This window comes from Salmo trutta, chromosome 34, assembly GCF_901001165.1.
Source record: "Salmo trutta chromosome 34, fSalTru1.1, whole genome shotgun sequence".
Classification (NCBI taxonomy): domain Eukaryota; kingdom Metazoa; phylum Chordata; class Actinopteri; order Salmoniformes; family Salmonidae; genus Salmo; species Salmo trutta.
In genome coordinates, this window is record NC_042990.1 from 26,415,357 (window position 1) to 26,487,445 (window position 72,089).

The following is a 72,089-nucleotide window of genomic DNA, read 5'->3' on the forward strand; positions in this document are numbered from 1 at the left end:
TGGTAGCCTTTATCAGCTATGCTGAACCTTAACACACTTGTTGTTGTCTTTGGGAGCCTAGTTCAAATGGCATGCAGCTACCTCCACCTAGTGGCCATGAGACTACATTTCATTTGCATAACCTTATGCACAATTAAAATAGGCATAACTGGGAAATCAAAACCCTTTAGTATTGCTCAATAGTTAATAGCTGTATATAAGTAAATGTATGTAAAACATTGCCAACAAACCATTTTGATGATGTTTAAAGGGGCAATCTGTGGTTCAAACAACAAAGCGGTCACCCGCCATTGATTTGGTAAATAGCTCAGGGATGAGGCTGGAGAAATGTAAATTCATAAACAGGGCTATGGATGCAAAGAATGGCCATCCATTAAATCCAAATGACAGTTTTAACCATGTTTTGAGGCTAACAGTGTTTGTTTAGCTACAATTACATTGTTTATCAACAAAGGAGTAAAACAAGCTTATATTTTGGGTTCTGATGGGGTATGACAGTTGAACTAAGCTCATGAGGCATTTATAAATTATATTTCTCAAGAATCAATGGGTATGTGACTTCATAAAGTATTCATACCCCTTGACTTATTCCCCATTTTGTTGTGTTACAGTCTGAATTCAAAATGGATGGAATTTATTTTTCTCTCTCCCATCTACACAGAATACCCCATAATGCCAAAGTAAAAACATGTTATTTAAAATGTTTGCAATTTTATTGAAAATGAAATACAGAAATATCTCATATCTCAGAAAAAAACTATTTCATCCATTTTGAATTCCCGCTGTAATAAAACAAAATGTGGAATAAGTCAAGGGGTATGAATACTTCTGAAGGCATTGTATATCAAGAATCAAAAACTCCAACAATGGATGTAGGAATCACAGATTACCCTTTAATAAATGTACGTCAAAACTCAAATTTCTCATCAACATTGATGAATGGGATTATTGTTGTTGTCAAATCCATGTGCCCAGTTATAAACTACTGGTAGCCTACTTAATGTGTTTGCTAAACCCTCCCACCAAACCAAGTGTTGATCTAAGGTACTGTGGCTCAAAGTTTGTCAGAAAAATAACAACTGTCCAGCTGTTGAATAACCATCCACCCTCGATATTAGTTGGCTGTGAACTCTGCTTTTTAATGATCAAAAATGATGTACAGTACCAGTCAAATGTTTGGACACACCTACTCATTCATTTTTCTTTATTTTTACTATTTTCTACATTGTAGAATAATAGTGAAGACATCAATTACTATGAAATAACACATATGGAATCATGTAGTAACCAAAGAAGTGTTAAACAAATGAAAATATATTTGAGATTCATCAAAGTAGCCACCCTTTGCCTTGATGACAGCTTTGCACACTCTTGGCATTCTCTCAACCAGCTTCATGAGCTTGAAATGCGCCTGGATTGCATTTCAATTAACAGGTGTGCCTTGTTAAAAATACATTTGTGAAATTTCTTTCCCTCTTAATGCATTTGAGCCAATCAGTTGTGTTGTGACAAGGTAGGGGTGGTATACAGAAGATAGCCCTATTTGGTATAAAAAGCAAGTCCATATTGTGGCAAGAACAGCTCAAATAAGCAAAGAGAAATGACAGTCCATCATGACTTTAAGACATGAAGGTCAGTCCCAAAAACCATCAAGCGATATGATGAAACTGGCTCTCATGAGGACCGCCACAGGAAAGGAATACCCAGAGTTTCCTCTGCTGCAGAGGATAAGTTCATTAGAGTTAACTGCACCTCAGATTGTAGCTAAAATAAATGCTTCACAGAGTTCAGGTAACAGACACATCTCAAAATCGACTGTTCAGAGGAGACTGTGTGAATCAGGCCTTTATGGTTGAATTGCTGCAAAGAAACCACTATTAAAAGGACACCAATGAGAAGAAAAGACTTGATTGGGCCAAGAAACACGAGCAATGGACATTAGACTGGTGGAAATCTGTCCTTTGGTCTGATGAGTCCAAATTTGAGATTTTTGGTTCCAACCGCTGTGTCTTTGTGAGACGTGGTGTGGGTGAACGGATGATCTCCGCATGTGTGGTTCCCACCATGAAGCATGGAGGAGAAGGTGTGATGGTGTGGGAGTGCTTTGCTGGTGACACTGTCTGTGATTTATTTAGAATTCAAGGCACACTTAAACAGCATGGCTACCACAGCATTCTGCAGCGATATGCCATCCCATCTGGTTTGTGCTTAGAAGGACTATAATTTTTCAACAGGACAATGACCAAAAACTCACCTCCAGGCTGTGTAAGGGCTATTTGACCAATGAGAGTGATGGAGTGCTGCATCAGATGACCTGGCCTCCACAATCACCTGACTTCAACCCAATTGAGATGGTTTGGGATAAGTTGCACCTCAGAGTGAAGGAAAAGCAGCCAACAAGTGCCCAGCATAGTTGGAACTCCTTCAAGACTGTTGGAAAAGCATTCCACATGAAGCTGGTTGAGAGAATGCCAAGACTGTGCAAAGCTGTCATCAAGGCAAATGTTGGGTACTTTAAAGAATCTGAAATATAAAATATATTTTGATTTGTTTAACACTTCTTTGGTTACTACATGATATGTGTTATTTAATAGTTTTGATGTCTTCACTATTATTGTACATTGTAGAAAATAGTAAATATAAAGAAAACCCCTTGAATGAGTAGGTGTGTCCAAACTTTTGACTGGTACTGTATATCCAGGACATTCAATTTGAAAATATATCAATCCATTACATCATATGAGCTATTCTACTTTCTGGATTGTTATTGATGGCCCTGATGACCCTATGCCTAGGCCTTGCTCGGCCCCAGCGACCTGCTTTGTCCAGGGCTCAGAACATAGTATGCCTGTAGGTCACACACTACTCTGACCCACTCTACACTGAGGCTACACACTACTCTGACCCACTCTACACTGAGACTACACACTACTCTGACCCACTCTACACTGAGACTACACACTACTCTGACCCACTCCACACACTGAGGCTACACACTACTCTGACCCACTCTACACACTAATAACCCAGTCATAGTTAACACAGTCACAGTTGACCCAGTTGTAGTTAACTCAGTCATAGCAGTCATAGCTAACCAAGTCATGGTTGACCTAGTCATAGTTAACCCAGTCATAGTTATTGTTAACCCAGCAATAGCAGTCATAGTTAACCCAGTCATAGTTGACCGAGTCATGATTAACCCAGTCATATTTAACCCAGCCATAGTTAACCCAGCCATAGTTAACCAGGTCATATTTAACCCGGTCAGAGTCGACCCGGTCATAGTCGACCCGGTCATAGTCGACCCGGTCATGGTCGACCCAGTCATAGTCGACCCAGTCATAGTTGACCCAGTCATAGTTGACCCAGTCATAGTTAACCCAGTCATAGTTGACCCAGTCATAACAGGCTACATCAGACAACTAAATACAAACTCTTCCCTGTCACAAGTTGACCTCTGGCCGATGTCCTAAATGGACGCGCACACTGTATATGAAGCAGATCACCATAGTCCCTGTGCCCAAGAACATAAAAGCAACCTACCTAATTGACTACAGACCCGTAGCACCCACGTCCGTAGCCATGAAGTGCTTTGAAAGGCCACCATTATCCCAGAAACCCTAGACCCACTCCAATTTGCATACTGCCCAAACAGATCCACAGATGATGCAATCTCTATTGCACTCCACACTGCCCTTTCCCACCTGGACAAAAGGAACACTTATGTGAGAATGCTATTCATTGACTACAGCTAAGCGATCAACACCATAGTACCCTCAAAGCTCATCACTAAGCTAAGGATCCTGGGACTAAACACCTCCCTCTGCAACTGGATCCTGGACTTCCTGACGGGCCGGCCCCAGGTGGTGAGGGTAGGTAGCAACACATCTGCCACACTGATTCTCAACACTGGAGCTCCCCAGGGGTGCGTGCTCAGTCCCCTCAGTCCCCTCCCTGTTCACCCACGCCTGCATGGCCAGGCACGACTCCAACACCATCATTAAGTTTGCAGACGACACAACAGTGGTAGGCCTGATCACCGACAACGACGAGACAGCCTATAGGGAGGAGGTCAGAGACCTGGCCGGGTGGTGCCAGAATAACAACCTATCCCTCAACGTAACCAAGACCTAGGAGATGATTGTGGACTACAGGAAAAGGAGGACCGAGCATGCCCCCATTCTCATCGATGGGACTGTAGTGGAGCAGGTTGAGAGCTTCAAGTTCCTTGGTGTCCACATCAAGAACAAACTAGAATGGTCCAAACACACCAAGACAGTTGTGAAGAGGGCACGACAAAGCCTATTCTCTCTCAGGAAACGAAAAAGATTTGGCATGGGTCCTGAGATCCTCAAAAGGTTCTACAGCTGCAACATCGAGAGCATCCTGACTGGTTGCATCACTGCCTGGTACGGCAATTGCTCGGCATCTGACCGCAAGGAACTACAGAGGGTAGTGCTTACGGCCCAACACTGGGGCTAAGCTGCCTGCCATCCAGGACCTCTACACCAGGCGGTGTCAGAGGAAGGCCCTAAAAATTGTCAAAGACCCCAGCTACCCCAGTCATAGACTGTTCTCTCTACTACTACATGGTAAGCGGTACCGGAGTGCCAAGTAGGACAAAAAGGCTTCTCAACAGTTTTTACCCCCAAGCCATAAGACTCCTGAACAGGTAATCAAATGGCTACCCGGACTATTTGCATTGTGTGCCCCCCCAACCCCTCTTTTACACTGCTGCTACTCTCTGTTTATCATATATGCATAGTCACTTTAACTATACATTCATGTACATACTACCTCAATTGGACCGACCAACCAGTGCTCCCGCACATTGGCTAACCGGGCTATCTGCATTGTGTCCCGCCACCCGCCAACCCCTCTTTTACGCTACTGCTACTCTCTGTTCATCATATATGCATAGTCACTTTAACCATATCTACATGTACATACTACCTCAATCAACCTGACTAACCGGTGTCTGTATGTAGCCTCGCTACTTTTATAACCTCGCTACTGTATATAGCCTGTCTTTTTACTGTTGTTTTATTTCTTTACTTACCTATTGTTCACCTAATACCTTTTTTGCACTATTGGTTAGAGCCTGTAAGTAAGCATTTCACTGTAAGGTACACCTGTTGTATTCGGCGCACGTGACAAATAAACTTTGATTTGATTTGGTTTGATCATGTGAAAACTAGCTAGTCCAATATTCACCACCCTTTTTATTTGGTTTTATTTTTTTACCTTTATTTAACTAGGCAAGTCAGTTAAGAACAAATTATTATTTTCAATGACGTGCTAGGAAAAGTGGGTTAACTGCCTTGTTCAGGGACAGAATGACAGATTTTTACTTTGTCAGCTCTGGGATTAAATCTTGCAACCTTTTGGTTACTAGTCCAACGCTCTAACTACTAGGCTACCTGCCGCCGCACTAAACAAAGACCTAACCTGGGTCCTGGACTGTCTCTGAATTCACTATATCATTTCCGTTCCTAAGCAAGCCTAACTAGACAATGACAAGAATTTGGCAAAGCGGATACACACTGCCACTCATGTACAGTAGAACCATACTTCTTTTGATCCCCCTGTTGCAGGATAGCTTTCCTGTAATGCAGGACATGTAAAACTTGTAGTGTATTTGAGTTTTAAAAAGACTTCTGAAGTTTGTAATTTCCACTTCGAAATTTCAACTTCTACAACAATATCCATTAATTATAATCCACACAATAATTCACATTTGTTGTTGCTGCAGGATCATAACAATGTAAATCCGGGGCAGGTAATTTGAAAGTCTATTCTACTTTCTGGACTGTTATTGATGACCCTGGTGACCCTGGTCACTATTTTACATTTACATTTTACATTTTAGTCATTTAGTCATTTAGCATTTTAGTCTTATCCAGAGCGACTTACAGTAGTGAATGCATACATTTCATAAAAACATTTTTTTTCCCGTACTGGATTTTCACTATTTTCAGAGCCAAGTCACTGACTAGAGAACTGTGAAATCTCGTTATGGTACCTTATTCACTGTAAATGGGATCTGGTAAAAAAAATTGTGCACTATATAGGGAATAGGGTATAATTTGTGAAAATCTTTTTTTGTGAATGATTTGAATGAATGATTTGAAAGGGGATGAGCAGGTAATCACAATGTTTTCCATTTTCTCGTACAGACATGCCACCCATGATGGACGTAAAGGGCGAGCCAGGGCCACAAGGAAAACCTGGACCCAGAGGCCCATCTGGGCCATCAGGACTTCCGGGAAAACCAGGACTAGGAAAACCAGGTCTCAATGGCCAGCCTGGCCCTCAGGGGCCTCCAGGTTTCCCTGGCATTGGGAAGCCTGGACTTCCAGGTCTCCCAGGAAAGGGGGGCATGAAGGGGATGCCTGGGAATAACGGCGAGGTTGGGCTCCGGGGTGAACCAGGTCCCAGAGGACTTCCAGGTCAACCAGGTCTCCCCGGGCCAGCTGGCCTATCTCTGAATGGCAAACCGGGGCTTCCCGGTGGGAGGGGCCAACCTGGGTCTCGTGGAGAACCAGGACAGAAAGGTGGACCTGGAAATCCCGGGGAGCGTGGAATCAATGGGGAGAATGGCAATGGGAAGCCAGGGATACCAGGACCCAGGGGCCCCATCGGGCTTAGGGGCCTACCAGGGCCAGCTGGTAACCCGGGTGTGGGCAAACCAGGACTGAACGGGCTTCTTGGTCCATCTGGACCTAAAGGGGATCAGGGGCTCCCAGGAGGAATAGGAGAGCCAGGTGAGGCCGGCAATCCAGGGCTGCAAGGCCAGCCAGGACCCATTGGATTGGGCAAGCCTGGTAATGATGGATTTCCTGGAGGACCAGGTCCACTTGGGCCTAAAGGTGAGCCAGGGCTGAGGGGTTCTCCAGGGTTTCCTGGAACTCCTGGCTATGGCAAGCCTGGTCTATCTGGGCTGAAAGGAGACAAAGGCCTTTCCGGGGGACCAGGGGTACCTGGGAATAAGGGGGAGCCTGGGATTGAGGGGCAGCCAGGAGACATGGGTCCAGACGGACACCCAGGACCACCAGGATTACAGGGCCCCATGGGGCTCCCAGGAAAACACGGCATGCCCGGCCTGAAGGGAGAGTTGGGTCCCCAGGGTCATCCAGGTCTGCCAGGGTTCAGAGGGGATCAGGGTCCCGGTGGTCTGTCTGGAAAACCTGGCATTCCTGGAGACAAAGGCCCGCCGGGTCCAAACGGGGCTATCGGAAAACCAGGGCCCAAAGGTGAGGCAGGGCACATAGGCCTGCCTGGAAACCCAGGTCTTTTAGGTAATCCTGGACCAAAAGGGGAGTTTGGGTTTGTTGGGTCTCCAGGACCAAGAGGCCAGTCTGGTATCCCTGGTCTTCAGGGGCCTTCAGGGCCAATGGGGCCACAGGGTATCCCAGGTCTGAAGGGTGAATCTGGGCTGCCTGGTCTTCCTGGGCTGGGCATGCTTGGAGAAAAGGGAGTTCCTGGTCCTCAAGGTCCCCAAGGAAAACCAGGCAACTCTGGGCTCAACGGCAACCCAGGCCCACCTGGGCCACCCGGGCCCCCTGGCCCTGCAGGAAATGGCCAAACCATCGTGGCTGGGCTAACGGATTCGGAGTTGGGCGGAGGCGAGGTACCAAACGGGAGGAACCCAAAACCACAGTTTGGCCGTGCAGAGCTCTCTGCCTCCCTGGCACCAGCATTTACTGCCATCCTCACCACACCCTTCCCTCCCTCCGGGATGCCCATCAAGTTCGACAGGACCCTGTACAACGGGCAGAATGCTTACAACCCTGGCACCGGTATCTTCACCAGCCCCATGTCTGGCGTCTATTACTTTGCCTACCACATGCACGTAAAGGGACTCAATCTGTGGGTGGCGCTGTACAAAAACAATGTTCCCGCCACATACACCTACGACGAGTACAAGAAGGGCTACATGGACCAGGCGTCCGGTAGCGCCGTCCTTGAGCTGAAGGAGAACGACCAGGTGTGGATGCAGATGCCCTCGGATCAGGCTAACGGGCTCTACTCCACCGAATACATCCACTCGTCCTTCTCAGGGTTCCTGCTCTGTCCCACATAACGCCTTGCTAGTCAACTATCTCCTAGGGTAACCCCTAGTGTCCCTATATAATAACACCTGCAGCCATAACAGAATAACACCACCTGTAGAATGTTATCATCAACAACATCAACAACGACAGAAAAGACTCTGTGAACGAAAGACAGAAAGAGTTAAATAACAGGAGAAGGATACTTCATGCTGTGCTCTGTGTTTTTATCTCTTTCTTTCAAATGTCAGTTTTTTGGTTATTTTTTTGGTTGTTGCTTATATTATTATAATTATTGTTATTGTCATAATTGTATTATTTTTATTTTGCCGTTGGAGTCAGTATTGCTGTTGTTTATTGGATTCAGACTTTTAAGTGCCTTACTTTGTAATGCGTAAGTAACAGTTATTAGACCTACCCATGTGACTGCATATCCTACTAAAATGCTCTGATCAGTAGGATGACATCGTCGGACCCTGGGGCTCCGATTGGTTCCCCTGGCTGCAGTCACTTCCTGCACAAAAACCTCCCATTTCCTCCCGTGTGCGTGTCCGCCATTTTATGTCAAGAGCTTCCTTATTTAAATAAATATTTCACATAAAGACGTACCATTACACATACAGTATGAACAGTGTATTCAATAAACAAAATGTTCACTTTTTTTTTTTTAAGACCTGCTATAGGGATCGATGGATCGTTGTTTATCAGTACGCTCTGATGTTTTGACAGTCAACTTCCAGTTGTCTGTTGGGTGATAATTTCCTGGTTCTATAAGAGGCTTGTGCTGAACGGATTGGTGCTGATAATAGAAGCTGATGGTTTTGGATTGTGCCTAAGTAATTGGTGTATTCAACTTGTGTAAGATTCACGCAAATCCCTCTTTGACAAAGCATCAATATACAAACCAGTAACCTAAAGAATTATAAATATATAGAACACATTAAATAGACAACTGAATAAATCTATAAATAAATGTGTAAGTTAATCACTATATTAATAAATAAATATGTGTCAGCTAATGGACAGAAAGAATAGGCCAAATGCATTAGGATCAATGCCATGTTTCCCTGCATCGATCCATTCTGTGGCTATTCCCATTAATCACGTGCACTGCAGATCCCCTCATTACATTCTCTATGCCACACATACAGTATACCATTGACATCACTTGCTTTTTGTGTCCACTAACGCCAAGGCTGTGACCGAGCAATCAATGCCCTGGGGCCTTTCACATTAACATTTAGAGTGAACATTCTGAGCGAAAGCTCATGTGAAAAGCCTCATTCCGTCTACAAACTACAAATCTTTCAGGATTTCACAGATCGACAACTGGCTAGAGGCCATCCAACCTGTTTCTACAGAATAACCCTTTGAAGGTTCAGATCCAACCAAATGGGTGCATAGGGTGCAGTTCAAATGATCTCCTACATCTTACACAGCCCTCCCAGTATATGGTGCTATGGTGTTGAACTCATTGTGTTTATACGCGTGCAGTAACAATTTCCAATCCACCGTAAACCTCACCATAACAAAGGTTAACCATTCATTTTCCATCTTTAGTTACTGTACATCGACAACCAAAATGGTTTACCCATTGCTCCGTTTGATGGAACATCTGATGTTGCCACAGGATATTCTTAGCCGATGTCTTCTGACAGAATATGAAAGAGGGTGCACTTTCGGAAATCAGAATGCATGGATCTCCAAATGAATAAGTAAAGGGAGAGAGCGAGAGAGAGAGAGAGAGAGAGAGAGAGAGAGAGAGAGAGAGAGAGAGAGAGGCCCGGTGGTTGTGAAATCCTGATTGCATAACAGTTAACATGGCTCTGTTATTCTGGGAGAAATGGTGGGACAAAGGTGAGAATTGTGTTTGCCATGTGAGTTTTACTGGTGCTGTGTGGGATGAGGCCGTGGGGTGCGATTGATACACCCACCGTGTGAGTGTTTCCGGCTGTATCTCTTTCTCACTGTGTGTATGTGTCTGTCTGTCTGTTTTACACACACACTCAACTTCCATCCGTTAAAACTTCACCTGGGTGAATTATGAACTTCAGAGACCACGGACCATGGATAATGTTTTCTGAGTCATTTAGGAGCATGCACTTCTAGTCAATATTCCACCAGTTTGAATTGAAGATTTGATCCGGTTCAAATAGGACGTGTGTGTCTTCATGGCGATTAAGTAAATGGCCCTCATAGCTTGGGAAATGACGCAACAGAAGACAGGAATTCTGTTTGGTAGAATTAGTGGGCTAAATACCCACTGGCCACAGATGTCAGTTCAACATCTAGTTTTGATTTACATTTGGTTGAGTTGTCAACTAATGTTAATTCAACGTGAAATTAACAAAACATTTAATCATGGATTTAGATTAAAAGTTGGGTAAAAAAACTATGAAATGCATACAATAGAGATGGGGGAAATGTCTGCAAAGTAAGACGAATATATTGTTGGAAAAAACATGCTAGACTTTTAAAACAAGGGGTTATTGACCAACGCTGGGCAGGTTACAAATCATGAAGGTATTTTTGTGCATTAATTCTGTGAATTTGGTCGGCAAACTGAGGGTAGACATGGGAGAATCTGGGACGGAATGAACGGGACAATATCTATCTTAAAGTCCTTAATCTTCCAGTAACCTTGGGCTCAAGGTTATATCATACAGTATATCATTCTTCCTTATTGTAAATTAAATGTAGGGACATCATATAGTATGTTTCAAGATTTAGAGATATTAAACACTTTCATAAATGGTGGGAATACAAAGTTTAGACTACCCTGATGATATTCATGGTGAAATTAGCAGAATGTTCGGTAGCACCCAGCTCTTTTCCTTTGTCTAGATTTTGAGTTCTGCAACAGTACAACTTTTTATCTAGTATTCATTTGAACTTATCAACACGAATTGGAGTATTTAGAGTACTATATAGGTAGAAAACATTGAACAGAAAAAGGTTAGGTCAATAACTAAATTTGGACAAAAATGCAGATAGAAATGTATAGTCCCAAGCTCTCAAATACCCAATAGTATACCCTGTATTCAGATTAGAACCTGAGGCGAATATTAAATCAAAATGGGTATGCAGCCCCCCCCCCAAAAAAAACAAAATAACATCGTGCATGTTGGATTATCGCTACAATTGTCTGCAAAACATACTGTATTGCTGTGCCTGAATAAATTGTTTTAGACATCCTGGAGAAATGGTCATCGGTTTTGACTGAGTAGAACCTTGAGTCTCACAATCAGTATTTTAAATGTATGTAGGCCTAATGCAGGCACTCTCACTGGTCTGTTTGTGGCCCCTTTTCTCTCATCATTATCTGAACATACCTAAAGCAAAGTCTATGTATCATTATTGTTGTGTGAGTCTACCAGACAATTTAAGGCTTGTTTTAGTTATGTACTGTATGTTGCCTTTTTATTGCCTCGTTCTTTCAGACATTTGGAATGCTGTTTTGGAGTGGAGTGGCTAGACTATAACTCTCCTTTTTTATATTCTTTGTCATAGACAATGTCACTTGGTTGCAGAGTTTGCAGTGTGTGTGCAAAAACATTTTTCTCCCAATGTACTGCCTTGATTACAAACTAACTTGTTTTCTATTCAATGATAAAAAAAAAAAGATTAACTTTTTGTTTCTACTTTAAGCCTTGCTTCGGTTTAAAGGGATATTTGTTTGTTATAGTTTGGAGATAGATACAAACGGTCATTCCCATTTGCACATGACATTAATGAAGATGTATTTATACATTTGTTATAATTTAACAGGAATGCCAAAACCGACCACTGAAGCATGGTAGAAATGGTATTTAACAGCATTGAATGAGTTAAGAGCATTTAGAACATGAAGTCAGCATTCTAGCATTGTTCGTGAAGGATTTTTTTTGTGATTTTTTGTTCATTTTTTGTGTAATGTACAATGTATCAACCTATAGGATTATTTGTCTTGTACATGGCTATTGTGTGCACTCTATGCAATAGAACTTGGGTATAAAATGCACTCTTTTAGCTAGATTTCTTTTGGTCTGCTTATACAAAATTTACAGTACTTGATTGTATTGATACCACATCAATAAATACTTTCTTGTACATTCGTGTTGCTTTTTTTTCTAGATTCCATATCCATTTGAAACACATCACATTTGGTGACAGAGAGTATTAGTAGTGTAGGCTTACTGTCTGGGCCTTAGTATAAAACCAAGGTATGAATCAACACATAGACTGCTCACAGAACAGTATGCACTATACAAATAACTATAGAAGTCACTCTGGATAATAAAGACTGTCTGCTAAATGAATATGCTGGGGCTCCACCTACCCATGGCCCTTTATTAGCATAGGCCTTTGTTTTCTACAAAAACACACACACATCCATCATACATGGGAAGCAAAAGGTACTACTGTTCACAGACACATCTGGTTGGCCAAAGTTGTGTGGGCTATCAGCTGATTATAGCGAATGTAGATTATGTAAATCAGCTAGATAGCTGGTTAGCTAGTTAATTATGCTGTCCAAACAATCTATCTAGTCTTTACTTTTTGAGTTTGTTCTGCTGCTGACATAGAGAGCTTGAGACTATAAGATTCTATCTGCATTTTTGTCAAAATGTAGTTATTGACATAGCCTTGTCCTGTTCAATGTTCTCTACCTACACTAACGTTCAAAAGTTTAGGGTCATTTAGAAATGTCCTTGTTTTTAAAAGAAAAGCACATTTTTTGTCAATTAAAATAACATCAAATTGATCAGAAATACAGTGTAGACATTGTTAATGTTGTAAATGACTATTGCAGCTGGAAACAGCAGATTTTAGTTGAGTATCTGGAGCATCAGCATTTGTGGGTTCGATTACAAGCTCCCAATGGCTAGAAACAAAGAACTTTCTTCTGAAACTCGTCAGGCTATTCTTGTTCTGAGAAATGAAGGCTATTCCAATCGAGAAATTGCCAAGAAACTGAAGATCTTGTATAACGCTGTGTACTACTCTCTTCACAGAACAGCGCAAACTGGCTCTAACCCGAATAGAAAGAGGAGTGGGAGGCCCGGTGCACAACTGAGAAAGAGGACAAGTACATTAGAGTGTCTAGTTTGAGAAACAGACGCCTCACAAGTCCTCAACTGGCAGCTTCATTAAATAGTACCCGCAAAACACCAGTCTCAACATCAACAGTGAAGAGGCGACTCCGGGATGCTGGCCTTCTAGGCAGAGTTGCAAAGAAAAAGCCTATCTCAGACTGGCCAATAAAAATAAAAGATTAAGGTGGGAAAAAGAACACAGACACTGGACATAGGAACTCTGCCTAGAAGGCCAGCATTCCGCAGTCGCCTCTTCACTGTTGACGTTGAGACTGGTGCGAATGTGCATGTGCTAATTGAATCTCCGATTTCTTAGGCATTCGTCTCCAAATACTTATTAAAATGTATGGATTTCACAAAAAAAAGGCATGCAACAACAGTCGACAAACTTAGGTAGGCCTACACGGTAGGGGTTTAAGAATATACATTTTTTAAGTATAGACCGCAAAAACACTCGAAAGAGTTGGAGGTTCATTTCAAAAACTCTAGATGGCGCTCAACTCCGTGGAGTTACAAGCAGGCCTACATAGTTTAATGACAAGAACAATGTCCTGTTCAATGTGATGTTAGTTTCTCGTAAGAATCCCCATAATAAAGGGACAGTTCAATCAACCACTAGGGGGTGTGTATGTCCCACTATGAGAAAGTAAAATGGACCAAAAGAGAGGATATTTAAATTATTACACATAGAGTTACTATGATATGTTCTCTATTCATAACATGACGGTATATTTTTAATAGATGAGGTCAGTAAGCTATATGGGCACACATGTCTGTGTCAGATCCTTTTATATAGCCCAATCACACAAAACAAGCGATTTACCTCATCCCTTTAATGTTTGTTATATTATAACATTGATGGACGTAGAATACAGACTTGTATCACGGGTGACTTGGCTGGGGCTCGGTCATCCAACTAGGTGGATCAAAATGACTCACCACCTCGTGAGTCGTATTGCTCATCACTTCGTGGTTGGTGATGATGAGAGGATAACCAAACCATCCACTTACACATTTAAGCCGACTGTCTACTGCACAACCTGAAATAAACATTATACCTATCGAGGACTCCAATTTAATACATGAAAAAAATAGCACATTTTATACGTTATTGATGTTCTAAGTTATTTCAAAATCACCACTCGGTAGAGCTCAGCTGTCATCACTGGTCTTCTTGCGTGGCAGTGACGCAACGAGACTACCACCTTGAAACTCCTCCCAACAGTTCTGAGAGAACGCCACTTTTGAAGAGGAACAAGAAAGAGATCTGACAGCAGTTACTGCCCTCCATCCACATTCTCCGGTATAGTCACGGGATTTCAATGTTCAACCTGCTCTTTGTAAGTAAAAACATATTTTACAACGACGTGTTCGTATCGTTATACATTATGTCAAAAACATATTTCTGGACAGTTCGCGGGTCAATCTTCTTGGGGAGAAAGTAGCTAGCATTAGCCTGCTAACACGGGGTTATGGCAGCCATTGGCTAAACTCCTAAATAACATTCGGCGAAACTGCCGATGTGGAGAACGACATCTACGAATAATGTTGGCAAAATACCAAGGTCTGTCAAGTTAAACAAATAATGTATAGTGAACTACTAACTAGTAATTTCATCGAGAACATGTTACTAACCTCATTAGCCAGCCAGCTGTCCGTTTCCTGCGTACAGCTAGGTAAAGTAAGGGAGCAAGCAAGCTAACGAACAATACAGTATATTTTATGTTACTATAACGCAGTATTGTGATGTTATTTCATCTAGCTAAGCCAAGTTAGTCATCGACAAAAGGCCATCGATAAAAAGGTGTTGTTTATACTCTGATAGCTTTATGTTCGCGTTTTATTACGTTAAACGTTAGTTACACTAACAATAACTAACACATTTTTCTCTAATCTAGCCAGCTAATATTTACTCGTTTGACCCACAATACAGCCCAGTGTGAACCATTTTATTTTCTGAACTGCCTTGCTTGCAGCCGGCTAGTTAAAGTTAGCATAACGTTAGCAGGGTAGATGCATATAACGTTAGCTTGATGGAGAACGGGGCTAGTTAACGTTGGCTAACGTTAAACACAGCGGCCTATTTTACAAGACATGCGGATCCGTTTCTTGTGTCAATGTTCTCTTTTGTCTTCGATATGAATTAGCCGACCAAGAAAGCTTGTTAGCCAACACAATTTGCCTGCTTGCTAATTGCTAGCTCGCTGTATTGTAATTTGAACCTGGCTTCTACCTGCACTTGTTCCCGTTCTCGTGTATCTAACTAAGGTTAGCCTGGCTACGCAGTGTTGTACTGTAAACGTTGGTGTCTGGATTGGATGTCCAGCGTTTGGTTCGGTCCAGCCGTTAGCTACAGACATTGATGTAACAAGATAACGTTACCCAAATAAACATGTCTCCTGTTGCCAAGGCCTCACACACCCAGCCGAGTGAACGGCATCAATGTCATGTGGAATCGAGATTGGATGCGAACGTAAACTGTAATAGCTGTCGAATTTGATAACCAGGGTGGCTAAATCGAATAACTGATGCCTTTTCAGGCATGGTTGTTTTATTGGTCCAGGGTGCACGCATCACATTGGTCTTGTGTGCACGGTTCTTCTCGGAAGAAGGGGTCATGTCTTGCTAGCTAGTTTCCACTCACGCCAAAGCAATTTGTTCTACTCTTTGGTTTCTGAAACACTCAATCAACAAGTCAGACTAGTGAATTTGAGGAAATGCATTTAGGGCGGAAGTTGACTTTAACATATGACTATCTATCTAGCATCACATCAGCCATTCATGCCCCAGTCTCTTTGTCAGGGTGTTTTGGTCAGTCTATTTGCCGAGTGACTGACTACTACTAGCTACCATTTCTTGTGGGGCGGGAATGGGTTTTGTCTAGAAGGGATACATACTTTGTCAAAGTTTACTTTTGGTAGCAGGTTTATGAGAATTTAAGCAGCAGATTAGGACAATTAGGTTTATCTTAGGAAAAGGATTAGGGTTAGCAAAAAAACATGCCATCAATTTGACCAAAGCTGTATCCAAGCTATACATGACCTTGGAAAGGTGAATGGCCCATGGCAGCTAACTCAGCTCACTCAATGTGGGCGGATCAGTCAACGAGTAACTAGTGAAACAGGTAAGCTTACTCATTCCTGCTTATGAGTCATAACAAGGTGACCTATTTTCCCATGAACTTGTCAAGTGTAAAGTTGTGTATGTATATATGTATAGATCTCTCTGAGATATCACTGGGTACAAGACCTGCTTCGTTTTTTTACTGAACATAGCTTTGACTAATTATCAAAATAGGCCTTAGAATCAAATATATCAGAAACAATCTATCAATTCACTGACTGTTTCCTGTAGGTCATTGTTAGCTTCTTTATTCCTTCAAGCATGTTTCGTGTTGAAAGTAGATCACTGTTAACACTGATCTGCTTTATAATAAAGTTAATTGAGGTTTGAGGCTGGAGCCAGGTGCCTGCTCTGGAAATAACCATGCTCAGCCAGCCCACATGTTTACAGCCTGAAGCCAAGGGTGGCTCCTAGCCTGTGATAGCCAGGCAGGGAGGCCCTCATTCTCCAGATTCCATGTTGGTATCACAGCCAGCCCCCTGCGTCTGTAATATGTCCTCTGCTGTATATGCTTTGGATAGAGGTTGGCCTTGGTGCATCCATGCAAAAGAGACTGTGGTCTCAGCATGACTTCCCGCTCAAATAAAGGTTAACCTCTTACATCTACACGTTCCGCTAGCGGAACGTCTGCTCCAATATCCAATGATGGGCGGGGCGCGAAATTCAAACTCCTCTAAATCCGAAAACTTACACTTTTCAAACATATGACTATGTTACAGCTATTTAAAGACAAGACTCTCCTTTATCTAACCAAACTGTCCGATTTCAAAAAGGCTTTACAGCGAAAGCAAAACATTAGATTATGTCAGCAGAGTACCCAGCCAGGAATAATCACACAGCCATTTTTCAAGCTAGCATATCATGTCACATAAACCCAAACCATATCTAAATGCAGCACTAACCTTTGATGATCTTCATCAGATGACACACCTAGGACATTGTGTTATACAATACATGCATGTCTGTTCAATCAAGTTCATATTTATATCAAAAACCAGCTTTTTACATTAGCATGTGACGTTCAGAACTAGCATTCCCACCGAACACTTCCGGTGATTTTACTAAATTACTCACGATAAACGTTCACAAAAAGCATAACAATTATTTTAAGAATTATAGATACAGAACTCCTCTATGCACTCGATATGTCCGATTTTAAAATAGCTTTTCGGATGAAGCACATTTTGCAATAATGTAAGTACATAGCCCGGCGTTACAGGGCTAGCTATTTAGACACCCACCCAGTGTAGCCTTCACCAAAATCACATTTCCTATAAGAAAAATGTTCTTACCTTGCTTGTTCTTCATCAGAATACACTGCCAGGACTTCTACTTCAATAACAAATGTAGGTTTGGTCCCAAATAATCCATCGTTATATCCAAACAGCGACGTTTTGTTCGTGCGTTCTAGACACTATCCCAACGCTAAATCTCGGCCACGAGCATGACGCAAAATATGACAAAAAATTTCGAAATATTCCATTACCGTACTTCGAAGCATGTCAACCGCTGTTTAAAACCAATATTTATGCAATTTATCTCGTAGAGAAGCGATAATATTCCGACCGGGAATCTGCCTGTCTGTAAACTGAGGAAAAAAACAAAAGCCGGGGGCGGGGCGTGTCACGCGCCTAAGGCTTAGTCCATTGACTGACCACTCAGCATTTGCTCTCGTGTGCTTCAGCCAGGGCTTTGAATGACATCATTCCTGTTTTTCCCGGGCTGTGAGACTCCATTGTTGACGTGAGAAGTGTCACGTAAGAGCAGAGATCCTTTGTAAACGACAGAGATAATAAAGAAGGGCAAGAAATGTTCAGACAGGGTACTTCCTGAACAGAAGCATCTCAGGTTTTTGCCTGCCATAGGAGTTCTGTTATACTCACAGACACCATTCAAACAGTTTCAGAAACTTTGGAGTGTTTTCTCTCCAAAGCTAATAATTATATGCATATTCCAGTTTCTGGGCAGGACTAATAATCAGATTAAATCGGGTACGTTTTTTATCCAGCCGTGAAATTACTGCCCCCTAGATGTAACAGGTTAAATAAAAAATCCCAAATCAAAGGCATCCTGGCCTATTCCCTACATTGTACAAACATTTTGAGAGCCATCGCTCTAGGATCATCTCACCTGCCCAAAATCTTTGTTTACACAAGCTGCGACTGAATTGTCTGCTTTGAACACAGATAGTCAAGTCTTCTCAATGCTGGATGGTACTAGACATTGCTGTCGTTCATTGTCATTTTGTGTACATTACTACTTGACCGTACAGTTGTAGCCAGAATTGCATATTTTATTGTCAAAGTGAGTGTGTCTTTTGTATGGGAAAAGTGATTGGGTGGCGTATGTGGCACATTCGGCACTTCACTAGATGGTGTGACATTTCACACTCAGAAGATGGGTCCTCTATATTATCTGCATAAAGAAAGACGAGCGTGACAACAGGGGAAGTCGTCAGCCTTGGTTACCGTAACTGAGAAACCTGAGACTAGTACAGTAACATGAGGCTAGGCAAGGGTCACTGGGGGGGCCAGGAGCTGTCTGTGTAGCTGGCGTCAGGCCCGGTTTGACCACTGGGTGCCTGTGTCTGTTGAAAGGTGTGGTTGATGAGCTTGTAATGTGTTCTAGTCTAACTGGTGTAAAATATTATTTAAATGTCTTCATACCCCTGGGGCTCTGACTGGAGGGATGGAGAGAGATCACTAACCTCTGGTTTGGTGTGTGTTGGGGGGAGGAGAGGATGCTGTGCACTCACTGCCCCTTGAAAGCCATTGCTCTCTCCCCTATGACATCCTAATCATAACTATTAATTAGATACATTAGCAATATCTACATATCTGACCCTGTATCAGTAGTTACTGTTTACCTACACCCCTTTGACACTGGGTATTATTCCTCTGTTATAGGCACTGTTGGTTGTTTATAACCCCTGTTATAAAGAGGGCATGGAGGGCTAGCCAGCACTGACACCCCTTCTGGATGCTGCTCCTACCTGCTTGTATAGGAATACAGGATCTTCTATTGTCATAGTGTTTACAGCAACCATCTCCTCAGTTAGACAGAATCTGGTTAAAAACATCATGCTACTCAATAGGTAGTCTATTGTGTGCTGTCTGGCAATGGTGTTGACAAAAAAAAAAGTCTAGAACCTGTGGTGATAAAATGCAGTGACTGTGTTTTAGAAAAGCGGGGTTGCTTAGACGTGGCTTTCGCTTCCATTCTCTTGTATTCAACCAGCTTATTAAAACGCATGAGTTGTGTGGCTCCTCACAGCCTCTGGCCACAGACCATGTGCACTGACTCACTGAGGAGCAGACCTGGAGCCCGTCGGAGTAGTAGGATGATGAAAGTAATCTCCAGGAAACTGATCTAAGGTCAGTTTCTTCCTTTTTACCACCCTAATAAAACACATTGGGGTCTGTGGAAGCTAAGATGATCCTAGATCTTTTAAGTAAGCCTTGTCCAAGCCAGAATTGCCCATAGGGCAGGAGCCTATCTCCTGTTTCTCAAGCGAGAGGCAGCTTGATGTGCAAGTACTCCCACTGGACTGTATGCTAAGTTTTAGATCTGTGCCTAAAAGCACCTTCTACCTACAATGAGCTTCTCTCTCTTCTCTATCCCTGCACCTTATGACGCTACGCCTCCTGCTTGTCAGTGTAAATATTTAAAAGGATCACTGCTGCTCCTCTGATCTCTTCTTGAGGGACAGGATCTGGCCCTGTTGGAACTCCTGTCTCTCACCTCCCTGGAGATACCCACCCGTCGTTATGGCAACAGGTATTCCTTGTTCTGTCTGTCTGGAGTCTTGGGTCCTCAGGTTGTGATTGCATGGGCTAGGCCAACCGCTAATGCTTTGCCTGGCCATGGATGAATGACTTGATTAGAGAGTTAGCTTAAGGCTGCTTTCTCAAGGTGATTGGTCTTATAGGATTTTGATGCATAATATACAGTACCAGTCAAAAGTTTGGGAACACCTACTCATTCAAGGGTTTTTCTTTATTTGTAGAATAATAGTAAAGACATAAACTATGAAATAACACATGGAATCATGTATTATACAAAAGTGTTAAACAAATCAAATCAAATATATTTTAAAGTAGCCACCCTTTGCCTTGACAGCTTTGCACACGCTTGGCATTCTCTCAACCAGCTTCACCTGGAATGCTTTTCCAACAGTCTTGAATTAGTTCCCACATATGCTGAGCACATGTTGGCTGCTTTCCCTTCACTCTGCAGTCCAACCCAAACCATCACAATTGGGTTGTGGGGTGATTGTGGATGCCAGGTCATCTGATGCAACTGTCCATCACTCTCCTTGGTCAAATAGTCCTTACACAGCCTGGAAGTGTGTTGTGTCATTGTCCTGTTGAAAAACAAATGATAGTCCCACTAAGCACAACCCAGATGGGATGGCATATCGCTGCAGAATGCTGTGGTAGCCATGCTGGTTAAGTGTGCCTTGAATTCTGAATAAATCGCAGTGTCACCAGCAAAGCACCCCCACACCACCACCTCTGTGCTTCACCTTGGGAACCAGACATGCGAAGATCATCCGTGCACCTACTCTGTGTCTTATAAAGACACGGCGGTTGGAACCAAAAATCTCAAATTTGGACTCATCAGTCTAAAGGACAGATTTCTACCGGTCTAATCATGTCCATTGCTCGTGTTTCTTGGCCCAAGCAAGTCTCTTATTGCCGTTCTTTAGTGGTGGTTTCTTTGCAGCAATTCAACCATGAAGGCCTGATTTCACGCAGTCTCCTCTGAACAGTTAGTTGATGTTGAGATGTCTGTTACTTGAACTCTGTGAAGCATTTATTTGGGCTGCAATTTCTGAGGCTGGTCATGCTAATGAACTTTACCTATGCAGCAGCGATAACTCTGGCTCTTCCATTCCTGTGGCGGTCCTCATGCGAGCTAGTTTCATCATATAACTTGATGGGTTTTTGCACTTGAAGCAACTGTCAAAGTTCTTGAAATTTTCTGGATTGACTGACCTTCATGTCTTAAAATAATGGACTGTCATTTCTTTATTTGAGCTGTTCTTGCCATAAATCAAATGATTTTGTCTTTTACCTAATAGAGCTATTTTCTATATACCAACCACTACCTTGTCACAACACAACTGATTGGCTGAAACGCATTAAATTCCACAAATTAACTTTTAACAAGGGACACCTGTTAATTCCAGGTGACTACCTCATGAAGCTGGTTGAGAGAATACCAAGAGTGTGCAAAGCTTTCATCAAGGCAAATTGTTGCTACTTTGAAGAATCTCAAATATAAAGTATTTCATTGAACACTTTGGGTTACTACATGATTCTGTGTTATTTCATACTTTTGATGTCTTCACTATTAAACTACAATGTAGAAAATAGTACAAATAAGAAACCCTAATATGAGTAGGTGTGCCAACCTTTGACTGGTACTGTAGTTATGGTGAATCTTGGTGGTGGGAACCTAATTTAGGTTTGTCACAATACCAGTATTGTGATACTCTGGTGTCGTGGCAAGGAAACAAAACATGAAGCAGATCAATTTCTTGAGAAAAACAGTCCTAATGTTAGAAACAAACAGAATTATGTTGTCACATGGAGTCACATTTTGTTTATTTTTCAAGCTAGGCTCCTGAGTGGCGCAGCAATCAGGGCACTGCATCCGAGTGCTAGAGGCGTCACTACAGACCCTAGTTCGATTCCAGGCTGTATCATAACCGGCCATGATCGGGAGTCCCATTGTGCGCCGCCCTATTGGCCTAGCGTCATCCGAGTTTGGCCGGGGTAGGCCGTCATTGTAAATAAGAATTTGTTCTTACTGACTTGCCTAGTTAAATAAAGGTACAAAAAAAAAAACTCCACAGGTTTGTCTTGGCAATGATTTTGCACATGTGCCCATGAATGTGTTCCGAGAGGAATAGCTTTGTTTATTTTATGTCTCCCTCCATGTTAATATTAAATCCTTTGGTCTAATGTGGTTATGACAACTTGTTCCAATGTTGCTTTTCCACTGAGACTTACCCCCACCAGTAGGCTTCTAATGTTATTGTGCTTCCAGCAGGAGTGTGACACTGAAGACTTGTGGTGAGCAGAATCAACATCTGCATCATTCAGGACTGTTGCTTTGTCACACGGTGTTAAAGTCCACAGTTGGCCGTTATGTAACTGACATCTGAATAGTACCCAAGGCCTTGCCTTGGCTCCAGGTTAGAGCAGGCCCACCGGAGCTATTGCTTGGTGAGACACGGGTGCTGGCCTATGTATATGGAAACAGTGGGTCGCGTTAACACAGAATTCTGCGTTTTTCACACACAAGAAAAGATAACGCACATATCTTGCTTAGAGGTCAACCGATTAATTAGGGCTGATTTCAAGTTTTCATAACAATCGGTAATCGGCATTTTTGGACATCGACTATGGCCGATTACATTGCACTCCACGAGTTGACTGCGTGGCAGGCTGACTACCTGTTATGCGAGTGCAGCAAGGAGCCATTGTAAGGTGCTAGCTAGCATTAAACGTATCTTATAAAAAACAATCAATCTTAACATAATCACTAGTTAACTACACATGGTTGATGATATTACTAGTTTATCTAGCTTGTCCTGCGTTGCATTTAATCGATGCAGTGCCTGTTAATTTATCATTGAATCATAGCCTACTTCGCCAAATGGGTGATTTAACAAGCGCATTCGCGAAAAAAAAGCACTGTCGTTGCACCAATGTGTACCTAACCATAAACATCAACGCCTTTCTTAAAAATATATACTTCTGTATTGATTTTAAACCTGCATATTTAGTTAATATTGCCTGCTAACATGAATTTCTTTTAGCTAGGGAAATTGTCACTTCTCTTGCGTTCTGTGCAACAGAGTCAGTGTATATGCAGCAGTTTGGGCTGCCTGGCTCGTTGCGAACTGTGTGAAGACTCTTTCTTCCTAACAAAGACAGCCAACTTCGCCAAACGGGGGATGATTTAACAAAAGCGCATTTGCGAAAAAATCACAATCGTTGCACAAATGTACCTAGCCATAAACATCAATGCCTTTCTTAAAATCAGTACACAAAGTATATATTTTTTAAACCTGCATATTCAGTTAAAAGAAATCCAGGTTAGCAGGCAATATTAAACTAGGGAAATTGTGTCACTTCTCTTGCGTTCATTGCACGCAGTCAGGGTATATGCAACAGTTTGGCCCGCCTGGATCGTTGCGAACTAATTTGACGTAATTATGACATAACATTGAAGGTTGTGCAATATAACAGGAATATTTTGACTTATGGATGCCACCCGTTAGATAAAACACAGAACGGTCCCGAATTTCACTGAAAGAATAAATGTTTTGTTTTCGAAATGATAGTTTCCGGATTTGACCATATTAATGACCTAAGGCTCGTATTTCTGTGTTATATTATAATTAAGTCTGATTTGATAGAGCAGTCTGACTGAGCCGTGGTAGGCAGCAGCAGGCTCGTAAGCATTCATTCAAACAGCACTTTACTGCGTTTGCCAGCAGCTCTTCGCAATGCTTCAAGCTTTGCGCTGTTTATGACTTCAAGCCTATCAACTCCCGAGATGAGACTGGCAATACCAAAGTATCTATTAGATCATCCAATAGTCAAAGGTATATGAAATACAAATGGTATTTCAAATGGTAAACTTCAATTTAAAACTTCTTACCTGGGAATATTGAAGACTCATGTTAAAAGGAACCACCAGCTTTCATATGTTCTGAGCAAGGAACTTAAACGTTAGCTTTTTTACATGGCGCATATTGCACTTTTACTTTTCAAGATTTTGTTTTTGCATTATTTAAACCAAATTGAACATGTTTCATTTATTTAAGACTAAATTGATTTTATTGATGTATTATATTAAGTCAAAATAAGTGTTCATTCATTATTGTTGTAATTGTCATTATTACAAAATATATAAAAATCGGCCGATTTAACTTCTTATGGATACGTGGGACGGTAGCGTCCCACCTGACCAACATCCGGTGAAATTGCAGAGCGCGAAATTCAAAAATACTAAATTCAAATATTTAACATTCTTGAAAATATGTGTTATACATCAAAATAAAGCTAAACTTCTTGTTAATCCAGCCAAGGTGTCAGATTTCAAAAAGGCTTTACGGCGAAAGCAAACCATGCGATTATCTGAGGACAGCACCCCGCATACAAATGCATGACAAATCATATTTCAACCAGGCAGGTGCAACACAAAAGTCAGAAATAGCGATATAAAAAATGCCTTACCTTTGAAGATCTTCTGTTGGCACTCCAAAAGGTCTCAGTTCCATTACAAATGGCCCTTTTGTTCGATAAAGTCCTACTTTATATCCATAAAAACTCAGTTTAGCTGGCGCGCTTCAGTCAATAATCCACCGATTTCCCTCCTTCAAAATGCATACAAAATGAATCCCAAACGTTACCAATAAATTTATCCAAACAAGTCAATCAACGTTTATAATCAAACCTTAGGTATCCTAATACGCAAATAAACGCTCAAATTTAAGACAGAATCGTTATTGTCTTTACCAGAGAAAAATACCAAAGAACACGCTTTGTCACGCGCTTGGAAACACTACAGCCAAAATGGGAGCCACCTAGAAAAACTACAATTTCTTGCTCATTTTTCCAAAAACCAGCCTGAAACTCTTTCTAAAGACTGTTGATATCTAGTGGAAGCCCTAGGAACTGCAATCGGGCACGATTTTGCCCTATTATAAAAGTGCCAGCCATTGAAATCAGTGGTAGGATGATTTTTTTGGGGGGGGGGGGGGGTTTGTCCTCGGGGTTTCACCTGCCATTTCAGTTCTGTTATACTCAGACAGCTTTAGAAACTTCTGTGTTTTTGATCCAAATCTAACAATTATATGCATATCCTAGCTTCTATTTACTTTGGGCACGCTTTTCATCCAGACGTCAAAATACCGCCCCCTATCCCAAAGAAGTTAATCGGTATCGGCTTTTTTTGGCCGTCCAATAATCGGTATCGGCGTTGAAAAATCATAGTCGGTCGACCTCTAATCTTGCTGCGTTTTGTAAACGCAGATCCAAAATGCTTCTGCTCGGCATCAGACAATTTGTTCTTCAGTTGCGCTTTTCCACTCGGATGTGAAGTCACACCAATCCTATTAAAGGCCCAACACACTCTTTCAGCATGTGTAGGACAAGACAGCGGACCTGGTCTATAATTTCTGAGGCTGGTCACTCTAATGAACTTTTCCTCTGCAGCAGAGGTAACTCTGGGTCTTCTTTTCCTGTGGCGGTCCAAATGTTATTTGAAATTGTTTCAAATACTTTTTTAGCTGGGCTTGATTGAGTTTGATTTACACAATGGAACCAATGGAGAAGTCCCAAAAGAGCAAACACCATCCACCTGACACCCCCAGACAGTAAAGCAAACACTCAAAGCATTGGAAAGATTTGAAACAGTATTTGAACCCAGGTCTGCAGGACAGGTGTTGGGTGATCTGCCTTCCCTTCCACCTTTGTCTGGCCAAGGCTGGTTACGGGGCTTGGCCCAGGGTGCTGGCCTTCTGGATGGGACTTGATTAGATTGGTGACAGGAGATTATAACTCATTAAAGAACCCTAGGGCAGCTGCCTGGTGACTGTCCCCCCCCCCCCCAGCCCATTTTCCTCCACAATGACATTATTTGGCATGCTCTGAGGGGGAGAGACTGGGAAGAGAGTGTTCTCTCGCTTCACATGTTGCAGACTACTTTGACAACTGTGTTACTTGTGCCTCTCACCTTTTCACTCCCCCTTTCAGTCACTGGGGGGGTGGGAGGGTTTTCACTCCCCCTTTCAGTGAGGGTGGGGTAGTTTTCACTCCCCCCTTTCAGTGAGGGTGGGGTAGTTTTCACTCCCCCCTTTCAGTGAGGGTGGGGTAGTTTTCACTCCCCCCTTTCAGTGAGGGTGGGGTAGTTTTCACTCCCCCTTTCAGTGAGGGTGGGGTAGTTTTCACTCCCCCTTTCAGTGAGGGTGGGGTAGTTTTCACTCCCCCTTTCAGTGAGGGTGGGGTAGTTTTCACTCCCCCTTTCAGTGAGGGTGGGGTAGTTTTCACTCCCCCTTTTCAGTGAGGGTGGGGTAGTTTTCACTCCCCCTTTTCAGTGAGGGTGGGGTGGTTTTCACTCCCCCTTTTCAGTGAGGGTGGGGTGGTTTTCACTCCCCCTTTTCAGTGAGGGTGGGGTGGTTTTCACTCCCCCTTTCAGTGAGGGTGGGGTAGTTTTCACTCCCCCTTTTCAGTGAGGGTGGGGTAGTTTTCACTCCCCCTTTTCAGTGAGGGTGGGGTGGTTTTCACTCCCCCTTTTCAGTGAGGGTGGGGTGGTTTTCACTCCCCCTTTTCAGTGAGGGTGGGGTGGTTTTCACTCCCCCTTTTCAGTGAGGGTGGGGTGGTTTTCACTCCCCCTTTTCAGTGAGGGTGGGGTGGTTTTCACTCCCCCTTTTCAGTCACTGGGGGGTGGGGTGGTTTTCACTCCCCCTTTTCAGTCACTGGGGGGTGGGGTGGTTTTCACTCCCCCTTTTCAGTCACTGGGGGTGGGGTGGTTTTCACTCCCCCTTTTCAGTCACTGGGGGGTGGGGTGGTTTTCACTCCCCCTTTTCAGTCACTGGGGGGTGGGGTGGTTTTCACTCCCCCTTTTCAGTCACTGGGGGGGGGGGGGGTTTCACTCGTGGTTTACTGAAGAACCTGGGATGAAACTCTGGTGTTTCTGCTCAGGATGGAACACGTCAACAGTAACTTGGTGTTCCATTTAAAAATGTTAGAATGTTCAAATTACTCCGACCTGGGCTAGGTGAATGTTCAAATCGTGACTGCTTCCCAAATGACACTATTCCCAATAAAGCACACGAGTGTTGTACCATAGAGCCCTGGTCAAAAGTAGTGCGCAATAGGGGAAGTGTGCATTTTGGGACACTTGCTGTGTTTCACCAGAATGGTTTACCACACCTCTTATTAAAATGGTACAGGACATTCTGACTTATTTAGTCTAATCCTCCTCCACCCTTCTCTGTGGCTAGTATCTTTGTTTTGTTCTTTATCATTTTGAATTGCCTTTGACTTGCAAATGGGAGGCTTGATTTGAATCTAGGTAAATTAAATTCCCCCAGATTAATTGGATGTGGTGTAAGGCCCTAGATCAGATAAATGTTACATGAGAAAGGCAAGCCACTGTCTGCTGAAGGGGAATGTTTGTGTCCTTGTTCTAGCCGCTACCAGAGGCTACCTTGGCAGCTGTGAAATTGTGGCCTTGTACAGTACCTGGTGTTCAATTAATTACTCCGATATACAATTAAATCATTGTAATTGTACTACATGTGATGTCAGACAAGCATTGTTGTAGTTTGATTTGTTTATGTACAATATTGCTACAGTTGAGAGGTTTCATGTTAGGCCTAATTTTTTAGAAAGATGAGAGAGCATCAGAAAATTAGTTTTGATCAGTCCGGGAAATTCAAGTGCTGGAAACATGTTTGCTCACTATTTAAAGATGGAGAACAAGCTATAGAATGAAAAATACTGGAGTTTTGGCGCAGGAACAGTGGACTAGCACTAGCTAATGCTAGTAGCACATTTTTTAAATTAAATTTGGTAGCCATGCTTTCTGCCTTGAACCCCGTTTAATTTCTCCTTCTGTCGGGCCAAAGCCTGATTTCTTTCAGCCTTTGCCAGAGAAAGAGCAGCCTCTCTCCCCCAAGTGCTATCGTAGGCCTTTCATCGTCATTAGGTTATCTAGCATCTCTCCCATCGTAGTGGGATAGATTGGCTAACTGAATGTTTTTAAGGTCATGTGTTCAGAGAACACTGACTTCACATTTTCTCTCTACTGCCCGGTTTCAAATCAACCCTAACTGTTGTCTAACTCATTAGCTATGTTGAGGCTTAGGGTTGTTTTCTAGACATCTCTGTTCAAAGATTCCTTGAATCAGGAGGGAATAAGCTCTAAATCTGGGTATCCTTGAATTGTTATTTCTGGAAAACCTGGACATTTTGGGACAGTTACTACAATTTTGCAACTGTTGAGGCTTTTGAGTTCCTGTCCATGCTCTGTCCATGCTGTATGTTTAGGTCTCTCTCTAGGGCCTATGCTCTGGGCCAGGTGTTTACTTGTTCTAAGAGGTGTTAATAGGCCTGGCGATGGGAGGCAGGACTTGTGGTGAACCAACCACAAACCTGGGAGCTCTTCAAAGAATGCTATAGCTGGAAGCACTCATGGAATGCATATGTGTTTGTGTGGAATATTTAGCGGAATAGGCTGTCCCCCCCCCCCCCCCACATGTTCAAATACAGTACTACACCCACGTGCAGGCTAAAGTGGTATGGGTGTTTTTAAATGCCATTGTCAAGCGTATCATGTTTTTGTGTGATCAGTGGTCCTGCTAATAACTTGTTTTCTTTGTATCATTAATTGTTGCCATGCCGCAATGTAACAATGCAATCCTCTTAAATTCTTGTTGCCCATAGCAGTGTATTTCTGATTAACATTTGGAGGCCAAGGCTCTTTTAAGGACTTGGGCAAATATTAGCTCGTTCTGACAGTTGTATCTGGCATGCTAATTAAGCTAACAGGAAGTGGTGCTAACTGGACCTTGCCCAGGGGGATGTTAAATATTTATTAGACTACTACCTGTCTTGGTTGAGAGTCAGGGAGGGCAAAGTAACCCACCCTTTCATCCTGCCTGAAAAGGCCTCTGGCTCATGGCTATCTTTGGTTTTAATTTTGGGTATTTATACCTCTAGACTGACTGGGATAGTGCCTGTCCCTTGTGGTAGTCTGAACTAAAATAGTCCCTAGTCTACACAAACACAGAGCTACTGATTCAGACCGACTGAATCCAATCACCACCACAACCTACAACACTGGCCCTGTGTTCCTGTGGGAGGGAGATCTCAGTAGCCTGTTTATTGTAGCACCTTGCATGCAGGTACACACTGGATTAAAGACTCTCGCTCTACCTTAGACATGCTGTTTTTTGCGGTTTCTTACTCGCTCTCACTCACGAAACTCAGAGTTAATCACTGAACCTGATAGTGGGTTTTGACTAAGCTATAGATTTACCTTACACACACGTTAATGCACACTGACGTACCCACCTCAAGTACCATCTCCCACCCTTACACCTATTCTATAGACCCTACCAGCCTGACTGTGACTACTTTTGGCGCAATTCCACTAGAGCAACCAAGCTGTGCCGGAACCAGAACGAACTAGCCTTGTTGGTTCTTGCTTGTTTTCCCATTTGCCATGGAACTGGAAACAGGACCAGGTTTAATTTGCTTAGTGATGATTTTAAGACGGCGGCCAATTGCGCAGTTCATCAGCGACATTGTGATCCCTCTGTGACTATAATTTTTTTTTTAAGTATGGAGGAGGGTGCGCTAGAGGCGTTAACCAGGAGTTTTGTGCCACCCTTTTAATCTTTGCTCGTGGGCAGCAATGGAACCTGAATGAAAGGAGACAGCTGAAAAGAGACAGAACTACACAGCGTAACTTATCATGCGAGGAGAGGTTCACTTCAGCCGGTTGAAAGACCATTTTACGCGTCGCAAGAAACGCTCGAGAGGTATATTTATCTGTTTAGCTAGCTGTTATGTATCTGTCTTTTGAATTGTTCAAAACTTATTTGGAATGACAGCTATTACAGTTGCCTGCAATACAGTATTACTCTTGCAATACGGTATTACTCTTGCAATACGGTATTACTCTTGCAATATGCTGTGTGAGCTAGGCCTTTAGGAGGTAAGTGCAGTGTATCTATTTAGCTAGCTAGCTACATAATGTGTCTGTCTTTGTGATGGATATATATTGTTCATACCTGTTCCTAAGCCTACATCATGCACGGCATACTGCAAGAGTAATATTGCAGGACTGTACCTTATTGCGAGTGTAATAGCTAGCTGTTCTCATTTCAATACTGTAAGATTAATTTAGCAGAACAGTCTTATGAGAAACACTTCCTGACCTAATCAGATGATAATTAAGCAACTATATTACCTCCAACTATGCTATGGTGAGTTGTGTCCCATTGACAAATAAACACAATACTTTTTTTTTTAGATTTTCTCCATCCTCTCAGAGACACCCAACTCCACCAACACCCTTTGGACAACAAAGCACCTGGACCAACAACAGAACTACTAGCATTACAAACCAACCCTAGTCCATTAGCTCAGTGGTTTTTCCCTTTGGTTACGAAATCCCCTATCACATGATTTTACCTGTAGGGATTATTAAAGCCCCAATATATTCCCTGGTGTTTATTTTTTTTTACTCCTTGTGAATAACCTACTATATAATTGTATCTTTTTTGTCTGACCAATGTTTGATTGTTGTTTAATAAGTGTCAATCATGGTATGCCTAATCTTTATTTCCTACATTTTAAAATGTATTTCCTACATTTTAGAAGTTTATTGCTCCAAAATCTGTACATTATTTTCTTTGTTTAACAATAGGCTAAATTCAGTGAATAGTAATTGAAAGCAACATTCACAATGCTCTTGGTGTAGTAAAATAAAAATGTACATTAGAACTTCAGCCAGTTTAGTGACATGTCTGCCGCTGGTGTCTGACATCCTTTTATGGCTTGGACAAACTGTTCAAATACAGCTATGAAGCTGTTTAAATGAGGCGATCTGGGCCGTCTCAGCCTCCCTGGCTGTCCTGTCTGCTGCACTGGCTGGCTGCTGCCTCATCTTAACGCAGCTGATTTGAAGTGCTGATCCTGCTGCTGCTGCTGGTCCTCAAGTGTCTCCAGGTATGAGGCTTCTGCCTCCTCATGAAATTCAGGTATTCGCTGGTTGTGCTCTTCCCAGAGAAAATATGTAGGCAGACGTAATGACATGTACAGTTCAGGAATGATAAGATAGTCCATAGCAGTCCTGCTGATCATGTCCTGACATGTCTCATATTTTATTCCCTCAGTCTTTATGAGCGGCCCTAGGAGGGAGTGCGGTGAAGAAACCAGAGGCTGTGTACAGTTCTTGGTTGTGAGCTACTGTGTTAGCCTAAATGACTCCAGTAAGGCAGGGGGAGGGGCAGTCAGTAGTACAACTTCCTGTAACTTTGCGTATCCACGTCACGACATGATTCTCTCTGGACTCTCGCCCAAGCCCAGCCAGAACAGAAACTTCAGCCAGTGAGCACTGCTACCTTCGAGTATGCTTTGGTTTTGTTATGGTGTTAAGAACAAATGGCAAATGTGCGTAAACATCTACCTCTGGTGCCGAAGGTTGCATGTTGGAATCCAGCGATAAAAGTAGTTATTTCGATTTGTTTTGTATCCCAAACCTTACATTAACCATTTGAGTTAATGCCTTAACTTAATAACCCTAACCTTAAATTGACTTAATACATAAACTTAACCTTAAACACATACCTCGAAATTTGACGTTTGAGAAAAATGTGCAAATATAGGCCACTACCAAATGATGTTGGTAGTAGCCTATATTTGGTAGTGGCCTTTTGCTTTTTCTCCTTTGCTATGTTCTTTTGCTCCCTCGTGTGGTTTTGCTCTCTTCCCCCTCTCTCACTTGCACGCTCTACTCTCATGTTCCCCCTCTTCTTTATTCCCGCTCTTGCTCATGTGCACTCTGCACCACCTCTCCCTTTCTTGGTCTTGTGCATGTGCTCTTTTGCACAATCTTGCTCCTTCATGTTGTCTCGCCTGCTCTCTCCCACCCTCTTTGGCAGTTTTATTTTTTATCTCACTCACACCCTCCTATCTCTCACATCCCTTTTTGTTTTCTCATCTTATTTTTCACTGCTCTCTGTCTCCTGCCCTCCATCTTGTGTAAAATGGAAATCTAAAGATCCTGTTGAGTGCATACTACACAAAGAGAGATGAGTGGAATGTCAGTGGCGTTTGTTCTTAAATGCCACTGGAATGAAGTGGACCCTTGTCAGTGTCCTCCAGCCTTGTGTTGTATTCGATATGCAAAACATTTAGCAAATTAAAAATTACCATTTCTCATTGGACTAGTCGATGTAAACCCTCCCTGTTTTCTTGCGTTTTGCGCCTAATGAATACGACCCTGTGTTGCTCTGGAGGAATAACCAGGTGAGTGAAAAGAAAGAAAAAAAACATTGGTACTAGTCTGAAAAGCCCTACTCCAGTCAATTCCTTGGCCTACCTGTCTGTCCACAAAACAAACTGAGATCGTATTCTTGCTACATGGTGTCTCCATATCGTTTGTGTTTGTGCCAATGCTAGTCCAATCGGGAATGCTCCATGTCACCTTGGCTCCATATAGTGGTTACATGCACTGCCTGGGTGGGGGGTGTATATGGGGTCATGTGCTTGTGGTGAGGTATGTTGGTGTATCTGTTAGCAGGGGGGTGGAGGAGATCAGGGAATCTGCATTTACAAACAGAGGTCTAAGGATGTAGCACTGTCAAGCTGTTGGCAAGGTGTCAGCTTTTGAGAGCTGCTATCTGTTAGATATTAGTTTTTTCTCTCTCGATCGTTGTAAGTGCCACTAGGCCATGCACCTGTGTGACCTTTGAAACATTTAGGCCTAGGTCCTCATTTTGCCACTGAATCTAAATAAAGTAGGGTAATCAGTCTGTGGGTGTAAGCAGAGTGTGAGTTGGCAGGACACTTATCTCCCTCTTGGCGTGTTGATCTTCTCCTTGTCCCCCAGCCCAAGGACTAACCATGCCAGGGCTCCCTTCTCCAGACAGCCAGGCACTCCCCTAGTCCCCTGGCCCAGCTCCCACACTGCCCTCCAGCTGGCCAGAGCCAGCCCAAGAGAATGATACAGAGCCACAGACACTCCTTCAGTCCCCAGGACTGAGCCTTATGCAGTTCTGATACCTGGCCCAATGTGGGATGAGGAGTCACCGATGTGGTGTAGTAGTGTTGGTTGGTGTTCAGTAGAATGTCAACAAATGGCTTGTGCTATTTCACTATCTAAATGCTTGGCCTTTTCTGTTGTTTCTGGAAGATGTTCTCTATTTGTGGACCAACCTAGTTAACCGTGCGAGATCTTCAATGTTTACTTGTCATTGTGACCTAAGCCCATGTTCTCGCAGATTCCTCTAGGCTAAAGTCTTAGCACAGCCACCCTACAAAAAAATATATACTTATATAGGCCTATCTGTGACAAAAAAACCCTGATGCCAAAACGCATGTGAACTGGTGGTCCCTGCATGTGTGTGTCCCAAATTGTACCTTATTCCCTTCATGGTGCGCTACTTTGACCAAGCCATATGGCTTGGTCAAAAATAGTGCACTATGTAGGGAATAGGGTGCCATATGGGATATAGTCTGATTCCATGCCAGTGGCTCAGCTGGATTTGTAGCAGAGATCTGGGGGATCTGAGGAAGGGGATTAGGGCAGTGCGTTATATATATATATATATATATATTTATTTATTTATTTATTTATTTATTCAAAACCCCTGCTAATCCCACATTTTTCACCCTGTTCAGGGATGTCGGAGAGAGGGAGGGGTTGACGACATTTCAGGTGGTTTAGCTTTTACTTCTCATGAATGTTAAGGCTATAGCCTAGCGTCTATTAGCTTGAAATCCTAGAGAATTTATTCATTTTACATAGAGAATACATAAGAGACATTGTCAGTTGATTAATGTCCCATTGTCGCAGGTCTTTCCTGTCTCTAAGCTGTGCAGGCAATCTCTCTCATTGGCACACGTCCAGTCCCACAGCTGATCGTTTCTTGTTAATGGGACCGGTCTGTCAAACACGCAATTCACCCACTGCTTCGCCCCTGACTAACATGCAAATAAAGATCAGTCCCAATATTTCACCAGTCAGTCACTTTTTGTAATTAGGTGCTTTTTTCCCTACACTGTCTGGCACGCGCACACACACGGCTTCTTTGCTGTCAAATCCAACCTAGTTGTTTTCCTGAGCCAAGCTTTACAACAGAGTACAGACAAATCTGTTAATGCTTTGAGAATGGCACTGTCATGTAATGTAGTTAGTCAGTGGGCCGGGTCTCCCTGGCTGCACTCCTGTCCTAGCTATCATCTGTTTGGCTTCTTTTGTTCTCTGAAACTGGGGCTCATTATCATGCTCTTTACACCACTACCCTCCCACTCTTTTCTCTCCCTCTCCTCCCTCCCCCTTTCTCTGTTCCCCTTGCCACCTCTCCCTTTCCTCTCTGTCACGGTGTGGGACATCCGGTGCCAGTGGGTCTACTCTCCCTTTCAGCTCTCGCGCTCCCCACCAGGGGAACACGTGACGGGCCAGGCTGGCGAGCAGGGCACCAAGAGGGGACTCTCGCTCGCAATTTGGGACATAGCCAGGGCCTTTGAGTCTCAGCTAGTAGGCCCCAGTACTGCAAGGCTACTCACTCAATAACCTTTCTCCCAGTTTAGCTCCTGTAAACAAGGGGGGTTAATGTGAAGCCTAGCTGTCATTTCTCACTACTAATGATGGGAAAAAAATTGATACAGTAACATTATTTTTTGATGATATTGTATCGATATTTGACTCAAGTATCGATTTCTGAAACATCCGTTTTTTTTCTTTTCTATCTACTAGCTACACTATATACTATCTATATAAAAGTATGTGGACAACTATACGTTGGTGGATTCTGCGATTTCAGCCACACCCATTGTTGACAGGTGTATAAAATCAAGCATGCATGCAATCTCCATAGACAAACGTTGGCGGTAGAATGGCCTTAATGAAGAGCTCAGTAACTTTCAACGTGGCACCGTCATAGGATGCCACCTTTCCAGCAAGTCAGTTCATCAAATGTCTACCCTGCTAGAGCTGCCCCGGGCAACTGTAAATGCTGTTATTGTGAAGTGGAAGCGTCTAGGAGCTACAATGCTCAGCCGCAAAGTGGTAGGCCACACAAGCTCACAGAACGGGACCGCTGAAGCGCGTAAAGATCCTTGGTTGCAACACTCACTACCGAGTTACAAACTGCCTCTGGAAGCAACATCAGCACAATCACTGTTCATCGGGAGCTTCATGAAATGGGTTACCATGGCCGGAGTGGGATAAAGCTTTTTTCTATTGTACTCTGGAGCAATGGAAACATGTTCTCTGGAGTGATGAATCACGCTTCACCATCTGGCAGTCCGACGGATGAATCTGGGTTTGGCAGATGCCAGGAGAACGCTACCTGCCCCAATGCATAGTGCCAACTAAAGTTTGGTGGAGGAGGAATAGCGGTCTAGGGCTGTGGGGGACACAATTTCGTCAGCCGGTGATTGTCACGCAAATAACTGTCGGTCTCGCTGTAATTTACCGTTAATTAACAAAGGCATTTAGCAACTCCTGGCTTCCACACACAGGCTACAAGCCACTGATGCAGACATTTACATTTGAGTCATTTAGCAGATGCTCTTATCCAGAGCGACTTACAGTAGTGAATGCATACATTTTCATTTCATACTTTTTTTTTTCTTTTTTTTTTTTCGTACAGACCTTTGGAACATCTAAAAAGTTTAATAAATCCATGTAATATAGGTTACACCTTCACAATAAAGCCATTATTTTAGATGGTTCTAAAGAAGCATGATATAAAAAAAATGTATTTTTCAGAAGAACAAAAAAGCATACTCTGAGTTGTCCTTGTTAGGTCCAGATATGACTATGGCTGTGGGCTACACTAGTTAATTTAGCAGACAAGATTTGTTTAGATTTCCATGGCATTATTTTATAGTAATGAAGAATATACAATTGAACAAAGCTGAATAAAATATAAATATTTTCCCAACAATTTGAACGAGTACATATGGCTATTCTCTGAACAAAGAAATAGGTACTCTTATATGCTTAATTTAGTTATTAATGTAACTTTAGTTTTTCTATAAATGTTGGGCTATATGTTTTTTGATTTTAAAACATTGTAAGTCTGCATGATGAGACTCTTAATGGTTTGTAAAAAGTCACTTGAAAGGCATGAGCTGTGCTTAGTTGTTTTGCGCAGGCTGTGCACACTTCATTGTCTCATTTCATAATTTGACAAGCAATTGATGATGCCTCAGTTTTCACAGCGGCATCCCCTTTGGCTGTATGCACCCAATTTTTTTAATTTTTTTTAAAAAATAATAATCCAAAATCCATTTCTTCACATTATAAATGCAGCAATGCGCACATGGCTGTAGGCTAAAATCGCTAATGTTCCATTAGCGGGAAAACACCAGTATCAAAAGTGACCGCAAATGCGATTATGCATATAATGCTTTTATTATAAAGGTACATTTTTATGATTAAAAATGTTCTTCCCCAAATTTCAACTCACGCGCTGCTTATGTATGCCAGTTATGCTCTACACCCCTTGTAATGTGCATTATTGGGCTTAATTTGTTCAAAACATATAGGCCTATAGGGTAGGCTACATGAGGTGTGCGAGTCGTAAAAAAAAAAGTATTTCTCATCCTGGGCATCATTCACAAGTGATAATATATAATTCACAAGTGATAGGCTAATATTATTACCCATTAGACTATTCTTGATTTAATCTTGTCTTTACATATACTAAATAATGTGTGAAATTTGTTTTTTAATTTAGAATGGACCATTATCATGCACCTGTCTTGAAATCTATCCACTTAAATAGCGAATGGAGGATGCTTTTCCTGTGGTGCATTCCAGCCAGGTAGCTATATTCCTGTTGTAAAGATAAACAATGTGCTGAATATTAGGGTAGTTGAGAAATAAATATAGTAGGCCTAGCCTATAGAGAGCTGATGGGATCCTCTGTTTAGTAGAGGCCATCACTATGTTTTCTCAAACAATTACATAGCCTATAGAAATGTTGCGCAACATGAGCTCATGGGCTCTCATGAAGTGTTTGATTAGATTTTCAAAAACATTTGCATTGATGTCAGATTGATTAGAGGGACAATAGAGTGCTGAGTACCAGGCAGTTAGCAAGTTTGGTAGGCTACTAATGACCATCAGCAGCATCAGAGCTTGGAGAAGCCTAATTACCGTGACTAAACGGTCACGTGGAATTTGACTGCCTTCATGACTCGTGACCGCCAGTAACACGGTCACTGCAACAGCCCTATGTTTTTCATGGTTCGGTCTAGGCCCCTTAGTTCCAGTGAAGGGAAATCTTAACGCTACAGCATGCAATGACATTCTAGATGATTTTGTGCTTCCAACTTTGTGGCAACAGTTTTGGGAAGTCCCTTTTTCAGCATGACAATGCCCCCATGCACAAAGCAAGGTCCATACAGAAATCTTTTCTCGATCGGTATGGAATAACTTGACTGGCCTGCACAGAGCCCTGACCTTAACTCCATCAAACACCTTTGAATTGGTACCCTCGACTACAAGCCAGGCCTAATCGCCCAACATCAGTGCCCGACCTCACTAATGCTCTTGTGGCTGAATGGAAACAAGTCCCTGCAGCAATGTTCCAACATCTAGTGGAAAGCCTTCCCAGAAGAGTGGAGGCTGTTAGCAGCAAAGAAGGGACGAACTCCATATTAATGCCCATGATTTTGGAATGAGTTGTTCGACGAGCAGGTGTCCACACGTGTGTGTGTGTGTGTGTGTGTGTGTGTGTGTGCACAGACACTGTAGGTAGCGCTAGCTTGTTTGTCGGCTGAACCTGGCACCAAAACTCCAATAATTTTTAATCCTACAGCTTGTTCTCAATCTTTTTAAATAGTTAGCCAACATGATTTCAGCACGTATTTCCATGATTGCTCTAACTTGTTTTCTTGTCCCTCTGTAGTAGACAGACACAAAGTGAGCAATATGTTTGGAACATCAAATTGCAATTACATAAACAGAGTGTACAAAACATTAGGACCACCTTCCTAGTATTGCATTGCACCCCCTTTTGCCTTCAGAACAGCCTCAATTCGTCAGGGCATGGACTCTACATGGTGTCAAGCGTTCCACAGGGATGCTGGCCCATGTTGACTCCAATGCGTCCCACAGTTGTCAAGTTGGCTGGATGTCCTTTGAGCGGTGGACCATTCACACGGAGAACTGTTGAGCGTGAATAACCCAGCAGTGTTGCAGTTCTAGACACACAAACCTAGTACCATTCCCTGTTCAAAAGCACTTAAATGTTTTGCCTTGCCCATTCACACTCAATAAGGGATCATGGCTTTCAGCTGGATTCACCTTGTCATTCTCTCATGTAAAGAGCAGGTGTTCCTGAATTGTGAGAATTGCAATACATATGGTATTGTCACCTAAGTATCTTGATTATATCGTATCGTGTTGTCTCTGGGAATTCCCAGCCCAACAGAATACGTGTGGGTAGTTCAGTGTGTGTGACTTTTGTAGATGTTTCTCCCAGGTTCATGTAGTAGGCTAATCCTATCTCAGTATCAGGTGAAGGAAAATACTTGATGTAGCTAGTTGAACTATTTCTTAGTTCTGAGTGGACACAGTGTTTACCCAACAACATTCAGTCCAGCTGGAAAAGAAAGGGACATGTTGGTACTCACAGCAACGGGGCTTTAGTGTATGTGTGACAGCAGGAGAACTTCAGGATAATAATTAGCTTGTGCTGTTTTATGTTCTTCGTTAGCACTTGTTCAACAGCAGAGTTGTGTGGAGCAGCTGTGAGGCGATGCCGAATAATGATGACTTAAGTGGCCTAATTATGAAAGTTGTAGGCTAGACAAAAAATACTAAAGCTTTCCTAACCCAGTTGACCTGAATCTAGGCCTAAATAGGCCCCTTGTTGGCATTTTGTTTTGCATGTAGGCCTAGCTGTGTGTTTCTTTTGTGTTTTTAGGTTGGCTAGTTCACTTTTCTGGTTGAAATGAGTAGGAGTTTGACCAATATGGAGTTGTAGTATAATTGTCTAGGCCTACATCTTTGTCAGCTACTCATGATTAGGCTACACAATTAGGCCTGGAAGCTATCACTTTCACTGTCTCTCAGACGCAGTGTTCATAAAGATACTTCCTGTGTGGTAACAAACACATCGTCTTTCCAGACTGATTTGGTGTGTTTGCTTTCTTCTCTCCATCTGTGCTGACAGCTGGGCGCAATTGCAGAAGTTGTTGTTTGCAAATATGGCTGAGTGATTTGCATGAGTTCCCGGCAGCGTTGTGAAAGCAGGGCTGGTCTGGCTTTACCACAATGTGCCTGTTCCTCTAGCTAGTGCCACTCACTCAGAGACCGGCTTTAACTGGGGTGCGTCTCAATAGTCTGACGATTGGCCTTGTCGCCTTTCCTCCATATTCACTGATATTAACTTGGGACTATTGAGACATGGCTAGGTGACTCTTATTAGGGAGAGAGGACCTTGACATATGTCAGTGTATGCTGCCTGAATGGAAATTGATGCTAATACCACTTAGCTATGAAGGATTCTACTTAGTTGCTGAGTGTAGTCCAACTGCTGCATACTCCTGTTTGGAGGCACTGCAAGCTGTGGGACTTGTTTTGAAGGCTGTGTTATGAGACTATATGTAGTACAATTTGATAAGCTCAAGATTGTGGTTCATCACATCTATAAACATCTATTAAGTGTGATATTGTGTGAGCATTGTATTCCTGTTTCCTGACATTATAGTAGTCTGATCTTTCTACTTCTCATTGGGAGGGTCTCTGTCTTCACTGGTCTGTCACTCTCCACACACATTGTCGTATTTGGTCGCTCTCGCTCTCTCTCTTGCTCTGTCTGGAGAGACGGTCGCTCTGACTGTGTCCCAAATGGCTCCCTATATAGTACACTACTTGGTCCTGGTCAAAAGTGGTGCCCTTAATGGTATAAGGGGGCTATTTGGGATGCAGGTGTCATCTATCTCCTCTGATCCTTCCTCTGTTGTTGACAGATCACTGAGTGGCTCCTGTTAAAAACCTCCCGTATGATATCCATCCTTTACTGAATAATTAGGAGCCGATGACCAACTGCTCTGAAGTATCTTTTTTCATTACCTCTTCTTCCTAGACCTGACACCGTTTGCCTGGTCCTGATCCATTTCCCTTTTAGATCATCATGAATGTTTTTTGGGACGGGTAGCACTTGATCCGTAGATCAAGTTTGTTTGTCTGTGGCGGTGCCGTACTGCAGGTGTGTGTGTGTGTGTGTGTGTGTGTGTGTGTGTGTGTGTGTGTGTGTGTGTGTGTGTGTGTATATTAGAACTGGAAATTGCCAGGGACCTCGCGATACTTGGGTGCCGATACGTATTGCGGAAAAAGGAGAAAAGTTTTGGTACAGCCAACTAGCACAAAAATTGTCAGCTGATACGATATATCGTCAATAATATCCTCAATTTTATTTTTTCATCACTAGTGTTTTTAGTGCTGGTAATTGGCTTCCTATTTTGCAACAAAGCATCTTTCACTCATACTGCCAAACATACCCTCGTAAAACTGACCATCCTACAGATCCTCGACTTCGGCGACGTCATTTACAAAATAGCCTCCAATACCCTACTCAATAAATTGGATGCAGTCTATCACAGTGCCATCTGTTTTGTCACCAAAGCCCCATATACTACATTTTACATTTACATTTTAGTCATTTAGCAGACGCTCTTATCCAGAGCGACTTACAGTAGTGAATGCATACATTTCATACAATTTCATACATATCATACATTTTTTTCTGTGCTGGCCCCCCGTGGGAATCGAACCCACAACCCTGGTGTTGCAAACACCATGCTCTACCAACTGAGCTACAGGGAAGGCTAATACTATCCACCACTGCGACCTGTACGCTCTCGTTGGATGGCCCTCGCTTCATACTCGTCGCCAAACCCACTGGCTCCAGGTCATCTACAAGACCCTGCTAGGTAAAGTTCCCCCTTATCTCAGCTCGCTGGTCACCATAGCAGCACCCACCTGTAGCACGCGCTCCAGCAGGTATATCTCTCTGGTCACCCCCAAAGCCAATTCCTCCTTCGGCCGCCTCTCCTTCCAGTTCTCTGCTGCCAATGACTGGAATGAATACAAAAATCTCAAACTGGAAACACTTATCTCCCTCACTAGCTTTAAGCACCAGCTGTCAGAGCAGCTTACAGATCACTGCACCTGTACATAGCCCATCTATAATTTAGCCCAAACAACTCCCTCTTCCCCTACTGTATTTTTTTATTTTGCTCCTTTGCACCCCATTATTTCAACTTTGCACTTTCTTCCACTGCAAATCTACCATTCCAGTGTTTTACTTGCTATATTGTATTTACTTCGCCACCATGGCCTTTTTTTCCTTTACTTCCCTTTTCTCACCTCATTTGCTTACTTTGTATATAGACTTATTTTTCTACTATATTATTGACTATGTTTGTTTTACTCCATGTGTAACTCTGTATGTGTCAAACTGCTTTGCTTTATCTTGGCCAGGTCGCAATTGTAAATGAGAACTTGTTCTCAACTTGCCTACCTGGTTAAATAAAGGTGAAATGAATAAATAAATAAATAAAGGCATCAGGGAGAGAACTTTACCCACTGGAAAACTGGTGGCTCTTTGAAGACGGGCCCTGTTGCTGTCGCCGGCTAAGGCAGGGAAATGGAAGGAAAGAGTGGGAGAGAGGAGGGGTTGGTGATTCTTTGAAAACGGGCCCTCTTGCACTGGGTGAGAGGAGACCAGAGAGAAGGTTAGTTCTAGTCTCCGTAGAGTAGCCCTGGCTGTCATTGGCACAGAGTGAGAGATTGAGTGGGCGAGGCAGGCACCTCGCATTCCCTCTTTCTGCAGAGAGAGTGAGCAAGGGAAAGTGAGTCCAGTGAATAGAGGGTCGGTGTGTCTTTTTAAAGAGTTACCCTGTTCCTGGCACAGAGTGAATGAGTGGGCGAGACGACTGCTCTGTACCGGCGCCACGACAGACTGAGACAGACTTAAATATGAGAAAGAGGATGAGGAGAGAGTCCTATGGGTAAAGGAGGCAAGACACTAGGACAATTGGGGCACCATTCTCCCAAAGAGAAGACAGAGATTTGGAGAGAATGACTGAAGTAAAGAGGAGACCTGAAGAGACTGAGCGTGGGATGAATGGAGAATGACTGGGTGACAGGGAGAGTCTCAGAGGTGAAAGGGGGAGCGTGGGACTGTGAAAGAGTTGGCTCGTGTGAAGCCCTGCCAACCCATAATCCTCACCTTGTGACTGCTGTGTTAGACACTGATGCTGACGTCCAACCTTTTTTTACCTCCCTTTTTCTCTCTTACACTCCACCCCCTCTTCACCTCTCCCCCGCCCTTTGTCCCCTCACCCTCCACCCCTTTTCTCACCTCACTACTGCCTTATCATCTAACCCTCCACCCCCTCTCTTGGCCCTCCACCACTTTCTCTCATGCTCTGCTCTGTTGCTGTCTCTCTCTGTTTCACCTCTCCCTTGGACTCTGTCACGTTGTGTGTGACTAGACAGTGGTAGTTACCAGCCATTTTGTGGTGGCTATGTTCAGACCCTTCAGGTGTTGGCTCAGAATCAGCCGGTTAGAGGCAAGACATTACATGATTTGTGAGAGACTCTCTTTTGAAGCTAAGAGATCATGGGTGTCTTGTCTGTCTTTCATTATCTGTGTGTGTATATATCTTTATGTACAATTTGTTTTTGTATGTTTTTATTTTCCCATGTGAGTGTGGCTGATAAAAAAATGTGGGGGTTTATAACACCTTTAGTACAAGGGTGATAATGGCTAGCTTTTAATAGGTCAAATATTTCATGGGTCATATTTCTTCTGTGAGTTTACTAGTTTCCCCAACAGGTGCTTTTAGATGTCTTTTTACCCTGCCTTGCTCTTCAAGAACTTCACTGATGCCTTGCTAAATGGTGACTGTTTCCTTGTCCATTTGAGTTTACCTAATCACATTTTTCTCTTTTTTTCCCCTCCCCCCTCTTTTCTTGGCAGTGTTTCTGTGTTGATTTGGGCCATACATATATGGCGTATGTGAGTGTCAGTGGAGACTTTTGCCAGGCACAGCACCTCGCCTTCGTGGACAAGTGAATCGTCCGCCCCCCTCGGGACTACGCTACCCAGAAGCCCCCCTGAAGCCAGCACACTGGGAATCCCGGTCTCCTCCAACGATCCCCTGGGATACCGCGTAGTCCTTGGCCAGATCGCCCAGCTCTGTCCCCTGAGCCACCAATAAGAAAACTGCTCAGTTCTCTTCTACTTCCTGCTTTCTCTCCCAGAAGTCAATCACATACCGCTCTCCTGAATGGGGTAAAATCTGAATGTCCGATTGGATGACTCGTGGATAGTCTCCCCAATTTTTGTATTTTTTTTATTTTTACCCAGCCCCTGTGGAGTCTTGTGGATTACATCATCCATATGTTTTGTTACCCCTCTTTTTTTGTGAGACATCCACAGGCGTTACCATCCACATCCCCCTCCTCCCTTCGTCGTGTTTTTATTTATTTTTTGAACCTACAGAATCCTACTAGAAGTCCTTGCTGACATCTGAGCCAAAAGTAGTCATCCTTCTTGTAAGAGATTAAGTATTTTATTGTAATTGTTTTCAAAGCCGTCTCGCCAACATGAACCGCCCTGCTGCAGTGGAGATTGCCTACGAGGGCATGAGGTTCCTCATCACACACAACCCCACCAACGCCACGCTCAACAAGTTTACCGAGGTGAGGCCGCCACCGTGTGTGTGTGTGTGGGCATGTTTGTTGCTTGTGCGTTGTCATGTAGTGTCTGCATGTATAACCTTATCAATTCAATGCTCAAGTTCACTGTGGAGTGTCATACACTTCTGACTGTATGTACGTGCATCAATAACCTCACCAAAGTAGCCTATAACTATCTCCCCTCAGCTCAACCTACAATTAAACATAAATATTTTTAGAGTGTAAGATATCTTTGCTGATAGTCTGTCTGTCTCTCTGTCTCTGTCTCAGGAGCTGAAGAAGTTTGAGGTGAACACGCTGGTGAGAGTGTGTGACGCCACCTACGACAAGGCCCCAGTGGAGAAGGGGGGGATCGAGGTCGTGGTAAGGAAAAATATATACACACACACACACACACACACACACACACACACACACACTAACCTCGTCCCCAGACTTGACTTTCTGGCACATAGAGCCTGGTAAGTGGGACTGTTTGGAACTTTAGGGGTGTGGATTTACTGAGTGACATGCTAATCAATTCAAATTCTGAGCAAATCACACGACTGAGGCGTGGGTCTAAATCGAGGTGACAGTTGTATTAGATGGGACTTAAAACAATGCTTCCCCCGTCTATATAAGGTCCCAGAGTTGACAGTGCAAAAACTAAGCCGTGAGGTTGACGGAATTGTCCGTAAGAGCTCCGAGACAGGATTTGGTGGAGGCACAGATCTGGGGAAGGGTACAAAAAATGTCTGCAGCATTGAAGGTTCCCAAGAACACAGTGGCCTCCATCATTCTTACATGGAAGAAGTTTGGAACAACCAAGACTCTTCCTAGAGCTGGCCGCCCTGTCAAACTGAGCAATCGTGGTAGAAAGGCCTTGGTCACATACTTATTGACTTCAGTCATTGTGCAACATCATTGGTAAGCTCTGGCCATTGTCTTTCTGCTTTCTACTGGTGTGGCTGTTTTAAACATATAATTTTCGGGAAGCCCAATGGCTTTTCTATTCAAGTTCCATTCTGAGGTGATGTGAAACCAGGTAGTCGACAGTGAGAGCCGGCTGGTGGAGGAGATTACAACCACACACCTAGAGAGCAGTAAGAATTTCTACTGAACCGAATGCCTCCTAGTAATTTTAGGGTAGTTGAATTTGCAGTTTTTTTCTTTCATGGAATGTCAAGTTAAACAGGTGGTTTTCCCTCTCTGGAGACCTTCCCTGTTATCTGTCTGTTTTCATTTGTCCTCAACTGTCTGCCTGCCACTGTGTGCTGAGCTAAGAGGTGGAGAAGAGAAGGAATCTCTGGCTCAGATCCACATGAATGAGGCTCCACCCAGGCCTTCTTGCTCTGTCTGTTTCTGTCTTAGAGAGACTGTATTGTCTCTTCTCTAAGCTTAGGCTAGTATTCAGCTCTCACAGGTGATTTATGGAAGGCCAGAGAAACCTTGTGTTTGGGAGAGGAAATATCCTATCCCCTCGTTGATATAGTTTTAATACATTGATCACCACCCCTCATCCTGGAGCATTCCTCTCCCTGTCTTCCTGTTACTCTCCAATGTATTGGAGAGTGGCAGTAATTATGATCACAATCCAGTTTTCATATTGTTTGAGCACCAAGACAGGAATAGCCATGCGTAGGGTTGCGCACGGCTGTGATCTGTGCTGAGCCGTAGCAGAGACACTGGGTCAGCACGAGTATAGAGGCTCAGACGGATATACATGGGTCAGGCTGTCTGCCAGGACACACCACACATACTACTTCAGCATGTCAAGCTTTCCAACTTAGACACACACATGATATAGCCTAATGGACAAAGCTGCTCTAATTCTACAATCAGGCTTTGAATTATCCTGTACTGACCTTCAGCATTGACCACTGGTTAAATTATCCCCTAGCCCCTTGTTTGATCCATTTTAAAATTTTTGTTCCTCTGCCTCCGTAGGACTGGCCCTTTGATGATGGTGCCCCGCCCCCCACCCAGATAGTGGATGACTGGCTGAACCTGCTGAAGACCAAGTTCCGAGACGAGCCTGGCTGCTGCATCGCTGTGCACTGTGTGGCGGGGCTGGGCCGGTGAGGGTGTTAACGTGTGTGTGTGTGTGTGTGTGTGTGTGTGGGGGGGGGGGGGTGGTGGTAAGTGGGCCAGGTGAATGTAAGTGGTGAGATGGATGTGTGTAAGTGGGCTTAATTGTGGCTAGTGAGACCCGTCTATTGATTAGCGATGACGGCTGTTGGAGTATTCAAAGAGATTTGGTGTAATGTGCTTTTTGGCTACTAAAATGTTATCTGGAAGACAATTTTAATTTGCTTTGACTAGTGTTCCATTTGCACATGTGCATTTGCGGGGCACAAAATAAAAAAGAAACCAAGCCCAGTATCACAGTTCTTCTCCCTAAATTCCCTTTCTCCTCTCTCATTCACTTAATTGCGTTGCGACCACTCCCTACACACGGGTGCGCACAACCTCCCGTTAGACCTACAGAAATAAATATCTATAAAAAACATATCTAACTAGTGGGATACACAAGCTACATTCCTCGCCAAATGGCAACAGTTTTACCACAAATTCTAAATGGACTGGTTGATAGACGAAAGAAAATGTCTTTCAACAACGAGCTGCAGTTTTTGAATAATTGTGTCCTGTCTATATTCCACTTTGGCTACTTTGCGAACTGCTTGTGCAATTTTGAATTGGTTAGCCTTTAACATACAGGTTCCACACTGAGAATACACAAAAATATTAGTTTGATAAAGACAGAGTAATTTAAATTACACAAATTTTTTTCTCCCCAATTTAGATCTTTTCTCATCGCTGCAACTTCCCACCTGGTTCGGGAGGTGAAGGTCGAGTCATGCGTCCTCCAAAACATGACCCACCAAACCACGCTTCTTAACACCTACCCGCTTAACCCGGAAGCCCGCCGCACCAGCGCCCGGCCGGCCACAAGGAGTCGCTAGAGCGCGATGAGCCACGTAAAGCTCCCCGGCCAAACCCTCCCCTAACCCGGACGACACTGGGTCAATTGTGCGCCGCCCTATGGGTCTCCCGATCACGCCCGTTTGTGATACAGCCTGGGATTGAACCCGGGTCTGTAGTGACGCCTCTAGCACTGCGATACAGTGCCATAGACCGCTGCGCCACTCGGGAGGCCCAACAGAGTGAATTTTCATCAGAATCATTAAGCCTAGACCTACTCACCAAACAGATGTTGTGGTCAGAATTCATCACCATGTAGTGTTCAATGTGGAATTGTTCATCCATTTTGAAAAGGCAGAATAAATCAAACGTCTGCAATATTGAAAAGGAGACATTTTGTTTACTAACCCTGAAAAAACGATTTCAACTCACCAAATTGAGTCCCATTTCAAGTGAACACTGTTTGAGAATAACTGTTCGAGATGTGCATCACTTTGCAGTGGCAACTTTTTACATTTGGAAAAATATTCTGTTCCATTTTATTCTGTTAGTAAATTTTTTTGGTTTTCTTTTACTATAAAATGGGTGTCTTGACTGATGGGCTCTGGAAATAAGAGCATCTTGTCTGCTGAATTAACAAAGCAAGGCTATGCCATTGCACAGCCATGGGCTTCCACAAGCAAGCGTCACTGCTGAGGTTACTTAGTGCTTAATTTTACAACCACTATGGAACAAACTAGACAAGCTCCATTTGAGACTATCCTATCAACGGGACCTGAAACTAATATCTTATGTTTTCTCAAAGTTGTGGCTGAACAAGGCCACGGACACATCGAGCTGTTTTTTTTGTATTTTCTTTTTTTTTAATGCATTGTGAAGACTGAATGGTTAACAGCTGGTGCGTGTTACCTACTGTTAAGAAAGTTTAAAGGTTCTTCTCGCCTGAACTGGAATACTTCATGATAAACTGCAGACCATACTATTTACCAGTTTTCATCCTATATTTTTTGTAGCTTCATATTTACCGACACGAAGACCGCACGGAGACCGCACTCTACGAGCTGTATTGGGTCAGAAGCAAACAAGAAAATGCACATCCAGAGGCGGCACTCCTATTGGCCGGTGATTTTAATAGCTCATTTTTACCAGCTTGTCACCTGTTCATCTAGAGGCGACATCTCTAGATCACCACACAAACGAATACAAAGCTCTCCCTCACCCAACATTTGCTCCTGAGTCCTGCTTACAAGCAAAAACTGAAACAAGAAGTACCAGTGATGTACTCAATACGGAAGGGGTCCAATGAAGCAGATGGTAAGCTTCAGGGTTTCCCAAACTCGGTTCTGCCCACCCCCTCGGGGTGCACGTTTGGTTTTTGCCCTAGCACTATACAGTTCATTAAAATAACCAGCTCATCATTAAGCTTTAGTTATTTGAATCAGCTTTGTAGTGCTAGAGCAAAAAACAAAACGGGATAGAGTTTGGGAAACCCTTAGATACAGGACTGTTTCACTAGAACAGACTGGAATATGTTCTGGCAATCGTCCGATAACATTGGAGTTTACCACGTCACCGGATTTGTTAATATGTGCATTGATGATGACATCGTCGTCCCCACAGTGTTCGTACGTACATATCCCAAAGAGAAGCCATGAATTGTAGGGAACATCCGCGCTAAAGGCTTGAACTGCTAATTTCAAGGAACATGACACTAATCCGGACGCTTATAAGAAATCCTGCTACGAACTCCGAGTTGTTGTCAATACAGGACTAAGGTGAAATCCTACTAAGCCAGCTCTGACCCTCGTCGGATGTGGCAGGGCTCGCAAACTATCACCGATTTACAAAGGAAAACCCAGCGACGTAAGCCTTTTAGACAAGCTAAATTCCTTCTATGCTCTCTTTGAGGCAAGCAACCCTGGACAATGCACGAGAGCACCAGCTCTTCTGGACGACTGTGTAGTCTCGTTCTCCGTAGCCGATGTGAGAAAGATCTTTAAACAGGTTAACGTTCACAAGGCCGCGGGCCAGACGGATTACCAGGACGCGTACCAGCTGACAAGTGTCTTCACTGACATTTTCAACCCCTCCCTGACCAAGTCTGCAATACCTACACGTTTCAAGCAGACCACCACATACAATGCCAAGGTAACCTGTCTAAATGACTATCGCCCAGTAGCACTCACATCTGTAGCCATGAAATGCAAACCAGATCCACAGATGACTCCATCTCTATGGCACTCCACACTGCCCTGGGAGAATGCTATGTTCAACACCACAGTGTCCCCTCCAAGCTCAGGACCCTGGGACTGCACACTCTGAAACTGGATCCTGGACTTCCTGATGGGCCGCCCTCAGGTGTAGGCAACAACACATCTGCCAAGGGTAGGCAACGCATCCGCCAAGCTGACCCTCAACACAGGGGCTCCTCAGGGGTGCGTACTTAGTCCCCTCCTGTACTCCCTGTTCACCCATGACAGCGTGAACCGCTCACGACTCCAACACTAAGATTACTGATGACATGCCGATTATGGGCCTGATCACCGATGACTGAGACAGTTTATAGGGAGGAGGTCAGTGACCTGGCAGTGGTACTAGGACAGCAATTGTGATTGTAAACTACAAGAAACGGAGGGCCGAGCCCGCCCCATCCACATCGACAAGGCTATAGAGGAGCAGGTCGAGAGCTTTAAGTACCTTGGTGTCCACATCACCATGGAAATACCTCTGTCCATACACAGCAACACAGTCCTGAAGAAGGCACGACAGCACCTCTTCCCCCTCAGGAGGCTAAAAAGATTTGGCATGGGCCCTCAAATCCTCAAAACGTTATAAAACTGCTTGGCATCTGACCACAAAGCGATAGTGTGGGTAGTGCTTACAGCTCAGCACATCACTGAGCTCCCTGCCATCCAGGACCTCTATACCAGGCGGTGTCAGAGGAAAGCGTTAAAGATTCTGACTCCAGCCACCCAAGTCATAGACTGTTGTCTCTGCTACCTCATGGCAAGCGGTACCAATGCACCAAATCTGCAACCAACAGGACCCTGAACAGTGTCAACCCCCAAACCATAAGACTGCTAATTAGTTTATCTAGGAAGCTTTTGGTTAACTATTTAACTATCTGCATTGACCCTTTTTGCACTAACTCTCCTATTGCATAGTCACTTGATCCCTACCTACAGTTGAAGTCGGAAGTTTACATACACTTAGGTTGGAGTCATTAAAACTCTTTTTTCAACCACTCCACAAATTTCTTGTTAACTTTAGGGCTAGGGGCAGTATTGAGAATTTTGAAAAAAATATGTGCCCATTTTTAACTGCCTCCTACACCAACTCAGAAGCTAGAATATGCATATTATTGTTCAGGTTTGGATAGAAAACACTCTGAATTTTCTAAAACTGTTTGAATGGTGTCTGTAAGTATAACAGAACTCATATGGCAGTCAAAACCCTGAGACAAATTCTGACCGGAAGTGGATACCTGATGTGTTGAATTACCTTTAAGCCTATGCCATTGAAACACACAGGGGCTTATTAATCGTTGAGCACTTCCTATGGCTTCCACTAGATGTCACCAGTCTTTACAAAGTGTTTTGAGTCTTATACTGTGAGATCTGACCGAACAAGAGCCTTGGAACGGTGGTGGCCGATAAGACTCTGGCGCGCGAGTTCATGTTGGGTACTCTCGTTCCAATACGTTTTAAAAGAGAATGCAATCGTCTGCCTTGAATATTATTCATGTTCTGGTTAAAAAAGGCACTAATGATTTATGCTATACAACGTTTGACATGTTTGAACGAACGTAAATATTTTTTTTCCCCTCGTTCATGAAGAGAAGTCCGGCGGGCATAGATCATGTGCTAACAACACGGAGCTTTTTGGACATAAATTATGAGCTTTTTCGAACAAAACTACATTTGTTATGGACCTGGGATTCCTGGAAGTGGCATCTGATGAAGAGAATCAAAGGTAATGGATTATTTACATAGTATTTTCGATTTTAGATCTCTCCAACATGGCGGTTAGTCTGTATCGCAAAGCGTATTTTTCTGGGCGCAGTGCTCAAATTATTGCAAAGTGTGATTTCCCAGTAAGGTTATTTTTAAATCTGGCAATCCGGTTGCGTTCAAGAGATGTAAATCTATAATTCTTTGAATGACAATATAATATTTTACCAATGTTTTCGAATAGTAATTATTTAATTTGTTGTGCTGATTGACTGGCGGTTATTGGAGGGAAACGATTTCCTCAACATCAACGCCATAGTAAAACGCTGTTTTTGGATATAAATATGAACTTGATAGAACAAAAAATGCATGTACTGTCTAACATAATGTGCTAGGAGTGTCATCTGATGGAGATTGTGAAAGGTTAGTGCATAATTTCAGCTGGTTTTCTGCTTTTGGTGACGCCTGTCTTTGAATTGACAAAACATTACACACAGCTATTGTCAATGTACTCTCCTAACATAATCTAACTTTATGCTTTCGCCGTAAAGCCTTTTTGAAATCGGACAACGTGGTTAGATTAAGGAGATGTTTATCTTTCAAAGGGTGTAAGGTAGTTGTATGTTTGAGAAATTTGAATTATGACATTTAATTGTTTTCAAATTTGGCGCTCTTGATATTTCACCTGTTGTTGATAGGGTGTACCAGGGGTGGGACGCTTACTTTGTGCATGACACAAGTAATTTTTCCAACAATTGTTTAGACAGATTATTTCACTTATCATTCACTGTGTCACAATTCCAGTGGGTCAGAAGTTTACATACACTAAGTTGACTGTGCCTATAAACAGCTTGGAAAATTCCAGAAAATTATGTCATGGAAGCTTCTGATTAGGCTAATTGACATCATTTGAGTCAATTGGAGGTGTACCTGTGGATGTATTTCAAGGCCTACCTTCAAACTCAGTGCCTCTTTGCTTGACATCATGGGAAAATCAAAAGAAATCAGCCAAGACCTCAGAAAAAAAATTGTAGACCTCCACAAGTTTGGTTCATCTTTGGGAGCAATTTCCAAACGCCTGAAGGTACCACGTTCATCTGTACAAACAATAGTACACAAGTATAAACACTATGGGACCACGCAGCCGTCATAACACTCAGGAAGGAGACGCGTTCTGTCTCCTAGAAATGAACATACTTTGGTGCGAAAAGTGCAAATCAATCCCAGAACAACAGCAAAAGACGTTGTGAAGATGCTGGAGGAAACAGGTACAAAAGTATCTATATCCACAGTAAAATGAGTCCTATATCGACATAACCTGCAAGGCCGCTCAGCAAGGAAGTAGTCACTGCTCCAAAACCGCCATAAAGCCAGGCTACGGTTTGCAACTGCACATGGGGACAAAGATCATACTTTTTGGAGAAATGTCCACTGGTCTGATGAAACAAAAATAGAACTGTTTGACCATAATGACCAATCGTTATGTTTGGAGGAAAAAGGGGGAGGCTTGCAAGCCGAAGAACACCATCCCAACCGTGATGCACGGGGGTGGTAGCATTATGTTGTGGGCGTGCTTTGCTGCAGGGAGGGTCTGGTGCACTTCACAAAATAGATGATGTGGATATATTGAAGCAACATCTCAGGACATCAGTCAGGAAGTTAAAGCTTGGTCGCAAATGGACAATGACCCCAAGCATACTTTCAAAGTTGTGGCAAAATGTCTTAAAGTCAAGGTTTTGGAGTGGCCATCATAAAGCCCTGACCTCAATCCTATAGAACATTTGTGGGCAGAACTGAAAAAGCGTGTGCAAGCAAGGAGGCCTACGAACCTGACTCAGTTACACCAGCTCTGTCAGGAGGAATGGGCCAAAATTCACCCAACTTATTGTGGGAAGCTTGTGGAAGGCTACCTGAAACGTTTGGTCCAAGTTAAACAATTTAAAGGCAATGCTACCAAATACTAATTGAGTGTATGTAAACTTCTGACCCACTGGGAATGTGATGAAATAAATAAAAGCTGAAATAAATAATTTTCTCTATTATTCTGAAATTTCACATTCTTAAAATAAAGTGGTGATCCTAACTGACCTAAGACAGGGCATTTTTACTAGAATTAAATGTCAGGAATTGTGAAAAACTGAGTTTAAATGTATTTCCGACTTCAATTGTATTTTGTATCCGTCTCAAAACCCACACAAGAATGCCTTGTCAGCTCTGCGTTTTGACACTCCGGGCAGTCTCTCTGGGAATTGAAAGTTTTTTACGTTTTTAATTATTCTTTCTGGTGAGAGAAGGTTCGCTTACAGTAACACACATCGCAATTTCACTCTGTGTGTGGGCCCGGGGTGTGATCTTGATGCCCCAGCGGGGTTACAGTGAACCCAGTGAACCCCTGTGTGTTTCCCAGGCCAATTTCCCAGCTTTAGAGTATACCCTCACCCCACCCTCCCTACTGCCCACATAACCATGACACCTCATGCATACTGGTGTTTATCTCTCTCTCCTCTTTCTCCTGTAGAGCTCCAGTCCTGGTGGCCTTAGCGCTGATTGAGACAGGGATGAAGTATGAGGATGCGGTGCAGTTCATACGACAGTAAGCACTATTTTAGCTTTCACACGACAGTAAACACAACTTTAACTTTCACACCGGCGGCGGGGGGGGGGGGCAATGTTTCTGTGCTATGGAACCTGTATTGTCATGTATTCTCTTTATTAGTTTGGTAGAATATGCTGGGGAACATTGATTCATGTGGATGTTACTGTACTGCTATGTTCTCTTGTGACCATACAAGACCACGTTATTGTTATTTATCTCACCTCCTCCCTTCCTCAGGAAGAGACGTGGAGCTTTCAACTCCAAACAGCTACTTTACCTGGAGAAATACAGACCCAAGATGCGTCTGCGGTTCAAGGATGCCAACGGCCACAACTGCTGCGTCCAATAGTGTGTGTGTGTGTGTGTGTGTGTGTGCAGCCTCTCCATCAAACAACATTATTCCAACCAAGGGGAGATAAACAACGAGAGAAAGCGATCAGTAATTAATGTGATTTGTTAACACTGAGACATGGCTAATTGATCACAGAATTGATGACCTAATGAGCGAATGATTCCATTTTAATGAATGCAAATCTAGAGGTCTGAACCAATGAAGGAAAAGGTCAAAGCACACAGACGCCTCCAAGTTATCGTTGCCCAATCATGGGCCTAGAATTTCTTTGAGTCCTTAATTTTGATTTTCATTGTTGAATCATGGGATAGCTTTTCCTCTTTTTTACACACGTGTACATGAAAGTTTAACAATGGTGATAAAAAAAATCTACAAAAAAAATGTTAAGGTATCGATTGATCATTTGTTTATTTTTCTTTAATTATGCCACGTGTTATTTTTTTATTTAACCTTTATTTAACTAGGTAAGTCAGTTAAGAACAAATTCTTTTTTACAATGACGGCCAATCCCGGATGACGCTTGGCCAGTTGTGCGCTGCCCTGTGGGACTCCAAAACACAACCGGTTGTGATACAGCCTGGAATCGAACCAGGGTGTCTATAGTGATACCTCTAGCACTGAGATGCAGTGCCTTAGACCGCTGCACCACCTTTTTAATAAAAATAAATTGTTTTAACCCTTCAGCACATTACAATATTATTCTGTTTAGGACTAAAAATAACAGTCCATTTGGTGTTTTGAGGTATTTTTGTACAACACAAAATCTCCCAAACGTTCTACAAAAAAATGCAGTAATGTTTCCCGCCCCCTCGCTTCTAGTCAATTTTTAATTACGGGGTTGGCTGGGTTTTAAATATTATGTCCTCTGTATTTATTTACTGGCTATAACTAGCAAGCCAATCTGGATTTTGGTTGGGGCAAGGACAAAGTTCAGTTTGTTATTGTCTTTTTTCTTTTTTTTGCCATCTTTTTCTTTTTTTTTTTTTTTTAAACTTTATTTTTTTTTACCTCACAGGAGTGCAATATTCAGTCCACCTTGGAAAATCCCCCAAACCCCCAGTGACCGTCCTACACACACACAGAGACAGTTTCACAGGAAGACACTTGGCTAGTCTTACTCTGTAGGTACTTTTTTCCATTCATCAAGGCTGCTTACTGGGTTTACAATAGGACTTCCTTACAATAGGACTTCCTTACAATGACTGCACACTCAGTTTCAAGCACACACAGATGCACAAACACACTCAATGATACAACTGTTAATCCCAACTCTGAAGGAAAGTAGGTGGAAAAGAAAGCAAATGGTCAGTTATTTTATCATTGTACCCATTTTGAAGACATTCCTATTGGTTTTAAGATAAATAAAGACATTTAAATAAGATTTAAACTTGTATGATATTTCATGATTTCTCACCTTTTCCATTATTTTAGATTATTTGAAATGACAGCCTATTTTTTGGGGTGCTGCATGTCTTGTGTCTCACCCACAAACAATTATGTGACGAGGAATTGCTGAGTCTCAAGATACACTGAACAAAAATATAAAAGCAACAATTTCAAAGATTTTACTGATTTACAGTTCACATAAGCACATCAGTCGATTTAAATAAATTCATAAGATGTAAAAAAAAAAAAAAGGTATGGGCATGGATCAGAAAACCAGTCAGTATCTGGTGTGACCATCATTTGCTTCATGCAGCGTGACACATCTTGCATATACTTCATCAGGCTGTTGATTATAGCCTATGGGATGTCCCACTTCTCTTCAATGGCTTTGCAAAGTTGCTGAATATTGTCCGGAACTGGAACACACTATTGTACAGTACATGTTGATCCAGAGCATCGTAAACATGCTCAATGGATGACATGTCTAGTGAGTATGCAGGCCATGGAAAAACTGGGACGTTTTCAGTTTCCAGGAATAGTGTACAGATCCTTGCGTCATTGGGGGGGATACATTATCATGCGTTGCGGTGATGGCAGAGGATGAATGGCACGACAATGGGCCCTCAGGATCTCGTCACATTATCTGTGCGTTCAAATTGCCATTGATTAAAATGCAGTTATGTTCGTTGTCTGTAGCTTATGCTTGCCCATACCATAACCCCACCGCCATCATGGGGTACTCTGTTCACAACGTTGACATCAGAAAACCGCTCACCCACACTACGCCATACATGCGATCTCCCCGGTACAGTTAAAACCAGGATTCATCTGTGAAGAGCACACTTCTCCAGTGTCCATAGAAGGTGAGCATTTGCCCACTAAAGTTGTTTATGAAGACGAACAACAGTCAGGTCAAGACCCTGGTGAGGACGATGAGCACGCAGATGAGCTCTGACAGTTTGTGCAGAAGTTCTTCGGTTGTGCAAACCTACAGTTTTATCAGCTGTCCAGGTGGCTGGTCTCAGACCATCCTGCAGGTTAAAAAGCTGGATATGGAGGTCCTGGGCTGGCGTGGTCTGTGGTTGAATCCGGTTGGATGTACTACCAAATTCTCTACCAATGACGTTGGAGCTGGCTTATGGTAGAAAAATGAACATTAAAATTATCTGGCAACAGCTCTGGTGGACATTCCTGCAGTCAGCATTCTAATTGCATGCTCCCTCAACTTGAGACACCTTTGGCGTTGAGATAAAAACTGCGCATTTTAGGGTGGCTTTTTATTGTCCCCAGCACAAAGTGCATCTGTGTAATAAACATGCTGTTTAAGCCGCTTCTTGATATGCCACACCTGTCAGGTGGATGGAGTATCTTGGAAAAGGAGAAAAGCTTTCCGTCCATGGTCTATCCATTATGTGTACGGTGTATTCAGACCCCTTCACTTTTTCCACATTTTATGTTATATTACAGCCTAATTCTAAAATGTCTGAAATGTTTTTCCCTCATCAATCTACACATAATATACCCAATAATGACAAAGAAAAAAATGGTTATTGAGATGTTTGTATAACTTCAAAAACTGATCACATTTACCTAAGTATTCAGACCCTTTACTCAGTACTTTGTTGAAGCACCTTTGGCAGCGATTACAGCCCAGAGTCTTCTTGGGTATGACGCTACAAGCTTGGCACACCTGTATTTGGGGAGTTTCTCCCATTCTTTGCAGATCCTCTCAAGCTCTGTCAGGTTGGATGGGGAGCGTCAATGCACAGCTATTTTCAGGTCTCTCCAGAGATGTTCGATCGTGTTCAAGTTCAGGCTCTGGCTTGGCCACTCAAGGACATTCAGAGACTTGTCCCAAAGCCACTCCTGTGTTGTCTTGGTTGTGTGCTTAGGGTCATTGTCCTGTTGGAAGATGAACCTTCGCCCTAGTATGAGGTCCTGAGTGCTGTGGAGCAGGTTTTCATCAAGGATGTCTCTGTACTTTGCTTCATTCATCTTTCCCTTGATCCTTTAGGTTCCTTTAGGCAAACTCCAAGCGATCTGTCATGCCTTTTACTGAGGAGTGGCTTCCGTTTGGCCACTCCAGCATAAAGGCCTGATTGGTGGAGTGCTGCAGCGATGGTTGTCCTTCTGGAAGGTTCTCCCATCTCCACATCTCCAGTACTCTGGAGCTCTGTCAGTGACCATTGGCTTGTTGGTCACCTCCCTGACCAAGGCCCTTCTCCCCCAATTGCTCAGTTTGGCCAGGCAGCCAACTCTAAGGAGAGTCTTGGTGGTTCCAAACTTCTTGCATTTAAGAATTTCTTTGGGGACCTTTTAATGCTACGGAAATGTTTTGGTACCCTTTCCCAGATCTGTGTCTCGACACAATCCTGTCTGGGAGCTCCATGGACAATTCCTTCGACCTCAAGGCTTGTTTTTTGCTCTGACATGCACTGTCAACTGTGGGACCTTTATAGACAGGTGTGTCTTTCCAAATCATGTCCAATCTATTGAATTTACCACAGGTGGACTCCCAAGTTGTCGAAACATCTCAAGAATGATCAATGGAAACAGGATGTATTTGAGCTCAATCTTGAGTCTCATAGCGTAGGGTCTGAATACTTAAGTAATGTATTTCTGTTTTTTATTACATTTGCAAAATGTCTAAACCTGTTTTCGCATTGTCATTATGGGGTATTGTGTGTGTAGATGAGGAAAACATGTATTTAATCCATTTTAGAATAAGGCATAACATAAAATATGAAGGTGTCTCAGTTTCTGAATGCACTGTATGTTAAAGGTTAGGGTTCAGAATTTATTTATTAAATGTAACATTTTATTTAACTAGGCAAGTCAGTTAAGAACAAATTCTTATTTACAATGACTGTCTACCGGGGAACAGTGGGTCAACTGCGTTGTTCAGGGGCAGAACGACAGATTTTTACCTTGTCAGCTCTAACCACTAGGTTACCTGCCACCCCATTAAAGAACTATATTTGGGAGTGTTTGCATCTCATGTAGAAGTTACCTGAAGTTGGGAAAGGGAATGTAACAACGAGTGATATTTTGGCTTATCTGCCACTGATATCAATGGGCTAAACGCCCTCTGGTGTTTGTACGATGAATTGCCAACAGTGCATTGTAGTACCCCTCATGAACTGGCTACGATTTAGGATCTCCGAGCTCAATACCCATGAACAAATGACTGTTTAATAATGAATTAATCCTACTGATGGATATTTGTTTGATATGCCTGACGATAGTTATATCTTAAAACATTTTATAGATGGCTTTATTCATGACCAGCATTATTCTTAATGACCTGCAACAACTAAGGGTAGATTATTCATGAATGTCATGTCCCCCACCCCCTTTGTCTAGGCTTTATCACTTCATTTTGAACTATAATGGCTTAATGGTCCACGTGTCACTCTGACCTCGTTTGCCCTCATCTTCTGTTTGTGATAGCTTAATCATTAAATGCACCATTAACCATTTTCTCCTGGTATTTCCCAGGCTCTCCAGGTGCACGTGTTATGATTGGCACGTGTGTCCTTGTCCCCGGAAACGCCGGTGAGTCACCACGGGGAGTGCACGGGTCACCTGCTGACGGTAACGGTAGTGAGTCATCACTTCAGCACTCACTGCAAGCTGAGACCGAGAGAGATATAATCGGAACGCGGGAGCACCCCCTGCTGCTCAGAGGCTGAACAATTTACACTAGATTCATGAATAATAGTTTAGGACTCTGTTTTTGTTAATCATATCACATGACCTAGATTTTAACATTCACTTAAGCTTTTCCACAACTTTACCCTTTTCTTTTTATGTTGCATGGTCCAGCACCATCCTCAGACAATTACTTTCATTTTTGGTTTAATTCTCATTTATGGAAAAGGCTTAAAATAAAGGTTAAAATCCAGGTCATGTGACACGATTAACCAAAACACAGCACCCTAATAACAGTATAGTAGTAGTGAGCCACTGAACCTCTACAGGCTTTGCAATGCGTGAAGCAGTAAAGAAATCCAAAGGTAGCCTATTCTAGCATTGAGTTTATGGCATCCCATTCTCGTCATAAAGTTACTACGTGGATTATTTAAACTACAAGGACCAATTCCATAAAACTAGAATGTATCCCAGCTAGGGTTGCACATTTTGGGGAGTATTCAGAGGTGGAAACCTTCTGTCTGAATTAACGGGAATATATGCAAATTAATACAATTTAAATGTAGAAGTTTTTTGCATTGGATATATTTACCATATAATATGGAGACAGAAACATAAACCTTTTACCTTTATAAGTAGACATAATTGCAAATGATTAAATCCTTAAAATAGAAATAAAAAAACTATTTAGTTACGAATTGAACTTTAATTAAATGAGTTGACTCTTCACATGGGATGATTTCACTGAACAACAAAATAAATGGAATATTGAATGATCCCCAATGATCCATCGCATCTCCCAAAAACATTTTCAACATACATTACATCGGTAAAAATATAGTCTAGAAACTAAAGCTTTGGTTGTCTTCCTCTCAGGCTTCCATGTCTTCTCACTGGACCTCCTCAATGTCCACCACTTGAACATCAGACTCTGAGTCCTCATCTTCACTGTCACTTTCCAACCTTGTTGAGAATGGCTCGTTTTCAGGCTAAAAAATCCTACATTTTCCCGGATGGCCACCAATTTTTCAACCCTTGTATTGGTCAGCCTGTTGCGTGCTTTGGTGTGTGTGTTCCCAAACAAGGACCAGTTGCGCTCTGAGGCGGCTGATGTTGGTGGGATTTGGAGGATGATGGAGGCAACAGGGGAAAAGAGCCTCAGATCCACAAAGTCCCTTCCACCAGGTGGCTGATGAGATATGCCATATTGCATCTCCATCCCAAAGCCCTTGCCTGGAAGTGAAACCAAATGAAGGACTGAAACGACCAAGTCTCTTGACATGGCATCTCCCCTTTAATTCCCATTGACATAGCAGTGTATGAATGTAGATCCCCTCCCCTTTAATCCCCATTGATATAGCAGTGTGTGCATATAGATCACCTCCCCTTTAATCCCCTTATATCCTAATTGATTCCATATACATTTAGTTGCATTTTGCATTAAACCACATAAAATGCCAAAAGCAGAACCCAAGCTGACCTCAACCTAATGGGAACATGTCTGCTGCACAGCAGATTACCATATGCCTCAACAGGACTAGGAGTTTTTCCTGATGTAAATTACCATAAGTATAAATGGGATTTGGAGATGGTTTGAGGTAAATGTAGAGACCGCAATGTAGAGACCGGTGTGTCTGTTGTCCCTTTTGTCTGTGCTCTTGTAGAATACTGGTTGAGGAGTAGAGATGATATAGTTAATTATTCCTTGCCCACCAACATTCGACCACACATCAGAGATGATTGCAATACAGTCTGCTTTCTCTATGATTTGCTTGACCTTCACTTGAACTCTGTTGAACTCTGCATCCAGCAAATGAGCAGATAAAGCATTTCTGGTTGGAGGGGTGTATGCTGGGCGAAGAACATTCAGAACTCTCTTCCAATACATATTGCCTGTGAGCATCATAGGTGAACCAGTTGCATACACAGCTCGAGCAAGACATTCATCGGCTGACTACGTTCCTCCATTGCGTCAAAACACTTCTGATTCCAGGAGGACCATGACCTGTTGCTATCGATAAGGTGACCGATACATAATTTTCACCTCGAAAATAAGTAGAGGGATTTTTGTCAGAGGTTGCTTGTTGTGAGCGCTGAGGGAACTTTATGCACTTGGCCAGATTATTCTGCATCTTTGTTGCATTCTTCACATATGATTTGGCACAGTATTTGCCAATGTACACAGCTTTTCCTTCTACATTAGCTGCAGTGAAATGTCTCCACACATCAGATAATGCCCGTGGCATTTTCCTGTAAAGATTTTTTTTTAAATTGTAAAAAAAAACCAAATACAATTTCATGTACAGATAAATAGTTAAGCAGTTAGATTAAACAACTCCTTTGTAAGATACATGTTTTAAAATTAAACATGTATGGAAACAGGTGAATTAACACTCCTCAGTTAGCTGGCTCAAGCAAGCTAAAACCCACATGGTAGCAAAAACTAACTAGCAGAAATTGTTAACAAGTTAGAAATTATTTAAACACTTTGCTGTAGGCTACTATTTACTAGTTAACAAAAAATCATGAATGTCATGTAAAATATATTCACCCCACCCAGTATTGTAATCAAAACTTACCAGAAAGCATGTAGTCCTTGGCTTAGACAGTGTAGTAGTGTGGGCTCAATAGCATCTCATTAGTGTGCAAGATCTTGAGAATCAGCTGTACATGTGATGGAAGAATGCACTGTGCATGCAGAGGGTTGCAATTCCATTGAATTGGGGATATTTTAACCAAAATATGCCACAAGACCTAGAATTGCCTTATCTATCCCACAAAAAAGGTTCACTGTTATAAGCTAACTTTTTTTCATAAATGTAAGAAAAAATCCCCAAATTCCCGGGCTTAACTTCCCATGGAAAAGTTCCGGAAAGTTTCCGACCCTTTGCAACCCTAATCCCAACATATCCTATGGCTTTCATTTTTCTGAAATGAACAATCTGCAGTTGCTACATACCTTTTTCTGCTTAAATTAATGACATGTACCCATTGATTCTTGAAGAATATAACAAATGCCTCATGAGCTTAGTTCAACTGTAGCACCCCATCAGAACCCAAAATATAATATTGTTTAACTCCAATGTTAGTTAACAAAGTAAATGTAAACAAACACAAAAATGAACAGGTATATTATTTTATCTCATGGATGGTCAGACTTTGCGTCCATAGCTCTGTCTATGTATTTGAGAGTGGTTACATTTCTCCAACCCAATCCCTCAGATTTTATCGAAATGGGGCAGGTGTAAGCTTTGGTATTATTTCAATTGCTGATTGCTGCTTTAACAAAAGGTCCTGATCAGGTACAGTGTTACATACACACATTGTATATCATAAGCGGAATTGTAATTCGTAACATATCATACAGAATGGGATATGGACATCCACAAATGAATACATACCATACGAAGCGTAACATATCATACTAAATGGAGTCTCTCGGATTTACTGAATAATATGAAATGCTCTGAGAACAGTTTGCAGCCCAGTGCCATTGTGAATCCGTCCTGCCTCTTTAAAAATGCATGCTCGCTGTAGGCTTCTTTCCCTTAATGAGGTGTGTGTCTGAAATATTTGATAGCCTCTTCATCATTTGAAAAACAAATACGTTTATTGTCATCAATATTTGATGCAGGAAATGAATATATGTAAAACACATAGATGAATTAGTCTGATTTGATCAATTGTTTCTGTCTAATGCACTCTGAGTACTTCCGCAGTATAACTCCCTGCAGGCAAAACTGGCACATTTCATTCGCTGGCGCTGCAGAGCAAAACCGTTTCATTTTTAAAGCATGTTTTAGCATCTTTAAAGCCAGACTCCATACAGTCCAAATTTAAATGATCAGTTTACTCATACTGGGGGTAAATATGAATATATCGTAAAATTGTTGCTCAAAGGGGGGAAATAATATATACACAAAGAGACTATAGTGAGATGATTTTACACACTTACATTATTAGGATAAATTATGTAGAGATGTCAATGCTTCTCAACTTTGGCTTATTATGTCTATTGTCTGGCTTCCCTAGACATGCAATACATCCTTTCTAATGAAACCAAATAAAGGACCGAAATGACCAAGTCTCTTGACATGGCATCTGCCCTTTAATCCCCATTGACATAGCAGTATATGAATATAGATCACCTCCCCTTTAATCCCCATTGACATAGCAGTGTATGAATATAGATCACCTCCCCTTTAATCCCCATTGACATAGCAGTGTGTGAATATAGATCACCTCCCCTTTAATCCCCATTGACATAGCAGTGTGTGAATATACACTGCTCAAAAAAATAAAGGGAACACTTAAACAACACAATGTAACTCCAAGTCAATCACACTTCTGTGAAATCAAACTGTCCACTTAGGAAGCAACACTGATTGACAATAAATTTCACATGCTGTTGTGCAAATGGAATAGACAACAGGTGGAAATTATAGGCAATTAGCAAGACACCCCCAATAAAGGAGTGGTTCTGCAGGTGGGGACCACAGACCACTTCTCAGTTTCTATGCTTCCTGGCTGATGTTTTGGTCACTTTTGAATGCTGGCGGTGCTTTCACTCTAGTGGTAGCATGAGACGGAGTCTACAACCCACACAAGTGGCTCAGGTAGTGCAGCTCATCCAGGATGGCACATCAATGTGAACTGTGGCAAGAAGGTTTACTGTGTCTGTCAGCGTAGTGCCCAGAGCATGGAGGCGCTACCAGGAGACAGGCCAGTACATCAGGAGACGTGGAGGAGGTCGTAGGAGGGCAACAACCCAGCAGCAGGACCGCTACCTCCACCTTTGTGCAAGGTGGAGCAGGAGGAGCACTGCCAGAGCCCTGCAAAATGACCTTCAGCAGGCCACAAATGTGCATGTTTGCTTACACGGTCAGAAACAGACTCCATGAGGGTGGTATGAGGGCCCGACGTCCACAGGTGGGGGTTGTGCTTACAGCCCAACACCGTGCAGGACGTTTGGCATTTGCCAGAGAACACCAAGATTGGCAAATTCGCCACTGGCGCCCTGTGCTCTTCACAGATGAAAGCAGGTTCACACTGAGCACATGACAGACGTGACAGAGTCTGGAGACGCCGTGGAGAACGTTCTGCTGCCTGCAACATCCTCCAGCAGGACCGGTTTGGCGGTGGGTCAGTCATGGTGTGGGGTGGCATTTCTTTGGGGGGCCGCACAGCCCTCCATGTGCTCGCCAGAGGTAGCCTGACTGCCATTAGGTACCGAGATGAGATCCTCAGACCCCTTGTGAGACCATATGCTGGTGCGGTTGGCCCTGGGTTCCTCCTAATGCAAGACAATGCTAGACCTCATGTGGCTGGAGTGTGTCAGCAGTTCCTGCAAGAGGAAGGCATTGATGCTATGGACTGGCCCGCCCGTTCCCCAGACCTGAATCCAATTGACCACATCTGGGACATCATGTCTCGCTCCATCCACCAACGCCACGTTGCACCACAGACTGTCCAGGAGTTGGCGGATGCTTTAGTCCAGGTCTGGGAGGAGATCCCTCAGGAGACCATCCGCCACCTCATCAGGAGCATGCCCAGGCATTGTAGGGAGGTCATACAGGCACGTGGAGGCCATACACACTACTGAGCCTCATTTTGACTTGTTTTAAGGACATTACATCAAAGTTGGATCAGCCTGTAGTGTGGTTTTCCACTTTAATTTTGAGTGTGACTCCAAATCCAGACCTTCATGGGTTGATAAATTGGATTTCCATTGATTATTTGTGTGTGATTTTGTTATCAGCACATTCAACTATGTAAAGAAAAAAGTATTTAATAAGATTATTTCTTTAATTCAGATCTAGGATGTGTTTTTTAAGTGTTCCCTTTATTTTTTTGAGCAGTATAGATCACCTCCCCTTTAATCCTCATTGACATAGCAGGGTGTGAATATAGTTCACCTCCCCTTTAATCCCCATTGACATAGCAGTGTGTGAATATAGATCACCTCCCCTTTAATCCCCATTGACATAGCAGTGTGTGAATATAGATCACCTCCCCTTTAATCCCCATTGACATAGCAGTGTGTGCATATAGATCACCTCCCCTTTAATCCCCATTGACATAGCAGTATATGAATATAGATCAACTCCCCTTTAATTAATCCCCATTGACATAGCAGTGTATGAATATAGATCACCTCCGCTTTAATCCCCATTGACATAGCAGTGTGTGAATATAGATCACCTCCCCTTTAATCGCCATTAACATAGCAGTGTGTGAATATAGATCACCTCCCCTTTAATCCCCTTATATCCTTTTTGATTCCATATACATTTAGTTGCATATTGCTTTAAACCACATAAAATGTCAACAGCAGAACCCAAGCTGACATCAACCTAATGGGAACAGGTCTGTTGCACAGCAATTTACCATATGCCTCAACAGGACTAGGAGTTTTTCCTGAGGTAAATTACCATATGTGTCAATAGGACTATGAGTTTTTCCTGAGGTAAATTGCCATATGTGTCAATAGGACTATGAGTTTGTCCTAAGGTAAATTGCCATATGTATCAATAGGACTAGTTGTTTGGTCAGGGAACCCTGCTGGCCTTATGAATTTGGGCTGGTGAAAACATAAAAAATGAAAAATATATGGACTTCCTGACCGGCCGCCCCCATATGGTAAGGGTAGGCAACAACACATCTGCCACGCTGATCCTCAACACTGGGGCCCTTTAGGGGTGCGTGCTTAGTCCCCTCCTATACTCCCTGTTCACCCATGACTGCGTGGCCAAACACGACTCCAACACTATCATTAAGTTTGCTGACGACACAACAGTGGTCGGCCTGATCACCGACAACAATGAGACAACCTATAGGGAGATCAGAGACCTGGCGGTGTTGTGCCAGGACAACAGCCTCTCCCTCAATGTGAACAAGACAAAGGAGCTGATCGTGGAATACAGGAAAAGGTGGGCCGAAAAGGCCCCCATTAAGATCGATGGGTCGAGAGTTTCAAGTTCCTTGGTGTCCACATCACCAACCAACTATCATAGTCCAAACACACCAAGACAGTCGTGAAAAGGACACGACAACACCTTTTCCCCCTCAGGAGACTGAAAAGATTTGGCATGGGTCCCCAGATCCTCAAAAAGTTCTACAGCTGCACCATCGAGAGCATCCTGACTGGTTGCTTCACCGCCTGGTATGGCAACTGCTCGGCATCTGACTGTAAGGCGTTATGGAGGGTAGTGTGTACGACCCAGTACATCACTAGGGCCAAGCTTCCTACCATCCAGGACCTATATACTAGGTGGTTTCAAAGGAAGGCCCAAAAAATTGTCAAAGATGACATTCACCCATGTCATAGACTGTTCTCTCTGCTAGCGCACAGCAAGTGGTACCAGAGCGCCAAGTCTAGGACCAAAAGGCTCCTTAATAGCTTCTACCCCCAAGCAATAAGCCTGCTGAACAATTAATCAAATGGCCACCCGGACTATTTACATTGACACGCCCCCCCCTCCCTTTGTTTTTACACTGCTGCTACTCGCCCCTACCTACTGTACATGTACAAAATAACTTGACTAACCTGTACCCCCGTTCATTGACTTGGTACCGGTACCCCCTGTATATAACCTCGTTATTTTTATTGTGTTACTTTTAATTTTACTATTTTTACTTTAGTTTGTTTAGTACATTTTTTCTTAACTCTTTCTTGAACTGCATTGTTGGTTACGGGCTTGAAAGTAACGGTAAGGTGCACGGTAAGGTGCACCTGTTGTATTCAGAGCGTGTGACAAATACTTTTATTTTATTTTATTTGAGATACATAATACCTATGAATATGAAAAAAATATTATAAAAAAAGCATCACAAGATTAATGCAAACAACTATTTTTATCTCATGAATGAGAAAAAAAACGGAAATAAACTCAGCAAGAAAAGAAATGTCCCATTTTCAGGACCCTGTCTTTCAAAGATAATTTGTAAAAATCCAAATAACTTCACAGATCTTCATTGTAAAAGGTTTAAGCACTGTTTCCCATGCTTGCTCAATGAACCATAAACAATTAATGAACATGCACTTGTGGAATGGTTGTTAAGGCACTAACAGCTTACAGACGGTAGGCAATTAAGGTCATAGTTATGAAAACGTAGGACACTAAAGAGGCCTTTCTACTGACTCTGAAAAACACCAAAAGAGAGATGCCCAGGGTCCCTGCTCATCTGCGTGAACGTCCCTTAGGCATGCAGCAAGGAGGCATGAGGACTGCAGATGTGGCCAGGGCAATAAATTGCAATGTCCGTACTGTGAGACGCCTAAGACAGCGCTACAGGGAGACAGGACGGACAGCTGATCGTGCATCTGCACAGGATTGGTACATCCGAACATCACACCTGCGGGACAGGTACAGGATGGCAACAACAACTGCCCGAGTTACACCAGGAACGCACAATCCCTCCATCAGTGCTCAGACTGTTCGCAATAGGCTGAGAGAGGCTGGACTGAGGGCTTGTAGGCCTGTTGTAAGGCAGGTCCTCACCAGACATCACCGGCAACAACGTTGCCTATGGGCACAAACCCACTGTCACTGGACCAGACAGGACTGGCAAAAAGTGCTCTTCACTGGCGAGTCGCGGTTATGTCTCACCAGGGGTGATAGTCGGATTCGCGTTTATTGTCAAAGGAATGAGCGTTACACTGATGCCTGTACTCTGGAGCCTGATCGATTTGGAGGTGGAGGGTCCGTCATGGTCTGGGATGGTGTGTCACAGCATCATCGGACTGAGCTTGTTGTCATTGCAGCCAATCTCAATGCTGTGCATTACAGGGAAGACATCCTCCTCCCTCATGTGGTACTCTTCCTGCAGGCTCATCTTGACATGACCCTCCAGCATGACAATGCCACCAGCCATACTGCTCGCTCTGTGCGTGATTTCCTGCAATGTCAGTGTCAGTGTCATGCTGGAGTGTCAGTGTTCTGCCATGGCCAGCGAAGAGCCCGGATCTCAATCCCATTGAGCACGTCTGGGACCTGTTGGATCGGAGGGTGAGGGTTAAGGCCATTCCCCCAGGAACTTGCAGGTGCCTTGGTGGAAGAGTGGGGTGACATCTCACAGCAAGAACTGGCAAATCTGGTGCAGTTCGTGAGGAGGAGATGCACTGCAGTACTCAATGCAGCTGGTGGCCACACCAGATACTGACTGTTACTTATGATTTTGAGCCCCCCTTTGTTCAGGGACACATTGTTCCATTTCTGTTAGTCACATGTCTGTGGAACTTGTTCAGTTTGTCTCAGTTGTTGAATCTTGTTATGTTCATACAAATATTTACACATGTTAAGTTTGCTGAAAATAAACGTAGTTGATAGTGAGAGGACATTTCTTTTTTTTGCTGAGTTTATATGTTTTTAAAGCTGATCTTGTCTTTTTATGTCCTAAAAAAGCAAAATCATAAGTGGCAGAATACATTACGGTATGCAACTTGTCTTGTGTCCTTTAGATGGCGGTAGCAGCACATGAGAATGAATGAGTGTTCCAGTGAAACACAGGAGCAAGGATGAGGGATTCCATTATCACTGGCAGCACTGTGGACAGTGCCAATCTGGTGAGTCATACTCACCATTGTATGCACGACAATGTTAGCATTCAGCAGTCAAGCCTGCCTGGAAATAAATTATCACCCATTTAGATTAGGCTGTAACATAAGGCCTGTTGATGGTTCAGTGGTGTCCACAGTTTATACCTTGTGGAATATCATTTGAATAATATTGAGCTGCAGTTGAAGAAAAAAAATGATGTAGGAGTAGATTACTGTCGTAGCCTATGCACCTGTTATCCAGACTAGTAAACAAGGATATTCATTTGTTGTTGTTTGTAGAATTATTAACCATAACCAAAAACATTCCTTGAAAATGAACAGAAAAGACAGCAAAAAATGATAGTTTTAAATCATCACCCTATAAATAATTTAACAGGAACAATTTTCGGCTGCATTTTCCCCATGTGTCCATGCTTGGAGAAGTAGACAATGCTGACGATAAATGATTGTCTCAGGCACACTGCCAGTCTGTCTGTCTGTCTGTCTGTCTGTCTGTCTGTCTGCCTGCCTGCCTGCCTGCCTGCCTGCCTGCCTGCCTGCCTGTCTGTCTGTCTGTCTCTCTCGCTATCTCTCTCTTTCACTCTCTTTCTCTCTCGCTGTCTCTCTTTCTCTCTCGCTGTCTCTCTTTCTCTCTCGCTGTCTCTCTTTCTCTCTCGCTGTCTCTCTTTCTCTCTCGCTGTCTCTCTTTCTCTCTCTCTCTGTGTCTCTCTTTCTGTCTCTCTCTGTGTCTCTCTTTCTGTCTCTCTCTGTGTCTCTCTTTCTGTCTCTCTCTGTCTCTCTCTCTCTCTCTCTTATTAGTCACATGCGCCAAATACAACAGGTGTAGACCTTATAGTGTAGTGCCTTGCGGTCGGAGGCCGAGCAGTTGCCATAGCAGGCAGTGATAAACCAGTCAGGATGCTCTTGATCGTGCAGATGTAGAACCTTTTGCAGATCTGAGGACCCATGCCACATCTTTTCAGTCTCCTGAGGGGGAATAGGTTTTGTCGTGCCCTCTTCACGACTGTCTTGGTGTGCTTGGACCATGTTAGTTTGTTGGTGATGTGGACACCAAGGAACTTGAAGCTCTCAACCTGCTCAACTACAGCCCTGTCAATGAAAATGGGGGCGTGCGTGTTCCTCTTTTTCCTGTAGTCCACAATCATCTCCTTTGTCTTGATCACTTTGAAGGTGAGGTTGTTGTCCTGGCACCACACGGCCAGGTCTCTGACCTCCTCCCTATAGGTGATCTCATTGTTGTCGGTGATCAGGCCGACCACTGTTGTGTCGTCAGCAAACTTAATGATGGTGTTGGAGTCGTGTTTGGCCACGCAGTCATGGGTGAACAGGGAGTATAGGAGGGGACTAAGCACGCACCCCTAAAGGGCCCCAGTGTTGAGGATCAGCGTGGCAGATGTGTTGTAGCCTACCCTTACCATATGGGGGCGCCGGTCAGGAAGTCCAGGATCCAGTTGGAGAGGGAAGTGTTTAGTCCTAGGGTTCTTAGCTTATTGATGAGCTTTGAGGGCGCTATGGTGTTGAACTCTGAGCTGTAGTCAATGAATATCATTTTCACATAGGTGTTCCTTTTGTCCAGGTGGCAAAGGGCAGTGTGATGTGCAATGGAGATGGCATCATCTGTGGATCTGTTGGGGCGGTATGCAAATTGGAGTGGGTCTAGGGTTTCTGGGATAATGGTGTTGTGAGCCATGACCAGCCTTTCAAAGCACTTCATGGCTACAGACGTGACTGCTACGGGTCGGTAGTTATTTAGGTAGGTTACCTTAGTGTTCTTGGGCACAGGGACTATGGAGGTCTGCTTGAAACATGTTGGTATTACAGTCCCGGACAGGGAGAGGTTGAAAATGTCAGTGAATACACTTGCCAGTTGGTCAGCGCATGCTCACAGTACACGTCCTGGTAATCCGTCTGGCCCTGCGGCCTTGTGAATGTTGACCTGTTTAAAGGTCTTACATCGGCTGCGGAGAGTGTGATCACACAGTCTTCCGGAACAGCTCGGGCTCTCATGCATGTTTCAGTGTTATTTGCCTCGACGCAAGCATAGAAGTAGTTTAGCTCATCTGGTAGGCTTGTGTCACTGGGCAGCTCTTGGCTGTGCTTCCCTTTGTGGTCTGTAATGGTTTGCAAGCCCTGCCACATCCGACGAGTGTTGGAGCCGGTGTAGTACAATTCGTTCTTAGCCCTGTATTGACACTTTGCCTGTTTGATGGTTCGTAGGAGGACATAGCGTGATTTCTTATAAGCTTCCTGGTTGGTGTCCCGCTCCTTGAAAGCGGCAGCTCTAGCCTTTAGCTCAGTGCGGATGTTGCCTGTAATCCATGGCTTCTGGTTGGGGTATGTACATGCGGTCACTGTGGGGACGTCGTCATCAATGCACTTATTGATGAAGCCAATGACTGATGTTGTGTACTCCTCAATGCCATCGGAGGAATCCCAGAACATATTCCAGTCTGTGCTAACAAAACAGTCCTGTAGCATCTGCTTCATCTGAACACCATAGTCCGAGTCACTGGTGCTTCCTGCTTTAATTTTTGCTTGTAAGCAGGAATCAGGAGGATAGAATTATGGTCAGATTTGCCAAATGGAGGGCGAGGGAGAGCTTTGTATGCGTCTCTGTGTGGAATAAAGGTGGTCCAGATTTTTTTCCCCCTCTGGTTTAATATGCTGATAGAAATTTGGTAAGACGGATTTAAGTTTCCCTGTATTAAAGTCCCTCGGCTACTAGGAGCACCTGCTCTGAGTGAGAGTTTTCCTGTTTGCTCATGGCGGAATACAGCTCATTCAGTGCGGTCTTAGTGCCAGCATTCGGTCTGTGGTGGTGTGTAGACAGCTACAAAAAATACAGATGAAAACACTCTAGGTAGATAGTGTGGTCTACAGCTTATCATGAGATACTCTACCTCAAGCGAGCAAAACCTCAGGCCAGCAAAACCTCAAAACGTACTTAGATATCGTGCACCAGCTGTTATTTACAAAAATACATAGTCCGCCGCCCCTTGTCTTACCAGACGCAGCTGTTCTGTCCTGCCGATACAGCATATAACCAGCCATCTGTATGTTGATAATTTTGTCGTTCAGCCACGACTCCATGAAGCATAAGATATTACAGTTGTGAATGTCTCATTGGTAGTTTAATCTTCCGAGTAGGTCATCGATTTTATTTTACAAAGATTGCACGTTTGCTTGCATAATGGAAGGAAGTGGGGGGTTATTTAATCGCCTACGAATTCTCAGAAGGCAGCCCGCCCTCTGGCCCCTTTTTCTCCGCCTTCTCTTCATGCAAATGACGGGGATCTGGGCCTGTTCCTGGGGAAGCAGTATTTCATTCACGTCGGACTCGTTAAAGGAAAACAAGTATTCTGCCAGTCCGTAGCGAGTAATCGCAATCCTGATGTCCAGAAGTTATTTTTGGTCATAAAAGACGGTAGCAGCAACATTATGTACAAAATAAGTAAAATAAGTTACAAACAACGCAAAGAAGCAAACAAAAAACAAAATTTGTTAGGAATACGTAAAACGTCAGCCTTGTTCTCCGGCACCATCTTATCTCTGTCTCTCTGCTATGATAAAGTGCATTCGGAAAGTATTCAGACCCCTTGACTTTTTCCACATTTTGTTACATTACAGCCTTATTCTAAAATGGATTAAAATAATAATAATCCTCATCAATCTACACACAATACCACATAATGATGAAGCAAAAACAGATTTAAATTTTTTTTGGGGGGCAATTTATAAAAACTAAAAACAATGGAAATATAACATTTACATAAGTATTGAAGACCCTTTACTCAGTACTTTGTTGAATCACCTTTGGCAGCGATTACAACCTCAAGTTTTCTTGGGTATGACGCTAAAAACGTGGTACAACTGTATGTGGGGAGTTTCTCCCATTCTTCTCCGCAGATCCTCTCATGCTCTGTCAGATTGGATTGTCAGGTTGGATTGCACAGCTA

At 43.1% G+C, this 72,089-nt stretch overlaps 2 protein-coding genes across 2 annotated transcripts in view; both read left to right on the top strand.

The window, feature by feature from the left end:
- The window catches only part of LOC115173925 (collagen alpha-2(VIII) chain), a 94,473-nt gene extending 82,333 nt beyond the window's left edge, over positions 1 to 12,140 (top strand). The window contains exon 3 of the mRNA XM_029732441.1: positions 6,177 to 12,140. Coding sequence (XP_029588301.1) covers positions 6,177 to 8,083 — 1,907 coding nt within the window. The 3' untranslated portion in view covers positions 8,084 to 12,140. The remainder of the gene's footprint in view (positions 1 to 6,176) is intronic.
- Positions 12,141 to 14,341: 2,201 nt separating this feature from the next.
- On the top strand, positions 14,342 to 54,918 carry LOC115173926 (protein tyrosine phosphatase type IVA 2). Its single transcript, XM_029732442.1, has 7 exons — positions 14,342 to 14,466; positions 43,017 to 43,331; positions 43,633 to 43,741; positions 44,009 to 44,101; positions 45,665 to 45,795; positions 53,108 to 53,182; positions 53,423 to 54,918. The coding sequence occupies exons 2-7, from the start codon at positions 43,327 to 43,329 to the stop codon at positions 53,532 to 53,534; spliced, it is 525 nt and encodes a 174-aa protein (XP_029588302.1). The 5' UTR covers positions 14,342 to 14,466; positions 43,017 to 43,326; the 3' UTR covers positions 53,535 to 54,918.
- Positions 54,919 to 72,089: the final 17,171 nt, after the last annotated feature.

Coding starts and splice junctions, on each gene's coding strand:
- LOC115173926 (XM_029732442.1), top strand. Junction 43,742..44,008: donor CGCTCAACAAGTTTACCGAG/GTGAGGCCGCCA, acceptor TCTCTGTCTCAG/GAGCTGAAGAAGTTTGAGGT. Junction 44,102..45,664: donor AGGGGGGGATCGAGGTCGTG/GTAAGGAAAAAT, acceptor CTGCCTCCGTAG/GACTGGCCCTTTGATGATGG.